The 72,089-nt window shown below is 35.3% G+C and overlaps 1 protein-coding gene across 2 annotated transcripts; it reads right to left on the bottom strand.

Moving 5' to 3' along the window:
• Nucleotides 1-31,352: 31,352 nt before the first annotated feature.
• LOC128557000 (polyamine-modulated factor 1-binding protein 1-like) lies at nucleotides 31,353-64,138 on the bottom strand. Of its 2 annotated transcripts, XR_008370974.1 has the most exons (11): nucleotides 64,043-64,138; nucleotides 46,769-47,025; nucleotides 46,252-46,333; nucleotides 40,982-41,056; nucleotides 40,698-40,805; nucleotides 39,722-39,877; nucleotides 38,160-38,323; nucleotides 37,431-37,495; nucleotides 34,301-34,396; nucleotides 33,727-33,785; nucleotides 31,353-31,731 (listed from the first exon to the last, which is right to left on the bottom strand). XR_008370974.1 is itself a non-coding variant. In XM_053543361.1 (10 exons), the coding sequence occupies exons 2-10, from the start codon at nucleotides 47,017-47,019 to the stop codon at nucleotides 31,687-31,689; spliced, it is 1,005 nt and encodes a 334-aa protein (XP_053399336.1). In that variant the 5' UTR covers nucleotides 47,020-47,025; nucleotides 64,043-64,138; the 3' UTR covers nucleotides 31,353-31,686. The 2 variants fall into 2 exon arrangements, 1 of the variants encoding a protein (XP_053399336.1); XM_053543361.1 differs by lacking the exon at nucleotides 34,301-34,396.
• Nucleotides 64,139-72,089: the final 7,951 nt, after the last annotated feature.

The following is a 72,089-nucleotide window of genomic DNA, read 5'->3' as shown; positions in this document are numbered from 1 at the left end:
TTATGTCCTTTTTATACTTAATTAATGTTTTAATACACTTTATCTTTATCTCTGTTATTACTTAAAACTTTTACACAGATTTAAGCTATTGTCCAATACCGTCATCCGCACTGGAGTCATTAAACACTCCAGTGACAGCTCCAGCTTCCTCAGATGCGCCAAATTTCACTATCCAGCATCGAAATAGTCAAGCTCACTGTCTCATGTGATAGCTCTTATTTTATATCTAGTAGCTGTCGGAAACTTTTGAAATGCAAATGTTTTATTTCAGTTTTATGACACGTACGTTTCGGTGGTATATGTGTAGGACATACACGTATATATTTTAAATACGATTATCTCGAGCGATCGAGATAAGACGTCGTGTGCTCAATATTAAGATAACATGCCTAGCGTTCGAGCCAAGATGTCGAGCGATTGAAATAAGATGTCGTGCACTCAAAATCAGATGTCGAGTCTTCAAAATAAGATGCTGTGTGATCGAAATAAGATGTCATACTCTCGAGACAAGTCGTCGTGCTCTCGAGATAAGATGTCGAGTTATGATGATCCTAGATCGAACACCATAGTTTCACAGCTAAACGTAGATATGTAAGAAGTCCCCTCCATTAGCGGCCATGTTTTGTACAAATCAAAAGTGATACTAGTCTTAGTTAAATGTTCACATGACATATTGTTTTGTCAAGACATACACAAAAGTAAGCCATGTTCAATTAACGACTGCAGTTAATGATATTTTCTTAAATTGAATAAGCTATTTAGACAGGAAGATATTCAATGTATCTGGTTTACAGATATAAAAAATAAATCTGTCCATGGTAGAGCCGACTTTAGCTATTTGGCAGACAGACAAATTGTTCCAATTTAGAATAATTTCGAATAATAATTGTGCTTTGTGCGTTGCTAATGGCATTTTAATATGCTAAAAAGCACGGCCGTCATGACTGTTACTTATTTTCTCTATATGTTTTTTCAAAACAATTAATTGTAACTGATTCTTCGTGGAACCATTTTATTTGGACTGTTCACACTGTATGATCGCCGAGTGAGGCTATGACTTGCTTTATCATTTGTACCAATACCTGTCTGCAATGTGAAAATCTGGTGATCGATCTACAACTATCATGACCTTTTGTTTTAAGAAAAAGAATATCTCGAGTGCTAAACAGCTTGTCTCAATCACACAACATCTTATCTCGAGCATTCGGCATCTTATCTTGAGTGCACAACATCTTATTTCGATTGCACGACATCTTATCCCGAGTGCGCGACATCGTATCTCGAACTCACGAAGTCTTCTTTCGATCGCACGATATCTTATTCATAATTTTACCAAAAGAAAAAATAAGGTTTATCATAAACTTACCACCGTATAAAAGGACATATAACGCATTTTTAACTTACAGAAAGCATCAATGCTATTATTCACCACCCATGGTCAACTACATTCGAAAATTCAACTAAGTATTGCTGTTGATTTTATACAGACTTTAATGAAATTTATGTGAAGAACTTATTCGCTACGTTCGGAAACTGACATAAATTTAATATAAAGGATACCTGAACGTAACCTTGTATGTATTTAAAGCCTATTTATTCTGTCTTAAAACGTCGATGAAGACGGACAATGGCTCAAAGGAAAAGCTTTCTTAGCCCAAGTGATTAAGTTTGTTGATTTCAAGGGGACATCTAAGGTTATCCTTCATAAGGTTTAAAGGCTGAAAGGCGACAAATCTTAGTTCCTTGATATGTAAGTTTGGGGTCGTTATGTAAATCTTTGTATGGACTGATTGGCAGTTACATCTAAAGGGAAACTTTACTGAATACGCTTCAATCAAACACATGACCGGGATTCTGCTGTAACCTTCAAAAAGCATATAATAAAATCAAACATTTTCATTGTTTAATTACAATTCAAAAGCAAGTGCAAAGCTGTTCAAAGTTCGATGCCACGGCTACTATGACACAGGAAACTATAGTCTACATAGTCTACATATATATGATCTGTTTTATACTTGAAATAAATCTGTATCACAGAAAATGTCTCTAAAGAGCAATAACTGAAATAAAAAGTAACATTAAACAAGCAAAGAAAAGTAATTGAATATTTTCACACAGTAAACCATGCATTCTTATTCAAATACCGGTATTTGGTAAAAAAAAATCAAGAATATGATTAAAAAATCTTATTGCAGCCCATCGTGTTGTTTGTCAAGCGTTTTGTTGCATTGTTGTGCTTTGTGTTTGGCGTTTTCCGTCTACTCTTCTAGGTCGATGCACGAGATGCTAAAACGCGCAACAATATGTAACGACACGCGACACGACGCTCGACACTCGATACGACGGAACATTAATTAGAATCTAGGGAATATTTCAGTAGTTACCAAGCATAAATGTTACAAATGTATAAAGAAAAGTGCTGTTTTTAAATTATTTTGATTTCAGAAGAAATTGAAAATGTTAGGTTACTGTCTTATAAAAACTTGTATTAGGTAAATCGCAGAAAAAGTCGAGGTTTTTATACAAACACTTTCATATTTTCATAGGCGAGCCTACATGCACTATTTATCCTATCTAATTTAAATCACTTTTATTTAAAATTACCAATCACCTAGTACTAGGTATTTGTCTGTCTTAAACAGTAGTTTAAGGTTTCGATGGAGGCCTTGAGAAACAAAAATCAAACAACACCAAATCATAGAAAGAAAGAGTTGTTTGACATGAAAATTGAACAGCATGTAAAACATGTGTATTACTTTACGAAACAAGTGTCAGTATACTGATATAAACATTGAATTCCGGAAAAGGGCTGCCTAAAGGGGCTCCACTTCCGGACAGTTAAACGCGTTTAAAAACTCACCATTTTCAAAGAACTGTTACACATGTTTGTTTTGATGCATTTGCAATAGCGTGCGAGTGGTGAAATTTCACGTAACAAGGTGGAACATAGTTTTCAGCAATTGTTTATCTTTTTTTCTTTACAAATGGCATTCATTTTCAAAGGGAGACAACTTTTTCTCAAAGATTACTTAAAATAATCGGAAAAAGTTGTTTCCCTTTGAAAATGAATGTCATTTGTACTTAAAATAATCGGGAACAGAAGTTTTATAGTGACAACCAGATGAAACCAGAATGTTATATACAACGCGGTATTTTTCATCGTTACCACCAACTCTTCTGTACGTGTTAGGTCGTTTCTGGGTACTGATGATTCACCTCCTGCGCCAACATGAGTATCCTCTCAGGTAAGAGGATGCCGAGAGGAGGTAGGAGGAGGCAGTGAGGAGAACCTCCTCGAACCTAATAAACGCATATTTTAACGTGTAAGGAACCCGGTGTTCAGAACCATCCACGTGTGACATAATCAATTCTGCAATTATACAGCTTGTTGATAAAGTGACCTCCCTTTAACTCCTCTTCGAGATGAGCTACTCTAGTTTCCTCAAACCCCAGAACGTTAGAATTAAAGTGAGAAATGCTTAGCATTGAAAACAAAAGATTGCATTTTAAACACAAGTTTATTTCTTTAGACATAGCATGACATAAACCCATAAGCGATAGCGTGATTGTTTATAGTTCAACGTCGATTATTTTCCGGCTACTATATTAACGTCTTCCGATAATGTTTACTTTGGGTTGATTTCCTTTCTTTTCCAGTTCGTTTTCTACACAACGGCCCCTCAGCGTCTTTCTGTAACGCTATTCTAGCTCCTTCCTGTTTGATTAATACTGGTTTCGTTATTTCTGGGGTTCGTATTTTTTCCAGCACCTTTTCAAACAGGTACTTTCTCTTGTTAATCGCGTACTTCCATGCCTCCTCACTACCAACGTCATCCATCAACTCCAGATCGGAAGCCGTTTTCTTAATGGATCTAAAAAAAACTGGATCTTATTTAAGAGCATGATACCACATTATAGTTTTAGCAAAGGTTTTCGCCATCGTCTTCCTATATTTGTCTCTCATATTACGGAATATAGCTCTTACTTATACTACTTTTATAGACCTGATATAAAATGGTAATATTTAATAACATAAGACCGGTATTGTGTAGGTATTTAGTTGTGTTAGTAACGTTAATTACTCACGCTTAAGCATTTGAGTAAATCGACTATTCTCTAATTACAATTACCTTCAACAAGACAAAAACGAAACAGTAAAAGTAGGAATAAGGTATATAATTAGCAGCATATAAGTGTACTGTACAATTGTTCGCGAAGTAAATTCATATTTCAACAATCGATATAATGTTCTTTGTATGGTTCCAAGCGATCTAGCATCTAGAAAATTTGAACTGAAACGAGACTAAAAGTAAATTCAATCATGTTGTTAAGATATATATTTCGATTTTGCGTAAACATAGGTGTGAATAATGATTAAAATCTCTAATTCTGTTCGGTGTCTACTATTCGAAAAGACATCACCAGAAGCTTGGTTAAACCAATCAGATACAACCAAAATTGTAGCTTTAAAACTAGCAATCGAAGTTATTTGGAAAAAAAACACGCATTATATAGATTTAAAACTTAACAGAACCTGTGTAAAATAGTAAACATAAGCCACAATTGCAACATTAATGTTATAATAAAATAAACTAATATCATTCTAGACAAAAGTTTTTCATACCAGTATATTTCGTAGAAGCAAACAATAAATAGAATACAAGCACAAAATACATCATAGGAGGGAGGGCGGGTAAATATTATTTGCTGATAATATTAAAATTCGAGTGGTGAGAACAATACCAATTCACTCTTCGATAAATATTTTACGAAATTCACACGACAAAGAGCGCAAAAATACACTGGCATAAACTGCAAACCGAACTAAGTACTGGGATAAACTACCAAGAAAGGTAATTTTGAAACGCGGATAATTTCATATAGATCTATTCTTTACATTAAAATCGCTGTCATCATAATATTATATTTGAATCGCTACCTGTGATGTTACTCCATTTAGACTATGCCTTCAGTAAAGAGAAACGCAACAGTACTGTGAAGCAGTTTGATCAAAATCATAATCCAGGCCTTTGTATATTAATTTTTGAGCATATTTTTTATTATTTGAAAACAGAGAAATCAATTTTTCCTCAGTCAGGATCACTCAGAATCGAAATAAATTATAGCACAACCGTGTTTTAACACTATTTATACACTCGGGTGTTAATACGTCGTTCATATAATTTCACTCGGGCTGCGCCCTCGTGAAATTATTACGCCCGACCTATAACCACCCATCGTGCATAAATAGTGTTATAAATTATTTCTTAAATATAAGCACGAGAATTTCACGCATATCATTAAAAAGCAAGATCTTATGTAGGCGCGTGATTGACTAGGTTATAAATGCTGTCGCCTGTTTTACAACTGTTTACAGTTTGTTTGATTATATATATTTTCGATAACTTTTACATAAAATTATTGCGATTATTTTCCAAGTCTACATTACGGTGTGATTTTAACATTCAATGTTCAAACAAGTCAATGGATTATCTGAATGTTAACCGGACAAACTCAGTAAAAGTTTCGTGAGACATCTTTATTTCAGTGAATAATGCTCCGAGGAACATATGGAACATACTTAAGGCAAAAATTGTATATTGCTTAGTGACACATGCAAGCCACTATCGGACAAACTGACATCAACATTTTGGCAACTGAAAATACATCTTGCATTCTTACATGCCCATGTCTCTATATGATATTCATATGGTTCCATCATTCCTTGTTCATTTGTCTACAATAGTCATACTGCTACCTGTATTGCTACATCGGGCCTTCTTCATCAGTCTAGGATTTATCTTGCTTTGAGACATGCTGCAATGCGAGATGCTATACATTCGATGTATTACCTTGTGGTAAATTCTTCGTCATGTGTCTATGTTGTATATTTACCAATGATATGAATAAAAGTGGTCTGGACGGGATGAATGTGATCACTAGTACGCATGAAGAGTTGACAAAAATATTCTCCCAAGTTTAAGACATTCGAGCACACACACTCTCCCTTGTCACTTAGCAGAATGCAAGATAGGACTAAGCATACTGAGGTCACCATAATGTACATCTCGCATTATGATACCAGTAGAGGACGCTTTTATCTTCGTGCTCGGAAACTTCCGCTAAACCACGGAAATAGTGCTCGGAAACTTCCGCTAAACCACGGAAATATACGACACTGCGTATCGTGACTACGTGTCCGGTAACCGGACCTCTAAACCTGTTTGATTTGTCGAGGCGTTCAGTAGTCAAGAATAGAAAATTAATCTGTGTAAGAAAAATGAATCAGTCTTTATATTTCCAAGCTGCACTTTTAGCCCCGATAATCTATTGTTTTAATAGGACCTATATAAAAACTGCACTCATTTATCGAAATAACTGCATTTTTGTTAAGATAACACCGTCTTCTGCGTTTTCTTATATACACTTGGTCTTCGTCACACGAACTGGCCAACTGCACTTCCGGAGAGGAAGTTCGAAGTTTTGTCTGTTTCTTCTCCAGCTACCGGCATGTGCACACAAGTCGCGTGCAGTATTATTTTCTATAACGGTTCCTTTTGTCCTCATCATGCGTTCGACAGAATACAAAAGGAAGATAGAAATAGCCTGACGTGGGAATATCAGAAGCGGCATGAATCATACCTGGAAATTATCAGTTTCGTGAACATAAATTTAAAACGAAGTCTTAGATGAACACCAAAGCATCAAGTAATAGAATCACTTAAAGATTGATCATAAACATTTTGTTAGAACTATAGCATTTGATTTCTGTATCAAATGTTGCTTGTTTGTAAGATTATATTCACTTTTCTGCTAATGTTTTAGCATTTCGACAAATATTGTTAATGTTCTCAAATTTAATTAACGTTTGTTTAAGAATTGTAAGCTGTAACTACAAAAAAAAATCAAAGCACTGATGTACTGAAGGGGGTGATTTTCTTGTCGGTCTGAGGAAAATTTTAGGTTCGAACCCCGCTACCAACCGGACTGTTAATGATTATGATCTAGTCCTGTTCCTTCCCTAACACGATGGTTAGGAAAATTGACGGACCCGTAATAGTGTAATTCCTTTTTTGAAGAGTATTCAATTCCTACCATAAACCTACTTTAACTTATTTTTCAGGAGGACGTAGGTTCAAGCCCCACTAGGACCAAACGTTTTTTTTGTTGTTTTTTTTTGTTTTTTTGTTGTTGATTTTTTGTATTTATATTTTTTATTATATTTCTTTTATCTAGTAAGATAAACTGTTTTTTCAAGACTTTTTATTGATTTGTTGTACAAAAGCGGAAGTTTTTCATTTGATTAGCCATTTCTTGCTGTTTAAAGAGAACTTAACCTCTGATACAGAAGGGTGAATGTTTAGACATCTTTGAAAATACTGAGTTACATGTGGAAAAAGTTCTTTATTTTGCATTTATTCTTTAGTTTACATATTGTGGAAGAAATGTAGGTAGGTTTTACTTTTGCCTTGTGATTATTTTTGAATGCTGAGAGCAAGACCATAATTTTTCAGTGTTGGAGCTTAACTTCTGTCCGATTAAATCTATTTACTTGAGGCTCCACAGAAAAAAATGTTACTGACACTTTTATTTTGTGTTTTATAATTGTTACGCAATACTTTGAGGTATCTTTTATCAATTTTTTTGGTATAATGATTTCTCTGCGATCGTTTTGCGCAGTGGTTATCACTTTGAAATTTGTCTCTGTTTGAGCTTGAGGAAATAACATAAATTATACAAAATCAAAAAAATAACACAAAAAAAAACGACACGGTAAAAGTTGTTTAAAAATGCTTCACAGTGCAAAACTTCAAGACTGTATCAAGTTAGTGCAAGTATTAAACATTACCATTACGGGTCCACTATCGTAATATAACCTGAAATACAGTTGAAAACGGGTGTTTAAACAAAAATCGCTTACATCTACCCCCCACCCCCCACCCCCACCCCCATCCCCCTCTGAAAAGCACTTTTACAATATAACTTCCAGCATTCGTCAGAATGTTTCTAAAAGGAACTTGTTACGTATAAAAACTGCAAAAAAACAACAACAAACAAACAAACTGCCGTTAAATCAAATAATATTATAGTTTCTATTGTAAGTGTAAACATTATTTCTGTAGCAAAATATAACATGTACGTACGCTAGCTGTTTCGGTATACAAAGCCATTTTTTCCTCTCACGTTACTGTGGCAATTCCACGCAGCGTTTACCTCCCCTAGAACCTATAGCACTAATCAGAAAGAATTTAAAGAATTTATTTTTAAAACTTATGCTCCCTGTTTATATTATTTATATTGTGTGCTCATTATTTAATGTATTATATGCAAAATCATACCTAGTAAGAGTAATACCTTTATTAAACATATAACTAATGATGCGCAGTATAATTCATATCGACATTTGTTATGAATGAAACTGTGCTCGGTACCAGTGTTTGTTTGATGAGCTATTTACAGACCGAGGTCATAAGTTATAACGAAGTGTGTGTGTGTTTGTGTGTGTGTTCGGGTTTAACGTCTTTTTCAACAATTTTTCAGTCATATAAACAACGGTTTCTACTTGTAGCAGTGAGCACAATGCCCAACTTTATAGTGCTGCCTCACTGGAATATCACGCCGTAGACACGTGACATGATACCCCACCCAGTCACATATAACGAAGTGGTCGCTGGAATCCCGTTTCCATATAAACAACATAAACATTTATCTAAGTGTTTCGATTAAATTTTAATTCGATGTGTTGTATATACTTGTTAAATACGTCTTACATTTCGCATGACTTATTAGCTTTATCTCTGCATATTACACAGTGTGTGTATTATGTCATTGAGTTTTTCTTTACCAAAGACGAAAAAGTTCCATTCATACGGATGTTTCATTCACAGTGGGCGAATTAATTTACCGTCATTATGTAATATTTTCTAATGTTATCTGAAAGGATAACAGAGAGCTGCATGACATAATCATTTACAGAATCACGTAGAAATTATAGTATTCTATGTATTTTGGACAGCTATACATATTTATATGCCATACATATTATTACTGTTCTGCGGAAATGTTAGGACTATTTCGGGAGCGATTGTTTACTGTTGCTTGTAGGCATATGATATCAAGAGAATCTGAACCGTATTGTTTACTCTCTAATCACCCAAAAAATCAGCGTAAGCCCGGTGAATATGACTTTAGGCTCGAATGCACTTTACCGATATGCATTTCCTGTTTCAAAAGAAATACTTTTTGTATTTCTGTGTCGTGTATAGGAGAGCATTTTCTCGAAATCATTCATTTATTTCAAGAATTTCATGAAATAATATCTTCGTTTTATCATTACTGGAATTTAATATCATTATATCCACCAACAGAAACAGAAACTGAATTTAAACTCATGAAAATTTACCAAATAAGTATAAAAAACGTTGTTATTTTAACTGAAAATAGAGCGAAATCTAAAACGGTGACCCCCATATTTCTTATTTCTTTTACGGAATCGATAGCGATTGAAATTTTGTACGCTTTTTCAAATTTATTCAAAAAACTATCTGGCAGATTCTTGGGCGTCTTTACGCAAAGTTTTGGGTGAAGCACAACGTCAGTTTTCCATGTTTTGCGTTCACAAATCGTTTGCCTCCGATGTGAAGTCGAAATAAACTTGACAAATTATATATCATTGGAAAGATAATTTTAAAATAAACTTGAAAATAAAGAATTTTTGCCGTATTTTTGTCGTATGTAAAAGCGCTACTTAAAAACCTTTCAAGTACGTCATTTTGCGCTCTGCTGAAAAAAAAAATGACGTTAGTGGTCATGTTTGAAGATTTACAGCTGCAAAATGGAGAACAACAGAAAACTGGAAAAAATACTAGTCAATCGGAAATATCGTCAACTTTAATTTGGCAAAATTTCATAACAGTCCGTTGAAAATCGTTAGGTGGCTCATATTACCTTAAGTCACCTAATGATGATAAATAAGTGTGCAAAGTTTCAATGCTGTTACTCCTATAGATTTTGTTAAAAGCTGGACTTAAACAAAACAAATTTACCAACGCCGACGCCGACGATCACGAGACGACAATACCTCATAGAATATTTTTCAAAAATCAGACGAGCTAAAAACTTATAAAAAGGTTTATGCATATAAAATAAGTAGGCATTATTTACACATGTAAAATTGTCTTCTTTATAGTATTAAGAAGCAGGTTTTGGCGAAAGTTCTTACCATGCTATTATCAGTAAAAAGTAATTTCATTTTATCACTATTAAATAAACTCATGAATTTTAGTTGCAGAAACTCTGGCACTTTCAAACAGGGTATTTCTTATGTCACTGTACAAATTACATTCAAGCAGTACATGGATCTCATTCTCAATGTTACTGATAGTATTTTCAATACAAAATAGACAGAATCGCCTATCAGCAGGCAAACCTTCATACCGCTCTGTTTCAATGCGCAGTGGTGCAACTCGGGCTCTAAATTTACACAAAGCTGATCTATGACATTTTGGTATTATCATATTACAATACTTTTCGACAGCATAGTCCTGTTTAAATGTTCCATAAGTTCTAAGTTTGTTACCACTTCTTCCAGATTCACCCTGAATAGCATTAACCTGATTGAACCAATCATTTTTTTTAGTTCTATAAACAAAACATCGCTTCTTCAATGTGCTTAACAATTTGTTTAGTTAAAGGTACTGATAAATCACCATACTGTGTTAAATTATATTCACACAATTGCTTACGCATATAATGGAACTAGTTTTTACACATTGCAGATTTGCTGGTAGCCCAGAATGCCATTCGGTTATTAATTCGAGAAGAATTAGTGGTTAATGATCGCACTAATAATTAACTACCACTTTCCATTGACGTATGGATACAGGTATACAACCCATATCACCAGAGACAGCCAAATTCGGGATATATTTTCCAACTCCGAGAAAAAATCTCGAAGCTGTATTATGAACTGCTGTATATTCTAAAATGCAACCACCAGCTGTAAACGCAGGTACAGACTGTACGAAAATGGTTGATATTACGTTTAGTGACATTTATCAACATATCATTTCTGTCAACCATTTAAGCCGTTTAACAAGGTTTGAAGGTTCTGATCACTATCTGCTATTATAACACATTCAATATTATCAATATTATCTCTATAAAGTTTAATGCTTACAATATCATCATTAAAGTTTATCTAAATAACAATATTGAAATATTTTAAGTATACAGCAAGTTCATTTATGAACAAATTAAACATTATGGGTGACAATATACTGCCTTGCCTGAATATTCAATTTACGTCAAACCAATCAGTTAATGAGCATTTACTCGGACACAAGATGAAACAGAGTTATATAGTGGCATGTAGCATTTTACCACAAATACCAACACTTTGTAATTCATGCCACATCCTTTGACTTTTTATAGTGTCGTAAACTTTTCTAAAGTCAATGAACGTTGACTGTATAGGTAGACAGCTTGCACTTTTCTGCGAGTTCATTGGTGATATATGATCTCTAGTACTCCTTTCTTTCTAAATCCATTGTGATCATCTGCTACAATGTTGTTACCCTCAACATAAGAATCAACCTATCATTCAAAATTTTACAGTAAACCTTTTAGATTGCCAGCAAAGGCAATACCTCGATATGAAATTGGATCTCTTGGGTCTAATGTAGAAGACTAAGGGATAAGGTTGATAATACATTCACTCCATATAGACGGTACAATACCATTATTAAAACAGATATTGAATAACACATCTAAAGCGTATAAAGCAGCATTATACAACACTTCTGCTGGAATTTTATCTACACCATATGCCTTGCCACGTTCAGATTTCCCTATAGCCTTCTGAACTTCAAATACAGTAAAAATCCATTAAAAGACATTGGGTACTATCATTAGCATTTACATCATCCAAATAAAAAAAATCATTACAATTTCCATACAAAAAGAGAGCTAAAATCAAGTCTTGATTTATTCAATACATCCTTTAAGTTAGTAGATGAGGTCACAGTTCCATTATCTAAAATAACTCGCTCTGGCATAAGTTTTATCTAAGAATCTAAGTGCATGGAGACTTAATACAGCCTTGACACAGCACACAATAACTGTGTTGAAGTAAATAAATATAAAGCCTAAAGCGCACCAACGAAGTATTTCCAGACTGGGTTTGATCGAGAGGAAATGAAATGTGCAACACCTCACACGGCCCTTGCACCGGCTTTAGTAAAACTCTTTCATACTGACACTTTGAATGGACTCGTTGGTCGTAACTGCTTAGAAAAGCCTGAACGTTGACTTGTTCTGCTGTCAGATCATCTATACCAATACCTAATATGTACTTTTTACATTTCCCTTCTGTATAGCTTCTGAAATGTTTTGTAAAATGCAAGATAATTAAGGAACAGTAATGTATTGGGTCGAATTAAAAGATGAACATCGACATATTAAAGGGAATTCCTATAGTTTTTATGCGCATCTTTCTGCGCAGCCGACACTTTCTATGGAAAACTGAAATGAAGTCAACATTTTGTTGAAAAATGTTACAGACAATCTTAAATATGAGGAATTTTGAATGAAATAACATTTTTGATAAGTTATATCAGTAATCAAATGTTGATACTGGTTTATGTTGTATTGACAAGTATCATGCCTGACAGGTATCTTGCTATTTTTGTGGTTGTGTTTTCACATCGCATTTTAGTACAAAGACAGTGTTGTTCATATAATGTAAGATAATTGACTTAGTACTGATAAGACAATATCACCTTTCAGATTATTTAGTATTCAATTATAGAAAGAATTAAGAATTTTTAAAACTTTTTTTTAACTTTTAGCAGACATACATGTAATCAATTTGGCCAGGTTCGCGCCATTTCCGTCCGAACAGGTGTTGTATTCTAGCGGTCTTAACATAAAATTTAGCCTGGTGACCCATACATTTTTAGCCATTTTTATGCTCACAATACAATTATCTATACACAAGAAGAAAAAGAAAAAATTCTATGAAAGAGTTTTTCCAAAATTTAAAAATAATATTCTTCACTATGGGTATTTTTCATTGAAAAAAGTTCACAAAAGTAAATATGAAACAATATTTTATTTCATTTGTACCCATTATTGTAAGGATAGAGTATTACAAATATGATTATGATATCAAATAAGTATATAATAAAATCTGTAAAAAGAAAAAACCGTATTGTGCTGCCTGGATGTATATTTTGGTTGGTATTTATAAAAAAGCAGAAAATTATGAAAATGTTGAAAAATCGCTGGCAGTTTCAGCAACAGTGGGTGTGTTCAAAACAATTTTTCACAAAAACAAGCCTGGTGACCTATTGTTTTTATTTGTTCATTGTTTTCAGCACAAATTTTCCTATCATATATGTGAATTTAAAAAAATTCTATGAAAGGAAAAAAACTATAGGAATTCTCTTTAAATGCAAATATTTTACAAGGTTTTAATATAAAGACATTTGTAGATAAAAGTCTGCACTTGTGGACTAGTAGTTTGACATGCAGAGGATATCTTACGGTCATATTATCTACACTTGATGAAATATAAAAGGTAGTCCTTGAACGATAATATCACATATCTTCGTAAACATTCTGTTTTGTGACACAAACGTGAAATTAACCTTATCCATATTTGGATATAAAAGAAATATTGTCAATGAAAATATATATTTCAGTAAAAAGTTTATGCTTCAAGGAATTAAACATATTATATAACAAACGACGATCACAGCGGTGTTTGAGACCTTTTAATTATTTTTGATATTCGCTTTTAAATATAGTGTTAAGATAGCCCAAAATTTGCAGATACTAACTATTTTTGGAAGTATGAGTTAGAGTATTCTTATAGTTACCTAGGCTTTTCATAGAGAGATTCTGAAGTGTAAAACACAACCAATACCCATAAAGCCCGTTTAATTTCGACTCATATGCCCACAAAGACCAGTGCATATAAAACCACTGGGTCCGAGAGAAGCTGCGTTGCTATTTGTTGACATTTTCCCTTTGGCAATATATTACAAATGTATATTCCGTATGGTTTTAAATATAATTGCGTTTCAAAGTAATTTCCATCTAAAATGGAATTCTGCTGGAAACTTGAATTCTACCCTTTCATAGACATAAGTAAATCTGTACACATTGGTGAGTAAAGAATTTTTTAAGTCTCCTGTAACTCTATTATACACATTATCTTATACCCTGGTCAGAAGAACTCTACGAGCTCCGCACGAGTAGGTTTTCAGTCGAATTTTGGCAAACTCGTACGGCGTCCGTACGGACATCGTTGACTCATACGAGCGTCGTACGGATTTTCTGAGCTCGTAGAGGACTCGGGAACTCGGTGAAAATGTTTCACCGAGCTCCCGAGTTCTCTACGAGCTCATAGAGATTTTCGAAGTCGGGCGCAGCTCGCAAGAGCCCTGTAGGGGAACCGCACGGACCCAAGAAGAGTTCGTACGAGCATCGCACGATGTCCGTTCGAATTTCGATGCTCGCACGACTATTGCAGGGGACTCGCACGGTCAACGTACGATGCCCGTTCTATATTAAGGACACCGTGCGTAGAATATGCGATGTCCACACGGGGCTCGCAGGGCGTTACGATCGCCGTACGGGCTCCTTACGACTTCCTTGGTGATTCAATGTGGTATTAAAACAGGACCCCTTACGAGCGCCGTACGAGCCAAAGGGAATCATACGAGGTACGGCCGGGCTCCTTGCGAGCTCCGTCTGACTTGTCTGCGATGTTTGTACGGATATCCTACGATTGTAAATAGAATTTTTCATACGTCGTCGAACTGATTTGTTCTTGTCGCACGGACACCGTGCGGACACCGTGCGGACACCGTGCAGACACCGAACGATTACCGTGCATGCGCCGAACCCATGAGCAGTCTGCGGGCTTCTTGCAAGTTCCGCACGACTTGTCTGCGATATCCGTACGGATATTCTACGATTGCATCCTCTAAAGATCGTACTGGGGCCCGTAGGTACTGTGACCAGACGCTATGATTGTACTGAGACCGTAAGGATTCTAAAACTGGTGGACTCGTACGATTTTTTAAAACCGTACGGACATCGTACGGTCTTGAGACCAAGGCATTACTTATGTAAATGAAAGGAACTCCTTCAGTAATACTCGACACTTATTTAAGATTTTACATTCCTCACCGATTTAGAACGCTTTCACTCGGATGTCGACAACAAAGTAAACGTTGTTCGAACGAGAAGTTATTTTAAGACAGGGAACTAACTTTGTAAGGCATCTTTTGATTGAATGATAAACGCATTAAAAAGATTAATGAAACACTTCTGTGTTTTCAGGCTTTCATGAAAAATGCAGCTTTTATATTACGAAAACAGCTCACCAACATCAACACAATTGTTTCTAACTCAAAGATGATATCGTCAGTGTGTAGAGCAATAACGCTTTTTCTATCACTGAAACGCTGTTACTTTTTAGTTACATTGCACACCATCATTAATTTGATTTGCCTGACTGCAAATACAAATTATCGCATAGTGCAGCAATTTTCCTTTGATCTTTGCAGCATGTTATACATAGTAACACACATTATTACTACAAAACTGTGCTGATATCTTACAAAACTGTTGCGATATATATCAACACGGAAATCTCTATGGAGTTTCATAAGAAAAAAAGTGTTCCGATATATATCAGCACAGTAAAACTGTTCCGATATATATCGGAACACTTTTTCTCTATTGAGGTCCTATCAAGGGAGTATAATTTTTTCCTTTCAAAGAAAAGATGATTTTAGCTCCAATTTACAGTTCACCGAGAAGAATTGTCACAAACACCTACATTTATAAAGTAAAAGAATAAATAAACTAGAATATTTCAAAAACTTGATAGTTATTGCCAAATTCAGAAATACATGAAATATATGAAATTCTGAGATTTCTCAAATATTTCTTTTTCTTTGATTTTTTTTAACAAACAAAACAAGTTTTACAATATGTCTGGCCAATGAAATGCAAAGATTTAAAACCAATGCAGAAATTTGTTGGGTACTTTTATCTGGGGAACACATTTTCTAAAACAGAAGTTTTAGTGTTTCAGTCAGCGAGGCGCAGAAAGGGAATCAAAATAGTAAAAATAATAATAAATTTAAATGAAAATAATATATAAATTTTAATGATAAACTATGCGATAAAACAGTTATAATATGTAATGCTCGTGTGTTACGAGGATATATCAGAGCTAGGGGTACATCTCGTTATTTTTCTCTTCACATATCTGTCTCGGCCTACCGGCCTCGACGATATGTGCAGAGAAAAATACCCTCGATGTACCCCTAGCTCTGATATATCCTGGTAACACACTCTCACACATACTATAACTATTACATAAAATGAATAAATAATAGTAATAATAATTATATATTTTTTTGAAAAGTAAAAAAGTAATATATTTTGAAATGTAATTTAGAAATTAAAAACTAGTTTTTTTTAACTATCTTGTGATTAGTTTAGCTCCATATAAAGTGCCGGTATACCTTGGGAAGAACAATCGGAGTTGATATACATTCAGTGTTAAAAACGTGTTCATTGTTCAACGTAACTGATATACAAGCTCAGTTTCATAGGTAAATAAAGTTGTTTGCTCCATATGATAATTTTTATCATGGAAATATACACAGAAAACACGTGTTTCATAGATTGATCTAAAATGCGCCGACTATCTTTGTAAGGATTATTGTTGTTTTGTAAAATCGCAATAAATTTTCGTAAATACGAAGTAATATCTAAAATTAAAGAATCGGAGGCTCCTTTGAAGCTTCGTAGTAAATGTACACGTAGCATATTAAACTAATAGTTTATTTTTACAATTATTCATAATAGTAATTCAATAATTCTAGTAATAATAATTGTCCTGCAAACACTCAGTGAAGACAGAATATCTCATCATGTTTATTTAAAGTTAAATTTGACTTGTGTTTTCGTACCTTATAAAACTGAATGCGTTAGAATTTTTTAAAATACGTTTAGCATATTCTTAAGATATTGTTTGTGTGGAAAGGGGGTGAGTGAGTTAGATTTTACGGCGAACCAACGGCCATAAATCGCCGAAAACAAGCGCTTTGAAAACGTAAATTGTAAAGCATCTCTAAAAACAATTATGTAAAAATGTATAAACATATAAAATGTAAAGTAAATTGTAAAGCACGTCTAAAATCTTTTATGCAAAAACGTATATAAGGGTTAAAATATTAGTGACAAACAACAATATTGCAAAATGTGTAAAGAAAAATATATGATTTCAGATTTTGTGATAAATGCCTACATTGTGTATCTGCTTTAAAAAGGACAAAATATTGCTGACTGAAATGTTTTCAAACACCTCTTTCAAAGATTGCACGTCATAGTATGTACTGCGCTGTGGAACGAAGTCCACACAGTCGACTAAAATATGTTAAATAGTACGCGGTGTCTGACATGGTACACATTCAAGTTGTTCTTCTTTGTTCAGAAGATAAGAATAAGTCAAACGGGTATGACCTATTCGACAACGAGAAAGAACAGCTTCCTCCCTGCGAACAGATCTGTTCCCTTGGTGCCATTCACCTAAAGTAGGTTTAACATCATGAAGTTTATTGAACGAAGCATTGTTCCATGACGATTGCCATTTAGATAAAATATATTTCTTGACATTTGGCCTAAAATCAGTATATGGTAATTTCATATTAGACTGTGATAATAAAAGGGATTTCTTTGCTGCAGTATCAGCATCCTCGTTTCCATCAATACCAACATGACTAGGAATCCAACAGAATATGATAGACATTTTGAAAGACAGTGCATAAACCCTGAGAAGAATATTTTTGAATGAAAGGATTTTCCATGTTTCGGTTGTGAATTGACTGTAAAACAGAAAGCGAGTCGGAAAAAATAATAAACATTTCTTTACTATATTTTGATATAAAATTTAGGGCCAAATCAATAGCTTTTGCCTCGGCTGAAAATATTGTTGCGTTATTTGGTAAACGTAATTTTGACTGATGAAGGTGGCTGATGGCCGCACAGCCAACCCCCGAATCATCTTTCGAACCATCAGTGTAAACTGGAAAATAATCCTTGTAAAGTGACTTGATCTCATTATATTTGGATTTAAATATTTCAGGATTTGTTTCTGACTTTTTAAAGGCTGTTTTCAAATCAAAAAGAACTGTAGGGGAAGTAGGGTCCATGTTGGCGTATCCGGAATTGAATTTTCTTCGATATCTTCGAATTCAAAGTCAGTTTCATTCATAGAAGATTTCATGCGAAATCCAAACGGTTTGATTTGTTTTGGTTTATTGTCATATGAATCAAAGTAATTGGGCTTAAACATGATTTTATGAGCAGGGTTGGATTTGTTGGCAGCCACCCTTAAAGCATATTATAATGAAAGTTTTTCTCGGCGTGTGTAAAGAGAGGGTTCGTTTGCCTCAACATACAAGCTTTCAACAGGCGATGTCCTAAATGCACCGAGAGCAATACAAAGACCTTGATTATGGATGGTATCTAACATTTGTAAATAAGATTTTCTTGCTGAACCATAAACAACACAACCGTAATCTAAGCTGGATCTAATCAAAGCTCTATACAGTCTTAATAAAACCTGGCGATCGGCTCCCCAATCAGTATTTGAAATTACCTTTAAAAGATTCAATGATTTCAAACATTTGGCTTTCAAATATTTTATATGTGGTATAAAAGAAAGATTTTTATCAAAGACAACACCAAGAAATTTTGCTTCGTCAACAACGGGTATTTTGGTACCATTTAGGAAAAGCTCAGGATCACAGTGTTGTTTCCGTATTTGACAAAAGTGGACACACTGAGTTTTAGACTTTGAAAACTTAAAACCATTTTTCATGGCCCAAATTTGAACTTTATTCAAACACTGCTGTAACTGGCGTTCAAATGTACGCATATTTTTCCAACGATAACAAATAAAAAAAATCATCGACATATAATGAGCAATCTGTCCCTGGTAATAAACATTTCACAATATTATTGATTTTAATGCTAAAAAGTGTAACAGATAAAATAGAACCTTGCGGAACGCCCTGTTCCTGCTCAAAAGAATCAGAAAGGGTAGAACCAACACGAACTTTAAAAGTGCGATCTGATAAGAACTCGGAGATAAATAGTGGAAGACGACCTTTTAAACCTAAGTCGTCAAGGTCCTTCATAATTCCATATTTCCATGTGGTATCATAAGCTTTTTCTAAATCGAAAAAGGCAGATACAAGATGTTCTTTCTTGACAAATGCATCACGAATAAAATTTTCCAGTCTAACAAGGTGATCAGTTGTGCTACGCTGTTGTCGAAAACCACTTTGTTATAAGGCCTTGAGATTCTAAATAACAGACTAATCTAGAAATAATCATACGTTATGTTTTACATAAGCAACTAGTTAGAGAGATCGGTCTATAATTACTGGGGTCGGTGTTATCTTTCCCAGGTTTTGGTATGGGGATAACTATAGCTTCTCTCCAAGAATCTGGAAAAATTCCAGTTTTCCACGTGATGTTGTAAATTTCGAGTGGGAGATCCAATGATTCTGGTGGTAAATGTTTTAAAAGTTGATAGTGGATTTGGTCAGGACCAGCTGCAGTATCGTTGCATTTCTCAAGGGAGTCAAGTAAGTGAAAATGGTTTATTATAATCTTCATCATTACTTGAACTAAAATGTAAAAGGTTATTTTCTTCATTTGATTTAACGTTTTGGAAAAGTTTATCATAATTGTTTGACGAAGAGTTGTTTGAAAAATTATCACCAAGAGTGTTTGCAATATCTATCTTCTTTTGTGGATGCTATCGACTGATCCGATTTGGTTAAATGACCAAAGTTCGAGGATTGTCTTTTACCACTAATTTTGCGAATTATATGCCAAACTGTTTTAACTGATGATCTGGAATTTAGTTTAGAAACGTATGATTGCCAGGACTTTCTCTTTGCTTGTTTAATTGTTCTACACGCTTTTGCTCTCAAAATTTTAACTGATAGTAGATTTTCCTTAGCTGGCCTTATATTGAATTTTTTAATCGCAGCTCTACGTTTTCTAACAGCGGTCTTACAATCGCCATCATACCTCGGGTTATTTTTATGTTTACCATTTTTTGAAGTTTTCGGAATAGACTTGTCAGCAATAAAATAACAGAAAACCGATCAACAGGATCATAAAAATTTGTGAAAGTCTCTAGAGTCAAATCATATTTACACAGAGTTTGAAATTGCTTCCAATCGGCTTTATTAAATTTAAATTATGAAGGGTTGTCTGAAGGCGGGTTAGAAGTATTTGAAATAATAATTGGAAAATGGTCACTGCCATGCAAGTCATCTAGTACTTTCCATTCAAACTCGAGAAAAATGTTTGATTGACAAATTGTCAGATCAAGTGAAGAAAGGTTACCTGTTGCAGGATGAAGATATCTTTTTGATTTTTGAATAAACAGAGGGCATTTCTTTCAATAAATGTTTCAATAATTTGACCTCTAGTGTTGCTGTCAGAACAGCCCCAAAATTCATGATGACCATTAAAATCCCCCATAAGGAAAAAGGGCTGTGGTAATTGTTTTATAAGATGATCCAGATCTTCAAGATAAAGTTTGAACTTAGGCGGTATATATATCGAGCAAAACGTAATCGGTCGATGCAATGTAACATTTAATGCAACTGACTGAATATTAGTATTTAGAACATTTTTTCTATGTGGACATGCATTATTTACAATAATAGATGTCCCACCAGAAGCTCTTTCTGCATTAGAATTAATAAAGTTATACACTGAGTGATTTTTTAAAGATATATTGTCGGTCTCCTTTAAATATGTTTCACTAAAAAAACAAAGACAAATATCAAACAGGGAATGTCTCGTACCAAAAACGCAGCCTCCCCAAAAGGCACATAAGTGAAGGATTATATTTTGACAAGATGAGCAGAATTTCATTAAAATTAGCTTTAAGTCCACGACAATTCCATTGAATAATTTTACTGGACATTTAATAATTGTTTAAAATGGTAAACAAGAACTGAACGACTGGAAATTTTAACAATAGATGAGTGCTGCATTGACTCGGGAGGTTGGACCCTTTTGATTTTCCCCTCCTTTGTGCTAGTTAAACTGGGTGGAGGGGACAACGGCGGATCGTCGTCATCCTCCCCCGTCAACCGGTTCAAATCGAGAGGGAACCGGTTATGGGTTTTTATGGGATCATTTGATCCCTTTTTAAACCCATCAGTTTTTAAATCAATTTTTTGTTTGGGTGATTGACTCACCCCACGTGGATTAGCATTTGACGTAACTTTTTGCTGTGACGACGGCGTGTTTGAATACCTTGGTACATTTTGAATAGCTGGTGGCAGTGCTTGTTTAGCAGATGCATTTTTAACTACAGGTGTTTGCGTTGGTTTTGCAGCAACATTTGGCTTTTCTTTTAGAATTTCTGGAACATGCACAGAATCAGTTTGCGTAGACGCATCAATACACTTTATTATTTTGTTTGTGTTAGATTTCTTAACTGAAGAATAGGTTGATGTGAGTGATGGATATATGAATTTAGAATTGGCAATTTGTCAGGCTTCCGGAAATCCAATGCCCTGTGTGAATTTGACATGGAGTACCTCTTTTTCAATCTTCCATGTCTTGCAGTCACGATACTTGGCTGAATGTGGCTCGCTGCAATTCACGCAACACAATTGACGAGTGCAGGTGTCATGTTCATGAGAATGGCCGTCCTGGCCGCACTTTGGGCAAGTGTAATCACCTTTGCAGTTTTTCTCGTTGTGCCCGAACTTAAAGCAATAGTAGCATTGAAGAGGATTCGGAATTTATGTTGTAACTTTTGTGATGATATATCCAACTTTTATGACTGAAGGAAGGAAAGGTATACCGAAAGTAAGTATGATAGTGTTTGTATTGATTTCTTTTCCTAATCGTTTAATTTTGATGCGTCTAGCAGCAGTGACATGTTGATCAGTAAGGCCTTGCACAATGTCCGACTCCGAAACTCCAGCAAGATCAGGACAGCGAATGACCCCCTTGAAGAATTCAGAGTTCGGTTTGCAATGCACTTACATGGCCGGTTGAAAAAGGATGTTATACTTAGTAAATTGTAAGCATGTGCGGCTTTTTCAACTTCAACAAGCAGATCACCTGTGCGTAATTTCTTCACGGACTTCGGTACACCAGCTATACTTTGAAGTGTTTTCTCAATTACAAATGGAGATAAACTTGTAATTTTAAAACTTTCATCTGTAGATTGAATTAATAGAAATCTCGGAAATGCCATGTTGGATGTGTATGGTCGGTGAGAAGGATTCTCACCTTCCGTGCCGTCAGAGTCTGTTTCGGTATGCGGTCGTTTGTTTTCATTTTGATTTTCCATGTTGAAATTATTAAGATTCGTCACTCGCAGCCCCCACCCGCCGCGGAGTCCAACAAGGGAACATGTAAGCAGAGCGGATATCCAGCTCAAACATGTTAGGGATACTGTAGTGATATACTCGGCCAGGTATTTTACAATCTTGTTTATATCACCAGCTGTATTGCGAAAATGCAATAAGGGGATTCAAGGGATTGCTACTTTACCCAACCAATTGACCCTAAGCCACCGCCTTCTAGGAAATAGACATTGTAATACATATTGCCATGACGTGTTCAATACTTTTGTGTGAACGTACTATGAAAGTTGCTGAACGCAGTAAAATGTGACGATAGAAGGAAAGTACATTAAATTTTGATTTTGTGTGACGTTAATTTGCCAAAACAAAAAGAAATTGTGCATTGTCAAAAGGAAAAAAAACCAGATGCAATTTGATATGACGAATAAGAAAATGTAAGGGTAATTAAAGTACAATTTCCTAGGGCTTGGCATGACCAACTGATTGATCGTATCGGGCCATTACGACCGCCAAAAACGTCTAGACCGAATTAGAGGCCAAAAATATGTGTTGGCACCCACACCCCGAAAAAGGGATGCACACATGTAAACAAGCATGCATCACCTCCCCGGGGTGCTATGTGGCACCTCAACATCCAGGACCCTCCTCTCCGGTTTACGGGCCGCCACCCACGGCAAACAGGTGGCTCCATTTTCGGGGGTGTCGTACCCCTCTGCATGGAGATACAGCCGGCATTTTCTATCCCCCGCTGGCAAGGTGCATTGTGTGGAAAGGACAAGCTTTTTCTCACACAATACCGAGATATGTATCACAATCGTTTCAAATTAAATGGCTTAGCGTAATCTTAAACGACGCAAAATTGTTCGGCTAAACTGAAACAAATATTCAAAAACAAACACATAAACAAACATTGAGAACCGCAAACACATTTAATCATGACAAAAAAAAATATTGAAATATACATACATTAAAATGTCCGTTATGAGTACAAAAGTAATTATCTATTTCATGACATAGACACTTGTATGTAGTCAAAACAATTTATAGTCACCGTGGCTGATTTCTATTATTTGGTGTCTGCATGGCGGCGATGAGAGGACAAGAAAGGACGACAACCTACGAATTCGTCGTGTCTTCGTGTCCTCGCATGTCGAGTGGAAGATCAATCTGACTAAAGTACTCGATATACATAAATGTAAGATTTGACAGCTGTCCATCTTGTGTAATCGGGTTTCCAATATCGCTGTTTTTATTTCCACCAATCTATTTTTATTTCAACCAATCAGACAACTCGTTTCAACAAACGTTTGGCTTAACCTTCAAAAAAGCAAAACCCTTCAAACTGCACAAAACACATTTATCGACCATAACGTGTTGTTTCCTAAGCGTCGATTCCACCATATCTATCTTCTTTTTTCTATACAGTCCTAGGAATTTTGCCAAGATATCCAAAATTTTCTGTTCCTCTGCTCTCATCATGCTATCTTTTTTTCAGGCAATTAATGTAACTGATAATGTCGTGGCCCCTACACTGGTCAGTAATTTATAGCACATATCAATTACAGACCTGTTGCAGACTTTTTCCTTGGATAAGGACAACCATGTATCTCATGTCCAGGATTTTTTCAGAATACAAATTCCATATGCATAATGTAATATCTTCTTTAATTTGATTTGTTTATTCATTGTTCTTTGCGAGGAAAGAATGTTCTACATCTTACAGAGATGATAAGTTTCTGCAAGTTTATTTCTTTTTTTGAGGCATTAGATTTTAATAATTTTCATTTTCCCCATGATTGCCTTCTCATCAAACATATTTAGGATGCAATGGTTAAAAATCTGATATATTTCAACAAGTGTCAAATTTAATGTAAGAACTTTTAAGTGGCATGCCTCCAGATCGTTCGACAACTAAAAAAAGTTTTTAGATATCTTGAAATAAATGCTGTATTTCTTGTGAAGGCTTTAAAACTTAATTACTGACAAACTTTATGTTATGGAAACACATGAGAATTTGCTGTTTAAACTACTTTTTACAATGAAAATCAAAAAACATTTGTCACGCTATTACTCCAGGTAAACTGTCTCGATTATGAATATCTATATTTTGGAGTCATTAATCACTACTTCAGCTATAGCGCTATTGGCTAGGACGATGGGAAAACGTCTTTATTGTCGCGGCGGTCCGGGGTTTGATTCCCGACGCGGTAATCTTTTTTCTTTTTTCCCTTTGATTTGGAATTTTTCAAATATTTTAGAAAATAAATTCCATATTCTAATGTTCAAGGTATGACTCAACTTCAGTTTGAAAAAGAAAAAAAAAAGATTATTTTTAAGCCAAATCTGGAGGTCAGTGCTTTTAACAGTATGTCACTGTAACACACTAATTTTTATGATTAAATAATTTCATTCGAGATGCAGTTGAAAAATGGAAGAAGTTTAGATGTAGAATATATACGGTGTGGGGAATTCCTGGGAAAACCAGTACAGTTAGTTTCTGGCTCAGCCCATCACCCCGAGTGTGGCAGAAATGTATTGAATTATTACATCAAGCAGTCAAACATATGGCAAATCGAGCTCTTGACTTCCGGTGTTCAAGTTACAATTTCGAACTTTTTAAAGAACCATTTCAAGCATGCAATATTTTTAGTGAGTGCTTAAGCAATATGTCTACTCTTGGATTATAAGTCAAAGTTAAAATTTAGATATTAGAGAGTTTGAGATTTCAAACTTCGCCTTCCCCTTCAACGTCTTTCATATACATTTTGGGTAAAGCGTCACCGATATGCGTGTATTTTATTTATATCACACGTTGCTACTAAAGTTTTCCATGTAATATCACGTAAGCCTAAGACTTCTCTTTATTACTATGCGAAATAAAAAGCTTAGTTTCAGGATTTCTGCTTATTAAGTTAGTTGATTATCCATATATATAATTAGACTAAATTTGATGCGAAACACTATCAATAGATATAAGAATAATGAAGTTTTGTATGGCTAATGATTTTAACTAAATACATTGAATTGAAGCTGGAAGTATGAAGTTATCAACTGATTTTGAGAAACTTTGAGTTTTTGTTCAAACTTTAACTTCTACGGCATATTTGTGTCCCCAGGCGGTATCGATTTTACCAGATGGGCCGTTTTGTCGTATGAAGTGAAGTTTTGAACGTCCGAAGATGTGATATCACGAAAGTCGAAACTTCATTCTTTTTACATCTACTCTGTCCACATACTCGGCATCAAGGACTGAAATCTGGATGGAGACACATGGCATGACAGTCATTTTACTTGAAAAATAAATAATTACGCGCGATTATCATTTGGTGGAACATTTTATTTTCACATCCAAATAAAATCAATCTGTTTCTGTCGGACACTTGATACGACAATTGCGTTTTAATTATAAACATAAAATGGTACTAGGAAGACGGAAAATTCTTCTGAAGTATCAGACAACTTCAGATCTATGATATCATGATGAGAGACGTTTCCTGTTTGCCGTATGAGATAACTCCATTCTTTAAATGCACGGAACCAGAGTCTGGCAGAGGGACATTCTGGGTTAATTCCCCCTTTGATTCTTACATTTTACAAAGAAAGTCGGTCTTTAAACTCGGTAAGAACGAGTGCACATATCCACATACAAAGTTGATAACCTTTATATTACATATCCACTATCAAATGATTAATTTATATCTAAATTATAGTTCTGTCACGAAAGACAGGAAAAAATACGGAAAAAAATTCTCCGAAAACGCAATAAACAAATCAAATTGATGCGCATTGATATTTTCCTCGAAAATGACGTCAACTTGTTTTCGCAACGTGCGCTGGACGTCACGCGACTCTTTCAATTACAACGTTAAGAAAACATTCCACATCCTATATAAGTCCAACCCATGACGTAATTATAACTCATTTCATTTCAGTCTGATAAATTACTACGTGCCAGTATCTAATAGGTCAGATTAATCAAAGCGTAAAAGTAAACAAAATGTTGCATAAATTACAAATTAAACAAACACACAATAGCAACAAAAATCTACAGAAACGAATCCGCAATGGACGGACCGTCAGGGGAGGTAACTAGAGTCACGGATTCGGACTAGTCCGGTATGAAAGCGTTCAACGTCATGATATGGAAAAATATTGCACGATCGCGGTCCATTGAAACCAATAGAAAATAATTTTTGGTAATATGTAATAATCATTTTGATTTCCTCTCATTTCCTCTCATATATGATTTACAATCGTGCATTGTATACTGACTATACTGACGTAATTTTATATATAATCTAAATGTTTGGAGCTCAGCTGCAAGACTAACGAGTTTTTACATGGTTCACATTGTTTTATCGTTGTTTTTATTTGGTTTTTTTTTTTTTTTTTTTTTTTTTTTTTTGGTAATCGCTCTAAAGTCCATGCTGTGATTATATTAATTGAAATGCTTTTTTAAAATTTAATTTTCATTTTTTCATTTTTAAAACCTCTTGTAAAATTCCTGCCCTTTCGGACAACTGGTATCAAAATGCACGAAAAAAACGATCATAATTACGGATAAATTGAATGGGCGGATTAAAAGAAGTAAGGTTCATTCTAATGTTTGAAATCTCAAGGAATTTTAATCGAACTTCAACTTCATACGTTAACTTCGCAAGAGACGTTGAAGGGGAAGGCGAAGGTTGAAATCTCAAACTCTCTATTATATCTATTGTTTGGATGATAAGTTGATCCCTCAAGATCATAAGTCGAATATTCAGGATAATGTGACGTATTCTCTCTGATATTATTTAAGAAATAATTTACAGCATAATAGTGTTTTAACACTATTTATGCATGATGGGCGGTTATGTGTTGGGCGTAATAACTTCACGAGGACTATACATATTACCGCCCGAATGTATAAATAGTGTTATATCACTCTTTTGCGATAGATTATTTCAATTCTAATATGCCCTTAATCTGAAACAGTAGATAAGATATATAAATTTATGTTTTAGAAATTTGTTTAATCAAATTCACTTACTCAAAACAGTCAAATTAATAATTGTTTCATAGTGCTTTTGTCAATTTTTAATTGGTCAGTTTGTAATAGTTATTATTTTCACCTGTTTCTCTTTCTACAGTATCACAAGTACACATGTACTGTCTTAAAAATGTTGAATTTCAATTTTGACTGTAACTGAAAACATCTATTAGAGAATAGAGGTTTTGGGTCGTTCAAGCATTTGTTACATTAAATACTGATAAAATGAGTTTATAACAAAACTGACCCTGCAATTGAAATTTAATCAGTTTAAATTCTATTTTGTGTTTTGTTTAAAAAATATATTCTGAAGTTTCTCTGAATAAATATACATGCTAATAAATTAATTGTGGATGATAATTTCACTGAAGACTAAATTTTCTACATAATACAATGAAATCTCACTTGCACCAGCATAAAACATCTGGAGCAGTTTATCAAGTAGTATTATCTTTCACCAGCAGTGGTCAGCAATTAGTTATGGCCAATTCATGCTGAGAATATAACAGTACTCGGGAGATAAGAGAGAGCACAAAATTGTGCTCTATTCTGGCAAAATTCCTAAGACTGTATATTATTTTATTATATCACAATTTGTGGTCGTCATAAGAATTCTAAACTTGTGATAATCACATATTTAAAATTGGAATCCCAGGCTAAATATAGTTTTTTTAACTTCTACTTTAACTTTCAAAATGTTGAAAGCAAACTTCTGATAGGCTAGCGTAAAAGGTCGTCAGAACGTGACCCTATATCGGTTGTCTCCAGATCCTGTGCGTGGCGTTAATATGATATGGTTTTAATCAGACTAAGTGATAGACATTAGGACACGAGACACTGAAGGCTAAGTAACGAAACATTATCGGTGATCACAAGAAGTAAAGTATTGGCAACCTGTCGTGTTGGTGGGTATTGACATCGTGTTGTCATCCTTCATTTATTGTGTCTTCACATGGGAGAAACGAAATCAAGACAATCGATAGTTTGTCGTACTTTCGTATCCTCTTGTCCTCGTGTCGTCGTCACAAGACATCAAGACACGAGAAATCGGCAATTTGTCGTGCATTCCTGTCCTCGTGTTTCACCCTCGTGTACAAGAAGACACATGCGCAGGAAGACTACGAGGTTTTACAACTTACTGTTGCTTTAAAATGGCCAAATTGTTTCGGTTTCAAAAAAACAGCAACATCTTAAAATGAACAAAAATTAATATGACCCAAAGAAGCATTTATAGCTGGAAGAACTTTTAATCGATATGATTTAGTTATAAACACATGCTCCCTCATTTTCTTGACACTATTTTATAAAAAATATCTTTATTTAAAACACAGTGTAAAGTTAACGATTTGTGATACTTAGTTTTAGTTTAGGTGATTGAAACCTTTGCATGCAAATTATTCATAAAGTAACCTTTCTTTAATATTACTTAAAATAATGTAACTTTGAGAAGCTTTGCATATCCTAATTGTTTAATCACCAACTCATTTGAAAGTTAATAAAGAGCGGGTAGATTTCAAACGTTGCTGAATATGATCAAATTATTTTTACGAATTCAAATATCGAATGATGACGTCATAAAGCCGATATCCCCAGGCTTTCATGGTTCACTGATTCGAGTGTTTCATATTCAGAAATTGTTCTTTTAGAAATGTATTATCTTAAGTATTTACTGAAGTTTGCAAGATTCGGCTATATTTTAGGAAATATACCGTTAATGAAAAAACAAAACAAAAAAAACACACAAGAATATCTGTGACTTTGGAAATACTCTACATGCTTTTTACAACAGTGTCTGTCTTCTTTAGTTGCTTTGATCATTAAAATCGTAAACATTAGACATGATGTGTTCATAATAAAATACAAAGTGGTAATTTTTGCGTCAATTCCATTTAATAGAAATGCTGTAAACAGTTATTGCTAAGACATGTACTACATGATATCATTATCCTTAGCGTTCTGGAACTGCTTGAAATTTAAGAACGGACAATAAATCATGTCTAATGAAATGTAACAGTCTTTTCGGTGACAGGAATAAATGTAAATATAAAATGTATATGTTTATATGCCCCTTGACTGGACAGAATTCTTTTCGTATCGTGCCTTTTGTTACAATTACGTGTATTTGTGATTTGTCTGGTTAGAATAACTTTTATTTACACTACCCTGTGACTTTTAAACATGGTATGGCTAAAACTGAGGTAGAGTGCTCACTCTAAACCAGTTGGTATTTTTGCCCTTGGCCTTTCTTTGGCGGTGCCCAACTGTGTTCCTTTATTTGCTTGTTCTTTTCTGATTCATTATTTTTTTTTCTATGTATTTTTGTGAAGATGTCAATTATTTTCAGTTCCATATACTATGCACTGCAGTAGGATGTCTTTTTGGACAGATTTGTCATTTTTACGAGTATTAACTTGAATTGTAAATGTTATTTTCATGCATAACATCATTGGCATCATTGGTTCAATTTAATCGTGGCAAACAAAACAGTAAAATAGATTGTATGTCACAACCTGATGATGTTTGTATCCATTTAAATACGTATACCTGTATTTTGACAAATACTCAAATACGGATTTTGATGGGGCTATTCAACTTTGACATCTGACATCAACCACTTTATGTGCAAAACTATAATAAACTCTACCCGTTGAAACATTGTGAAGTACACATTTGAAACATGCTACAAACAAGTGGGCTAAACAGTACTGAGTCTCATGTAAAATTTCATTTTTAGTTGAGAAGGATACAGTTAGTAAATAAAATCTATAAAAGATCCTTTGGAAGCATGAAACGCAACCAAGCCAAACAATAGTAGATTCAGTTTAATGCAGTCTGTTCGTTAGAAGTAAATGAAATGTGCCACACCTCTTACGCCTACTATCACCGGTTTAAGCGAAATTCTGTTAAACATATATATAAAATTGACTCCATGATCACAAAGAACCAGATAAAATAACAACACTGAAGTCAATGAAACTATTACTTCATTCTGTTTATTTTCTTTATATACAAGAACAACGCAGACAAACAAATACAGTTATATAAAGTTACACTGTTATGGTCAATTTTATTCATTTTTCTGGAATACGAAAAGCATAACAAACGTTTTATTAGCAGTAAAGTAAATCCAACGTTTGATTGTATACATAGATCTACATTTAATCACTAAAGGTTTGACCCACCTAGTGGTGAATATTTCAAATGTTCAAAACAATGTAACAGCAATATACTGTATCCAGTGAGAGACTTGTATGCAAACTTTTAACAACTTTTATCGTGCCGGTTTTTTTTTTTATAAATTTTGTATAATTCGTGATATGTCCTCAACCTCAAGTACAGACAAAATTCAAAGTGATGGCCACTGTTCAAAATGTTTGCAGAGAATTCATTATACCATTAATTTTGATAAAAGAAACGTCAAACTATTGGTAAACAATTATAAATCACAAAATAAAACTGTGAATATCAATTTTTTCTAGGGTGCCTCAAGTAAAATGATTTAATGAAACAGAATTCTAACTCCAACATTGAAAAATTAAGGTCGAGTTCTGTGGGACTGTTTTAAGTTTTGCTCACTTCATTCATAAATAACCTAAAATCTATCTACATTTCTTCCATAATATGTAATCTAAAGAGTAAAGGCAAAATAGAGAACGTTTACCGCATGTAACTCAATTGCATTTTTAAAGATGTCCAACTCCCTTCTGTTTCAGAGGTAAATTCAATTTGAATAGCAAGAAATCACTTGAGATCACACAAGATTTTTACTTTTGTACAAAAAACAATAATAAGTCTTGAAAAAAGGTAAAAACTTACTAGAAAAAAAAGGATTATAAGGAAATAAATTTGGTCCCAGTGGGACTTGAACCTATTAGGAAGTGAATACTCTTCAACAGGAGGTACACTATTACATGGGTAATACCTTAAAAAGTTTTATATCTGGACAAAAAAACTAATGTCGACATTTTAAGTTGAATGTTATGAACATGAAACAAATACAAGTTAAGACAATTTTTGAACACTTGCTTTAGCGTATATATAAGCAGACTTGCACAAATGTCATGAACAAAAGGCAAAATATAGAATATGGTATTAAATGTCTTTGTAAATATCACTAAAGCTACTGCTTAATCTGGTTAACTATAAAAAAGCGTCAAAACTACGTCATCACACTGTTCCATCAAACCCATCCGAAACTGAATGCGCAGTCTCTCAGTTGTATGGAACATTTCTGTCATCATTTTCAGCTTTCACCTCCTGTTAAAAGAAACATACAAAGTGTAATTAAATAGCAGATATGTGCTACGAAGAATACGTTTCTCGTTAATTCATGTTCTCTGACTATGAAAATAAAATTACCTGCAATTCAATTCAATATTTTGCAAGTAAACTGGAAAACAATATGGCAAAAAAGATTCTTATATTGATAGTGTATTCGCAGACGGCCACTAACGCTCTAAACAGGTAAACTACAATGAATTATCTTAAACAAAGGAATGATAACACAAATAGGGCACTATTAAACAAAATCGATATAACATATGGAAATCTATCATCCTTGTATCGACCACTATTACTAGTTATGTGGACAATATTTCCAAAATTCAATTTTTCGAAAAATAATGTTGCAGGTAGATTTTAAAACAAGTTCTGATGATTTCATGAAAGAAACATAATAACGTGCCGGTAGGAACTTTTCGTCTCAATAACATAGTCAAAATTTGGTTCTCAGGTTCGTTACAACATTCCACACGTTTGCCCAAAATCCTATTATCATAATAATTTTAAATACATGTACTATGCTGTCGGTTCCAACCATAAGATGTGGTATCTATGTATATCAAATGTCCTCATCAAACTTTTTATTTATTTTGTACGTGATATCTTTTGGTAGATCATTTATGAGCGTAAAATGTACAATTTATAAACAATATACGATTCTTACTTAAGGTTACGAAGTAGGCCTTGAGAAACAAAAATCAAACAACACCAAATCATAGAAAGAAAGAGTTTTTTGACATGAAAATTGAACAGCATGTTAAACATGTATATTACGTTACGAAACAAGTGTCAGTATACTGATATAAACATTGAATTCCAGAAAAGGACTGCCCAAAGGAGCTCCACTTCCGGACAGTTAAACGCCTTTAAAAACTCACCATTTTCAAAGAACAGTTACACATGTTCGTTTTGATGCATTTGCAATAGCGTGAGAGTGGTGAAACATAACACATAACAAGGTGGAACACAGTTTTCAGCAATTGTTTATCTTTATTTCTTTACAAATGGTATTCATTTTAAAAGGGAGACAACATTTTTCGATTATTTTAAGTACAAATGGCATTCATTTTCAAAGGGAAACACTTTTTTCCGATTATTTTAAGTAATCGTCGAGAAAAAGTTGTCTCCCTTTGAAAATGAATGCCATTTGTAAAGAAATAAAGATAAACAATTGCTGAAAACTATGTTTCACCTTGTTATGTGAAATTTCACCACTCGCACGCTAGTGCAAATGCATCTAAACGAACATGTGTAACAGTTCTTTGAAAATGGTGAGTTTTTAAAGGCGTTTAACTGTCCGGAAGTGGGGCCCCTACAGGCAGTCATTTTCTGGAATTCAAAGTTTATATCAGTATACTGACACTTGTTTCGTAACGTAATATACATGTTTTACATGCTGTTCAATTTTCATGTCAAACAACTCTTTCTTTCTATGATTTGGTGTTGTTTGATTTTTGTTTCTCAAGGCCTACTTCGAAACCTTAAAAGAAAAGATAAGTTATCATAACTTTACGTAGATATGTAATATCAGTTGATTTTCAAACTCTCAAATTTATTGTTATTATTACTATAACAGCCAAACATTTAAGGTTATTTGCATTGTTTTAAGACATGATTCTGAGAATAACCGTAGAGATCTACTTTCTATGTTCTACGGATAATAATGTAGTGGATAAAATCCGAAGCACTCAATCAGTTTACAATTTACTAATATTCTAACGTTTCGGCTACATGCCTTCGTCAGGGAATAATCATCTATGGTAAAATTCATCTAAGAACCTGTAAATTTACTTACAATTCACATTTGCGTTTCCTAAAATTGTTCTTTGATTCGAAAGGATATTGAAATCAGAAATGGTTACAAGTGATTGGTTTTGATGCACAAATTACAATACAGTACAATAATGTGTAAAACCACACTCATCTAGCGCATTATTGTAAATGTTTTCTTTGTAAAGCAGTGCATTTTACCTCATGTTGCGTATTCCCAAATTCCAGTGCATTGTTGTCAACTGCTTTCTCGATAAAAGCTGAAAAGGCAAATAACAGACTACATTCATAACTACATGACATGCCGTAACAAGAAATATCTTTAAAAATGATGGTCGGCGAATTGTAATAAGGAAAGAAGTTTATGAATTTTTCATCTAACATTCATCTTTCATCTAACATTTTTCAAATTGTAAAACTAAACACCGCACTTTAACAATTTAAATGGTTCTCTTTTATTTTTTCGCAAAGGTTTCGTAGGGTTGCAATTTTGTTTCGTTTATCCTTAGACGAATAATTACAGCAGTAGTTTGATGAAGATTCATGAAGCGGTTCATGGGAAGAGGTCATTAAACGTGTTTATATATTTAGCTAAATTGGTCCCTATCCCCATTTGTAACAAAATAGCAGGAGACCTTACGATATTGTTACACATCGAGTTTGATAAAAATCCATTACATTTTAGTGGTTAATGCGAAGAAAGGCATATCTACTTTTAGCTATAGTGGTCCCAAATAGGACCCAAGTTCCTATATAAATAAATTTAGAAGAGGACCTTATAATGATGCTCCAAACCAAGTATGACAAAGATCCACCAAGCTGTTCATGAGACGCTGTATAAAGGCATTTCTAGTTTTAGCTCTAGCAGCCCCTAAAAGAGGTCAAATGTCCCAGCTGAACAAAGTTGGCTGCGGGCCTAATAAAGATGCTACAAATCAAGTTTGATTAGAATACATGAGAAAAAATCAATTAAAGGATTTTTTTATTTATTATTTTTATTTATTTCTAAAATAAGCCAACTGACCCCGCTTTAACAAATGCATAGTCTTTGGACAATGACGTCACACCTATAAAAAAGTGAAGGTCAAGCAAAACATACAATTGTAATTATTTCAATATTTCTGTTTCATAAGCAAAGTTTGACCGTAGTCATATCACATAGATAAACTGTATGCAGCTTACCTTCACTTCAGTGTAATGAGATTCAGTCATTATATAGCATATATATAATGAAACAGATTTCAAATGAGTTCAATATTTGCATACCATACTAAAGAAAAATATTCATATATAATAAATCAGTTAAATAATTTATAACAAATATATCAAAGCAAACAAGTACTCATTTTAATATGCAATCTGAATAAGTCACAAAAGCAAGAAACCTTTTCATATACAGACGACAATTGTAACAAGGAAAATCTTTTAAAAAGCACTTCTCTACATAAAAGACTCTTATCACACCCTTATTCATGTGATACGCAGACCGTATTCAGCTCTTTCTTTAATTTGATATATGTTGGTATTTGAACAGGTTTTTATCATATTTATTAAACTTACTTATCATTTTGAGATATATCAATATTCTTGCTTAATATACTGAGCCAAAGTTAGCTTTAAAACTGTGAACAGCGTCGTTTAGGATAAACGCTTTGTCTACATTTCTCTCAGCGTAGCACAATCAACAGGGTGAAAGAAATTGACACACTCGTCCAATCAGGCAGCGTGTTGCATACATCTTCCATTCTGATAAATTATCTATAATGCGTTATCAAGTAGTTTGATTAGCAAACTGAAGTCACGTGGCATAGGTAGCGAAAACGAATTTAGACGGCGTCGCCGAAAAACGCATTACTATGTGTGGCATATACACGAACCGTTATCGTTCTTATTATTACAATGTTACGAATGTAAAGCCTTCGACTGTGTCATGATGTTTTATGAAAGCCTATGCATAACTCATTTAAAGATCTCCGGCTTAACAAAAGCCTTACCTGAACAATAAGAGCCGCAATTGCAGTATCTATATAAGACATTATAGCGCAATGATTTCATGCTAAAATGCTATATAAGCATAGGCAAGCCATGAGCTTTAAGAAAGAAATTGCAATGAAACTACGGATAAAATGCTATATAGAGCAAAATAATTCAGAACTATTTAAATCCGCCAGTATGCGACTACCATTTTGTGTACTTTGGCTACGTGTAACAATTGCAGACACTAATGATTGAATTAAACAGAAAAACAACAGATTTTAAATCGATCATTTTACAAATTATTGCCCTTTGACATTTCAGTCGCATAACCTGAGGTTAAAACTGTTCTTTTTTAACGAATTTTTTAAATATGTTAATGTGACAGTATAGTCTGTTGTTATAAATACTAATTTTTTTAATATCTCGTTCACAATTTAGATGAGATATATATTTATATGTTTTTAATACAGATGTTTTCAGTTATTTGTTCATCAGAATCGCGTAGGCAATCTTGTGTCAAAATGTTTGATTTACTTACATGAGTGTTTTCTTTTGGACCAAACTTTACGGACCATGATTTTGATTGTACTGCATTAATTAAAAGCTTTAGTTGGTTATTTTATTTCCTTTCAGACAGTATGATGATATATTTTATATATTTTAATCACGTACATTGTTTTTTCTCGACTATGTGACTTACATAGGCCGAGTGCTTACTTTCATGTTTTTAAAATTGTATGTTGATAAATATCTAATGCGCATGTCACTATAATAAGATATTTACTTACTAACTTATAAATGTGACGTCTGAAAAAACTATTCAGGATAAATATCCATGTTTGTCCAGTTTTACCATTTTAATGGGGAGCAGTGTATATTTGTAATTGCATAACTTTTAATTCTACTGGGTGGGCTGCCCCATTTAAAGATATAACCTTTATCACTACATTAACCGAGATGATAAATGATATCGTAGCGGAAGTAAATTCGATACAAGTCTTATAGACTTTTTGTTATCTTACAGCTAAACATAACCTTTTGTATCAATTATACTATGATGTTGAAATTTTATCATATATTTTCAAAATGAAACTATGTGAATCTTCAATGAAAAGGTAATGAGCTAAACTTTCAACAAAATAAAATATATAATCCCTTTTTTATCAAACTTATGTATTCAAATTTATATCCTCTGCAAATAAATACTTCCTTTGAGTCATGTCAATTCGTGTCGTGGAACTCGGAACGTGTTTTAGATATATCACTCACCCCATGATAGTCGAAGTTACAATAAGGTACCAATAAAGTATATCATAAATTTCAGACTCTAAGATAAATACTTCGGCAAAGTGAAAGTTCTTCGATGAAGAAGACCCATTTAAAGATATCCAATGTTCGTCTGTCTCTAAAATATTTTATCTCTTAGACTAGATGTTTATTTCAAATGTAGAAAATCCTTATCAACTGTATCTAATTTTACTAAATTTATAAACAAACTGGTTATATAGAGCTACATTCATAACTACATGACATGCCGTAGCAGTCAATTATTTAAAAATTATCTTTAAGTGTACATATTTAATTTTTTAGCTAAACGTGTATTATGTATTATTTTGAACCTAATGCATTGTACCGTTAATGCGCATAAATCTGTTTTATTTTTTATTTTTTACATAGTCTATATGTAACTGTTCATATTTTCAGATATGAAATTTGGGTCTTGTACACCTTTTAATAACAATTTTCAAATGTTTGGTATTCAACATCGCTTTGTTTTTGAAATTACTGTGTTTCTTTTGTCAAAACAGACGGCGTGCAAGTTATCATTTAAATGTGCACTATTTTACTATTTTCTATTTTGTTTACTATCATGTATAAATGCATATATTTGAACATTGCTTTTGTTGGCAATCAAACATGTATGTCACCTTTTGTTTCTTTGCAGGTAATTGACGTATGTCTTCCGACAACTGTTTCAGACTGTACTATTTTTCTGAAAAAAATGAATATATGTAATTTTACTGTTTTACTATTTTACATATTTGAACACTTATCAACTTGGTTGTTTTCTATTACATCGTAACAAAATTCCTTTTTATATCATGACAGTACAAAAAAAGCTTTTTCATAGTTTAAGTAGCATCAAGAAAAATTGATAGATTGGTTACTTGTTTAAAACCACTGATGCAATATTGTAAAATCCTGGTCGGACAGATGGCGGATAATGGTAGGGCGGACATGGACTGTTGAAGACGGTCGATCACAGAAATTCGTCCTTGTGCACTTCGTGCTAAGATATCCTTTAGCTAAAAACGAAGTCTTTTGTCTAATTAAAATGACAACGTGGAATTCCCAGACACGATGTCCTCATAAAAGAGCAGGGGCAACATCACTATCAATAAAACATACATAATATATGTATGTTTCCTCCGAATAACGAAAAAAAGACAGAATTACTGAGTGTGTTTAGTTTCTAAAAGCTTTATTTCGTTATCAACAATTGACGATTTAAACGGATTTCAATTTCATTTAAAGCATGTTGCTCTATAATTATACTTCTTTAAAATCTGTCACTCGTTTTGCCCTCTGTCAGTTGCTTTAACTTATGTATCAACATAATCAACAAAAATTGATAAAGTAATATTGAAACAACTTACTGTATCAGTTCAGTGTTTTTCACGACTTCAGGATGGCACGTGCGTTTCCTCAAACGTTCAATCTTTTTCTCTTGAGCATTGATCTTCGTTTCCAATTCTGCAATGGCCATGTTGTGTTCTTCCTCAATTTGTTCTCTAATTGATTCTTCCTTTTCAAACGTCCACTTAAACAATCAACCAATCATTAATACATTTGTCTCCAGTGTACAACACAGCGTTGAAAGCTCTGAACAGATAACTATTTCTGTAATTACTCATTAAGATGTTTTGTCAGTACGACTTTAGTTTGTATCTAAGGATTGTGCTATTAGTCGCATCCAATAAATATGTGGATAACGTAGCAGATAATATTTTTCTGTATTTTAAGACAACACGATTGTTTGCTGAATATAAACGGCCTCTTTCATCGGTTTTTGATGAGTCCTTATTTATCGTGGTTTATAAGAAAAGGTTATAGAAAGTACATTACCAGCTTAAATGAAATATCCTAATCACGTATGTCTAAAAAGTAATCTGCAAACTTCTTGTACCCCGGCCCATGCAGTAATTCACATTACAAGTGAAAGTCATCTTAAATCTGGAGGCGTACCCTTTAAACGTGTAGCAATAAGTTACATGGTTTGGCTTTGCTTAGATGATAATTTTAAAACAGTTCATTTATCATTCCCCTGATGATTGTTCCTTCTCAAGAGAAGGAACACTTATGGTGAACATGTCACACTTGACTGAGCATGTAATGGATACAAGGGTATCGTCAAAGGAATCCGATTTCCCGTAGGGCGCCGCCATCTTGGACTCATGCATATTCATTACAGATAGCCTGTAGCCCAATATATGTTTACGCATAATCAATCTTTATTCCAGTCTTTAAATAGTGCACTCCAACTACGTAAAATAACAGAACAAGAAGACACAATAATAAATCATGTAACTCCTCGATTGAATATATCATAGTAAAGAATCGAGATTAATGAAATGAATATGCATCATCTAAAAATAGACTCCCGCAAAAAAAATAAACGTAATAAAATTGTCCCTGGTCACGTGATTCCTTTAGCTTCTAACGTTTCAAATTTGCTAGTCATTTCTTTTGCGTACGTTTTTACTTCCTGATTTGCTTTTCCAATCGTAAACGCATACATGTACGAAATTTCTTTGTGTTAAGTGTGCGGGTACTCGCTGGTGTAGTCGCGTGATGAAAATATCCGGAAATGAAATACAGACTGCAAGACAAATGCTTCCAATAGCATAATATGTACTGCACTTGCTAATATTAAAAAAAACAGCTTTGGGTTATGATAAAACTGTTAATACTTAGATTAGTTCTTAAATAGATCTAATTAAGTTTGCACAAAAATGACAAAACATATTTTCCTCGTTGCATTATTAAACATTTGTAACATTATGCTAAAACAATATCCCTTAAAAAGAATATTTTATATGTGCTAGAAGGAACCTTTTGGTAAGCTAAATCTTGTTTTACATAAGGTTTAACTAGATACGCAAAACGGACGCGCTATTAAATTTATTCGAAGTACATCAACTAATTCGACGATATATACCTCATACTCCAATCTCTTTCGGAGCTCCTCATATAGAGATTCAAGATCCTTTGGCATCTCTTCTTTGAAGTTCACGAACCACATGGACCACTTATTCTTGATGTCTACAGACAGCGACGCGAATTTTTCTTCTAAAGTAGTCACCGTTGTGGATATCTGCAAGGTATATTTCTTAAAACTCTATCCCAATATCATGATACAAGTTGTGAAAAAAACCCGTTTTAATGAGCCTTTATCCGTTTGATAAATCTGTCATATGACAAATTGATACAAAATGATTCTGAATGCACAAGTAAATATGCTACTGCTACGACAACCATGCATCGCTTACCTGACACGACAGTTTAAGAGATGCATATGAATTGCTACGTACTACTGTATTTCCCGTATATTTTTAGACCAGACGCTTGCATACATATATTGGCCTACATACTTATCATTAACGTATAACATCTAGCATTTTAATAATTTGATATATCTTTAACAGTCTTTCTATCTTATATTTGTCAACATTCTAAAATAAGCTGCTGATTTCGGACTGTGTAATTTCTCTATATACTATTTATAATGCCGGTACAGTGATATTCAAACTATTTATTTTAGGCATTTTCGTATATTCTTCTTGACAGAAATGCAGCGTATCACTTTCATTTCCAAGTTATTACATATAAAGTCTGCAGTAGCAAATTCTATTTTAAAAGTTGCACATGTTCATTAAATCGAATGAGGATATAATTTGTAGAAGTCCATCAGTTCGATCAGAAGAAAATGTTTTTCAATATTTTTATTTATTTAAAACGACATGATTTTTTAGCTATGTGTTGAAATCCTTTTAGTAAAGGACTTTTCAAATGTACATTGTTTATAACATGTGGATATGTTTCCTGCTCCGTAAAAGTCCGTGAGAACAAATGTATGAACAATACGTTGAGCACTTTTGTTTCTATACATAAAGCATCAATACATTCAAACTCACCGTTTCTGATTTCCCCTTCCAGTCAAGCAATTCTCTCTCGAGTTTTCTTATTATGTCCTCATATTTTGTTTTGATCATTTGCTTTTCATTATTGAATTCCTCCGCCGCCTTTAATGAAAACGTTTTAAGAGATTTAATTAAGCATCATTTCTTTTATAAATCATATACATTCGGTGAACAACCAGAAGTAGCTAAAGCATATAGAACTCAATATCTAATCAATATGGGATTAAAATGCAGATATATAAAATATATCAAAATCAGATAAAAATCAATTAACTTACTTCTTCTGTCTTTTCCTTGTACTCCAAATAGTTCTTTTTAGCTTGTGACAACTCGGATTTTAAATCACTAATCTCCTATGAATGCAGAATGAAAAGACAGTTTAAGAGCTACATGTATATATTTTTCCATGTTATTCAGAAAATGAACAGTTGCCGTCGAATTAGAAAAGTGCAACAGCAATTGAAAGTGTGAAATTCAAAAGAAGTATACCATAACTTATGTAATTAACTGTATATCTAGTAATTTACTTAAGGAGGTAGGTTACCTTAACATTTGTATATGCGCATGCCAAACCGGAAGCTAACTTGACGATTTATGACAACTTTCACGACAAACTAAATGTGTTTGTATATTTATTCTTCTGAAACAAAATCATTAACCTGTCTCTGATCTGTCTCCGAACTAATGAATAAATTACAGCAGAAGCGCTACAAAACATTGTTGCCTTAATTTGACGTCATCGCCGTCATGACGTTACGTGTCAGTTACTGCGCAAAAAAAATAATAGCTATAATCTTGAAAGTACGTAATTCTCAGCAATTTTTTTACTTGAACTATTTTCAAACAGCCATTATTTGCCAAAAATTTTTAATGAGTCTTTTCCTCTGAATATTGATCAATATTTTGCGGCTTTTATCTAGTTACACGGTGTATACCCATACCGCACGGGTGGTAAACGCGCAATCCAATTCCCACTGGGAATACGCTAAAAATGGGTTGCGCGACTTCCGGTGCTGGTGTTGCGCATCAATATATACAAAATCGAGGTAGGTGGGTTTTTGTTTTTGTAAATAATGACACATTTACGCGTGTTTTCGAAAAAAAGCAAAATGCTATTCGACACAAAAATGAATAAAGATCATACATGTGAAATATCAACTTATTAATTTAAGAATCAGCTCTGTTATCACGAAAACTCTACTGGCTAGAACTGTCAAAAAAGCATGGAATCATAAAAAATGCAAATTTTCTAACTCTTGTGCCATATTTCTGGAAATGTGACGTTTCTAATGATCAAACATGTGTAAAACAGTCATGAATATTACATGCACTTGAATGAAATGTTGCTTTTGAGAAAAAGATTGGCAAAAAATAATCGGGAATGGGGATGCGCCCCGGGAATGGAGTTGCGCGTATACATTATATACATTATGATGTATACGAGCAACTCCATTCCCGGTGCGCAACCCCATTCCCGATAATTATTTGTCAATTATGTCCCCATAAGCAGGATTTGAAGCAAAGAATTTTGATATTCGTTACTTTATAACATTTGAGTTATAATAAAAAGCATCAGATGTCATCAGATTAGGCATATGAGGTCAGAAACTTCCATTTTTCGTGTTGCCTGACATTTTGTGATATTAGAGCCGAATCATAAATTACAAACCAGATATTTTACACATATGATGTATTATCATATTTGTGTCGAATAGCATTTTGCTTTTTTCGAGAATTTTTTTTTTCTTGTCTCATACTAAGCAAAATCATAACTTCACATACCTCAATTTCGTCTTTTTTTTTACGCGCAACACCAGCACCGGACGTTGCGCAACCCATTTTTAGCGTATTCCCAGAGGGAATTGGATTGCGCGTTTACCACCCGTGATATCGGATCCCTCTCTGTGGAAAATGAGAAAACGGATCCCTCTCTGTTCGCGCACAGGACACTCTGTGCTAAACAATGAACTCCAACGTCAGTCAGCTCGGAAAATCAAATTTTTCGTCCTAAACACACTTGTATGCATAAAAACATATTGCCCACGGAATGGCATAGCTATATACCATTGCTTTTTTACTGTTACATTTGTTTTATCAGTTGACAAAAGTCAAAACGAAGATGGAATATAGCCGGAGGTACTGGCTTGGATGAACATCGTTTAATGTTTATGAAACTTATATACGACTTTCCTTGAATATAGCAAATATCTAGTACTTTAGATGTGAAGCCGTTGATCCTATCTTATTTGTAAATACACAATATGTGGATATTTTCATCGTATTTCCTTAAAACGCTCTACTTTCGATTTCGTTAATGCACGGGATCCCTCTCAGTCGGCTCAATTTTGCCTCACAGGATCCCTCTTGACTCTCTACACACGGCACGGGAACCCTCTCGGACACAATTATTTTTCTATCGGCACAGGTGCCCTCTCAATTTAACTTCAGTGTTAAAGTTATGAAATGGTGTTCGTATTTAAAAGCAAAACAATAATTATAGGTTACTAGCTATGCACAAGTTTTGCAGCGAAAATAGATAGTACGACTTTATGAGCACAATACTCTTCCGCTAAAGAACGATGGAGTGCATATTTACCGAGGCAAAGATGATAACCTTTTTATTACATACGCATTCAATGTAATGTAACTGCACTATAATTTTTCTTTTCAATAGTCTGAATAAGATTGACAATACTGAACTAAATAAAAAATGTTAATGCCACGACACACATTCAATTACGCCACGCATCCGATATGAAAGTGTATGTACCGATGTTTTCGGTACAGACTTGTGTGCCCGGGCGGACGGGGATTTGTTATGCTAAGTACAGATGTGTCGCTGAACCTTTTCAAACTAGCATTGATGCATGAATGGCCCCTCTTTGTATTAAATCAAATGATACAAATTTGCGTTTGAAAGTTATTTGTGTATCACTAAGATATCTACGGAAGAGCATAAGTGCCAGGTGCGTTTTTTTTTATTAACTCGAAATTTCGAGTTAGTAACTCGAAATTTTGAATTTCGAGTTACATCCTTGCCCTTTTAGTAGCAAAATTTGAACGTCCGTCCGTCAGTCAAAGGCCAAAAATGTAATGGACGACTTTTGACTCTTCGAAGTGGAATCATCTATATACACATCCATATATTGTACCGAACATGTAGGGACTTGAACATATACTACAATACATAAATGTATGACCTACTATAGTATCTAAAGCTACTCCAGATTTCAAACTGTATCCAGGATATATACCCTCATTTACATGTATAATATATTCATGTGTTAGGGGCTCGAACTAGGTCGTAAACCTTCCAGACATGGTCAAAATAGTGAAATATTCTAAGTTTGAATACTTCCCGGTCACCTTCTAAACCTCTCCTCAAAATCAAGGTCTGTCCAGTCTTGGTCAGACTCATAATTACATTTTTCATTTAGGTATGTCTATATTTCATGGACATATGGGCTCAAACTAGGTCGGAAACCTTCCAGACTTAAGCATGGTTTAGGCACCTGAAGTCTTCCTCCAACATAAAAGGTACCAGATATTTGCTGTATAAGAAAGTCGTATTTAAGTTTCATAAACATCGCACGATGTTCATCCAAGCCAGTACCCTCCGTCTACATTACATCTTCGTTTGGACTTGTGTGAACTGATAAAACAAATGTAACGATAAAAAGGCAATGATATATAGCTACGCCATTCCGTGGGCCATATGTTTTTATGCACAAAAATGTGTTTAGGACGATAAATTTGATTTTCCGAGCTGACTGACGCTGGAGTTCATTGTTTAGCACTGAGATGTCCTGTGCGCGAACAGAGATGGATCTGTTATCTCATTTTCCACAGAGAGGGATCCGATATGGGTATACACCGTGAGTTATATTGAAATGTTATGCGGAATGTAAGAAAATGGGTGATGGTAACTGATATTTTTGGGAATATTGTAGGGTGAAAGGTTACTTATTCCGATCATTTTCAAATAAAATTGGGCAGTTTGATTTGTAATACATGTACCCTTTTTCCCGTTCCCATTGATAATATGAGTGATTCGAAGGAAGATCACAGGTATAATAAATATAACAAACAATTTGATTGGCTGACTAACTCGTGGGAACGAGATATCTATGTCGTGGTAACGAGTTAGCTATGTTGTGGGAACGACTTACAATGTCGTGGGTACGGGATAGCAAGTCGTTCCCACGACCTATCGAACTCGTTTCCACGAGTTAGTAAGTAGTTCCCTCGACATAGCTAGCATGCACTACTCTTTTTTTTTTTATTGCACTATTCTTTTTTTATTACACTACTCTTTTTTTATTGCGCTACTCCTTTTTTTCAATGCAGTACTTTTTTTTAAATTTTTAATTGCTCTTCTGTTTTTATGTCGTTCCCACGACTTAGTATTTCGTTACCACGACATACTAAGTCGTTCCCTCATGTAAGTATTTCGTGGGAACGACATAAAAAGACAAGTGCAATTAAAGAAAGAGTAGTGCATGTCACCTCTGTACCACCGTATGTTGGTTAATAACGTATAGTTAATATTTCAGACAATGTATTAAACACTCAAACAAGACCTTTGCCAGCACAATACAGTTGCGGCATCAAACAAACTTGTTCATGAAAAGGTTTAGCCCTACTTTAAACACTGAATGCACAATGAATGCGTCCAAAACATTAAGTAACTTAATATACTCGGTATTACTGTTTGGTAATAATGAGTAGAAAGGCAAAGACAATTAATATCTGGCAGGTATATAAATTTTGGGTTTTTTTAAACCAGAAAGGTTTAGCTGACATTTTTCTAAGACAAACCATTATAGCGGAACTATTTCCCCGCCTGTGAGTCGCGTTTTGTGGAATTTGCCTTAATACCCCAGTCACACATACGGCGCGGATAGCTACGTCTAACCACGGATAGAAACGTAGTACTCCGTATCGATCCGTACCTGAGCCGTACCTTAAAGTAGTAATCCGTATCAATCCGTACCAATCCGTATGACTCAGTTACGGATCGATACGGTTTACTACGTTTCTATCCGTAGCTGGACATAGTTATCCGCGCCGTATGTGTGACTGGGGTATTATGGAACACAAAACGTATTGATATGTTCCTGCTAGGTAGTCACATTTTCAAAGTAAAACATGTCCCAAAACTGTCAAGCGTTTTGACGTCGGTACAGTCAAACCACTGGCAAAACGTCAAATAGAGAAATAATATCATTTATGTTTTTCTTTCTTTCTTGTATGCGTTTTTTGTTGCAAAAATATTCATTTAAAAGCTGAGAATGCAGATCGAACATTTCTACAAGACTGCAAAACAGTACAAAATGCTTCTCTTACATCCACTGTCTAGTTATTACGAAAAGAAATGCTCGGTCATTTAGAGTTGCGACTGCAATTGTTTGTAAATGTTGAATAGACTATGAGTAAATCAAATATCTCGGAAAACTGTCGTTCCCCTCGCAAGTCTATGCTTCTACTGCGGTAAATAATGATTCCATAATAGCTTTATCATGCATTAACGAAAATGACGTTTACGCACCTGATCTTTCTTGTCACATTTATCTTCGCACCGCTCAAGTTCACGATTGGTGAATCTTAAATTCTCTTTCGTGGATTGTATTCTGTATTTGAGAAAGATCGTGATAGAAACAGTTTTTGAAATGCTTGAAATACTTTTTAAATACTATGTTTCTTCATGTGTACATGAGTAAATGACATATCTTTATCAGCAAGAAAATCAAAATGTTTTATTCATCTATCAAAAAGGTCTAACATTTTTATTGGGCACGACTTTCTCATATGTGAATTAATATACATGTAGATTATAATAACGTGATTAAAACAAAAAGCAATACGAATATAATATTATAAGCTATCTAGCTAGGCAGGTCCTCATAGTGTATTTGATAAGCGGCTTCTGTCCACCATACAGTGCCAACCACGGGCATTTAGTATTGGAACATCATACAGTTGGTTGTGTATCTTTTTTGTGTTTCTGTTGTAGAGTCATATGTTATTGTGTTAATATTGCCATGTATGTAACGAAATCTGCTTACATTTGTTCCTTTTTGTCTATGGTAGTTTCAAGATCGGTTACCCGGAATCTCAGTTCGTCGATTGTATCCTGTTTGTTTTTTAGTTCCTTTTCGCAGACAGATTCGACTGAAACTTTCACCAGATTTTGTATTTCTATATAAACATCAGTTTTGATATCCAGCACGCCCATGAACTTTCCAACAACATATTCCAAATAAATGTTGTTTTTCGCCAACTGCTGCTTGTCGAAATCAGGCTCATCTTCTGCCATTCTTTGCTTAAACATATGAAAATCAAACGAATATTACATGCCAGTCATGCTATAGAATGCTGTAATATTATTAAGCATCGTTTATTTAATGTAGCTGGGCTTTATGTTTTGTGTTGCTTCTATCAAATAAAAGCTTAAAGTCTAACGGAATAGAGTAGCAGATACTATTGTGCTACTGTCATATACATTCAAATGCATTCGAGGCAAAATTAAGACTAAAGAATCCATGGATGGAGTTTGCACAATGTGGGTACATATCTGCATGCTACATTAACAATGACGACGATAATATTGTCCTTCTTTTGTTTCCAATGAGAGTTTTGAAGGGAATGTATGACCGGAGGTCTACATTACCAAAACGAACACTTAATTATAATGAAATCATGTTATGGATATCTGTTAGAAATGTTAAAACTGGGGAATATCTACAATGTCAGATACTAAGTACTATTTCTTTTTTTCAGGCCCTATGTAATTTCCATGTCATTGGCATAATAAGGGTCGGGGAACATCCGCCTACCATACTTACAATATTTTTCATATGAAATATTATTATTATTAGGTTTTTTTACATTGTTTTGTACAATACGGTGATATATTTGGACGACGAGTACCCAGCTGAGAAAACCATATTGGACGAGCCGCTAGGCGAGTTCAATATGGTTTTCTCAGCTGGGTACGAGTCCAAATATATCTCGTATTGTACAGTACAATGTTAAATAACCTTTTTATTCAATATCTATTTTATCTTACTATAATAATAGTTTAAATTAAAAATGTTTCACTGAATATTGTATTCCTGCCTTTTCTAGTTTTCCCCAGCTTGGTATGAGTGCAAATATATATTATACAGAACAATGTTAGACCTTAAATAACTTTTTTATTCTATATTTATTTCACTTCATACGTAATATACGTAATTCATTGAATGTTGTTTTTTCTGCGTATCATCATTAAAAAAAATATATGGTTCGGATGAAAACTGTTCGACTTAAAAGAGCGGACAAGGCTAAATTCCCCGTTTTTCGAGTAATTCAAGGACTATAATCAAAGAGTGCCTGGTACAATTTGGCCGGTTATCGAAACTGGCCGAGATGTAATGCCCACAAACATTCTCAGCAAGTTTGGTGAAGAGCCGACGAAAACTGAATTATAGAGCAGACATGTTTTGGATGCTGACCGCCCGCTGCCATTTATAATCTTCTCCATTATGTTTCTTAACCGTTAAACAAATAATGCTGAGGTAGCTATTCAGATAGTCAGGGCTGACACCAATTTCTAGGTTTTAGCGGGACGGCTTCTTTTAGCGACTTTTCAAATATTCCAACATCTGATGATCCTTTTTACTGTATTTTTAAGTTTTTCATTATTAACGAACGTTTTAATATCTAAATCAGATAGCATTGTTATCCCTTGAATCGTTTTTGTGTGTTGTAAACAAAAAACAACAACTCAAATTAAATACGCATAATCAAACTCTGTACACAGAGCGCCAACTTCATCCGATTTACATCCGGAACATTTTCACGCGTTTCGGGCTTTATCGTATGTTTAACATGGGGCTGTTGAACCGTCCAAATACAGAAAATACAGGAATTTTTGTACGCGCGTGCGTCCAAATACAGAAAATACAGGATTTTTGTATGCACGTGCATCCAAATACCGTAATATATTGTACGGTCACGTGTTGCAAATGAACGTTCGCGATTGGATAGATAAAATAGGTATAGAATAATAGAAAAGAAATCGAATCCATATAATAAAAACATTAACAATAATTCATATAGTTACGACGCATACAGTCAATAAGTACTAGATATTAAAAAATTGCCCAAATTTTAAACTCTTTTTCATTATATTACATACTGTTTATGCCCTGATACGTTATTTCAATGCATGTCTTTTACTTCACTGTCTAGGTTACTGAAAATAAACTTTTACATGATTATGCTAGAGGACCATAATCACACTGGATAACCGGCTATCCTGACGCCCGCTGGAAATGTAACCCAGCTGGCAATGTAACCCAGCTGTAAATCGGTAGGTAAAGTTTTTCTGTTTATTTATTTCTATTAAAACAAAGCCAATTCTTGCAATCAACTTGACAGTTTTGTCAAGGAATGACCATGGCTTACATTTACAATTTCTGTGCCAAATACGATCGTTACATTTTGAGATATTCGCTAACAATTTCTTCGGTTTGAAACAATCGAGCAAAAATCCAAAGTTTTGCGCAAATTGTTTTGTTTATGAACAACCTGTGAACACTTTTATCATCTGGTTTAACAGATGTGTCCTTTCGGAACACCTGTGTAAAGTTTCCGGGTTCTACGTTATTCTTGAAAAAGTATATTAGACGTTAAATAGGCATGGTCGAGAAAAAAAAGACTGTCGAAAACGGCCGCTAGTGCTGTCGTTGAACTCGGATGTTAACATTTATAGACTATCCATTAACTCCGATGATTTTAAATACTTTTGTATGTAAAAAGTATTACTGGCAGTGATTTGACGGAAACGTAATTATTTTTTAAAATGGCACTTTCATTTCAAGAGGCTTTAGGACTATATTCCTTCACACCCGGGCTGAATTTTAACCTAGTTCACGCGTTCTTGCCATTTTTCCGCCATGCGAAAGCCAGCCATATATTTCTTGCAGTTACATCGAAGCAGTATAGTACATATTGCCATTTTGCCAGCTTTTGATGGTGGAGAAAAACTAGGTGCCTCCGGGCTACTACAGAAAGTAATTTCACCCCGGGTTTTGCAAGTGCAAATGAATGCTTCTGGTCGTCAGTCCTTTGAATTTCGTTTGAAGAATTCAGTATCTTTAATGAATCTCAAATGCCCGTTCTTGTTTTGAAAAGTGTTCTTAGTGCGGTGCTTGATAGGTGTATAATCTTATTTGCTCATACATAATTATTTAATTGCTCCTAATGTAAATCTGCCATTTTGTTTTATTCATAAATACCTTTTCAACAAATACCAGTTTATTCATGGTCTAAAACTGCAAGTTGTTGATGTACAGAGGCAAACGATTGAAAACGATTGTTTCAAATCTAAATAAGCAGAACTTTGCAAAATGTTAATCAGTTATTTCTTAACATGGCAGCCACATGTTGCTTTAATTAACATATAACAAGGTAAATCGGAACTCTTCTTTGCTTAGTCAACTATCAAATAAAACCGCATGATAATAAAAGTTCTACTATACGACACAATATATTTGAAATTTTGTCTATGCATGTAGGAATTGCCAGCCTGACACAAAATACTTATTTATAGCTCTGTGTTAAAGATTTTTTTGTTATACTGACATTGGAGGTGGTCATTAATGAATGGGCCTCATTAAAACATGTGTCATCGGTAACACATGTTTGAAGTTTAAAAATAAATACTTAAAAATCAGTCCATGCATGTAGAATCAGAGCCCGGACAAGACACTGCGGGCGGACGGACGGACAGACGAAAGGAACAAAGCAACTTCTAGTCTCTAAACCAAAAGGACAATGATAAATCAACCAGAACTACTCGACATGGCAATAAGGACCATACATAAGTATATACAAACTGTTTACTGACTGCAAGTATACACATTTTACACAAATGAAAGATGAAAGAAATCGCAAAAACACAGACAGACTAAACAGATACAAAATGTACATAAAGAAGAGACACAACGGGGCATATAACATGTCTATAAGACAGGTTTTTTTTACTTTTATACAGCTGTATTCTCGATAGCCGACAGCTGACTTCAACGACTGCCTATTTCAAATACAGCGGCCGTTTTCGACAGTCTTTTGTTCTCGACCATGCCTATTTAACGTCTAATATACTTTTTCAAGAATAACGTAGAACCCGGAAACTTCACACAGGTGTTCCGAAAGGACACATCTGTTAAACCAGATGATAAAAGTTTTCACAGGTTGTTCATAAACAAAACAATTTGCGCAAAACTTTGGATTTTTGCTCGATTTTTCAAACCGAAGAAATTGTTAGCGGATATCTCAAAACATAACGATCGTTTTTGGCCCAGAAATTGTAAATGTAAGCCATGGTCATTCCTTGACAAAACTGTCAAGTCGATTTGCAAGAACTGACTTCGTTTTAATAGAAATAAATCAAAAACTTTACCTACCGATTTATAGCTGGGTTACATTTCCAGCTGGGTTACATTTCCAGCGGGCGTCAGGATAGCCGGTTATCCAGTGTGATAATGTTAGACTGACTATAGCCAAATATGTTATCCTCTTTAAATAAAATCATTATTATTAATATTTTTTTATCACTACTACTACTACTACTATTACTAAAGTTTACCGGTTTTGATTTTCCATCTGATAATTTAAAACAGCATGCCTCCAGATCGTTCGATAACAAAAAAAAATGTTTTTTTTAGATATCTTGAAATAAATGCTGTATTTCTTAAGAAGGCTTTAAAACTTAATTACTGACAAACTTTCTGTTGGAAACACTTGAGAATTTGCTGTTTTTACTACTTTTTACGATGAAAATTGAAAAGCGGTTGCACTGGCACCAGACCAGAAAGAAAATGCCTCTGTACATGTTATACCCTACCCCTAGGTATCATATAGGAACCATGGTCGTGAACGGGAAAATATACTAACCCATTTCAATCGCGTATTTCATACCTAAAACGCCCAGTTCAGTAAATGTGTACTATTGATATTAAACAAGTGGTAATTTATCTTCCATTGTGTACCGGTCACATTTCTTCAATACTTCTTATCTTAGAAAAACAACGTGTAGTTTATAGTTTTTTCAACGGTACACAAAAAAACTTGCTTGAACTTCCCTGGTGAAGTTCCGGTCTAGATTACAGACACACTCTAATTGGCTGATGTGAAAATGTATGCCCGTCGTCATTTTACTACACATGTACGCTGAAATAATTATATGCAGCATAAATGTGCAAAATGAATTAAATAAACATAATAGATGTATACCAATGTATGATTTCATATTCAAAATCATATACAAGATGAATTTCATTCATCATTTCGAGTCTTATCGTAAAACTGTGACTGTACTGCATCCTGTTTTTGTTTGTTTACATTTCGCTTAACATGTGCATACTGCCGTGACCTCTAGACCGGATGTTCATTAGGAGAGTTCACACAAGTTTTTTCTGTAACGTTGACTAAAGCATAAAATATGTGAAGCATCTCTGCAATATGGAATATTAAGACAATGTGACAGGTGCACGAATGAAGATAAATTATCGCTTGTTTAATATCAATAATACACATTTACTGAACTGCGTCTTTTAGGTAAGAAATACGCGATTGAAATGGGTTAGTATATTTTCCCGTTCACGACCATGGTTCCTATATGATACCTAGGGGTAGGCTATAACAAGTACGGAGGCATTTTCTTTCTGGTCTGGTGCCAGTGAGCGGTTGTCACGCTTTTACTCCAGGTAAACTGTCTTTTAAAATATGTTAGAAACAAACATTCATATTCTAATGTTCATAATATGATCAAACTTCAATTTGAAAGAAAAAATATTTTTAGCCAAATCTGGAGGCATGCTGCTTTAATAAAATTTAGTCTGTGTTCCGTGAAAACAGCCCTAAATATAAATTTACATTGAAATTGCTTCACGTTTTTTGAGGAATAAGAAAGTGACATCCAAGTCCAGACCTTTTCCCACGGGAGGGTACTACTGAGTGCATTTTCCCATTTTTTTTCCGGTTTGAGTTTTAAACTTATTTCTGTAAAATACCGCGCACATTCGGTTTAGGTTTTTATGACCTTTCGGGAAAAGCTTTTAACTGCAGTTCATCTAAATAAATTTATAATTTAACTGCGTTGAACTCCTTGCTTTAAAGGTGCAAAATAAAGACAAATGAATAGACATAAATCTTAAAACAAGACTACACATTTTGAAATAAACTACTAAACATTACGATAGCCGTGCAATATTCCCTTGAAGTCAACCCATGTACAGAGAAACAAATGATTGTTTCTGTATTTTCTTAGACTGACACGGGTGGTCATTTTGTCCTACTTTCGTGTTTATCGCTTTTCCGTAATCGGTTGGAAATTCTTCTGGATCACGAGATTTAAAAATTAATTCAAACGAATATCCGTTTAAAGACTCGCGACAGAAACTCTGTAATAGCATGATGGTAATTATACACGATTTGCATGAAAAATATGAGATGTACAAATTTTTAGTTTCAAATTGACAGTGACATATATTAGGCCAAGACAATGTGTTTAATGTCTAAAATTTTATTGAATCAATGTAGCCATATGTACATAAATCAGTGTATTTAGGTAAATTTCAATCACATTTTGTTTCTACAGTGTAAGATTGTTATTAATTTATATTCTTAAAACTATGCTGAAAAGAGTTTGCAGACGAAGTTGTGAAAATACTTTTAATTTGGAAGGGCCTAAATTGTCCTCCCGAAAACTTGTAGTATAGCTGTATATTACTTGTATCATAAGAATGATTTTCATGAAGTTTTTGTGTTACAAAAATGTTAAATTTCCTATGCTAAGTTTGTAAAAATCACGTTATCGTTTGGGCATATAATATATGTTGCATCTATTAATATAAATTTTAGTCTCGTTTCGGATGATTCTTCCGAAAAAAACCGAAGATGAGTAACGGGTTCGTAAGCAGTAGTATAGTGCGGCCGATTTCGCATCCAGCCTGGAGCCCTGGAGCCTATCACGTGACCCCATGACGTCATCGCGTGGGGGCGTGACTAAGGTCGGAAAAACCTATGACGTCATCAATAGGACAAGGTAAACAATGGCGGAGTAAATGAGTCATGGGAAAAACCCGTGACGTCATAGCCCAACCCTAATATAGGACAATAAGGGCAGCCGCACCTTCCGAGGTCACCCCGGTCAATGCCCTAGAACAATGGAGGGTACCCAACCCAACAGTCCAGACTCTAATTTGATAAGTCGATCGGAAATTCCCACGACGTCATCGAACACTCCCGTAACATTTCGTTACCAGCCAACATCTCTATTTTAGCACGGCTCTGACTCAACATTCCTTAAAAGAAAGGGGTTTTGAAATCAATCGAAAGCTTATTTGCTTTATTAAGGTCAGATTGATTTTTTAAAATACAACGATTTAAATATTTGAGCGACATGTCACCCTTAGATAACGGCGAGATGTTTACAAACATTTAAAAAAAGACGACCGTTCGAAGTGACCTTAGCTACAATGTCAACAGTGTAATCTAGATGATAGCCACGCGTCCGTTGGCCTTACAAATTAGATAACGGGCATAAAAGCAAACATTCCAGTTCACAGTGATAAACCAAACACCTTTTATCACCACAAATCGTTTAACACTATTTCTCATTGTTTCCCTTTTGATAACAACTAATCTCTCATTGTAATATTTAAGCTTTTTCACAATTGACTATTGAGCTTTCAATCGGTTTCAATTACACTGTGTGTGGTAAGGCGGAACATGATCTCTTCTTAAATAACTGGTGAAAAAGTCAACAAACTTTGTAATTTTGATGTTACTTTATTTTCATTTTTCATATTATAGTCAATTTTATTTATTTTCTTGTAGACATAGCAAGAAATCACCTCCTCCTCATTCAATAATAGCTAGATAAAACAAAGTCATGTTTACAGTTTAATTGTCTTTTTTCAACCACTTTAATAACGTTTTCCAATAATGCATATTCGGGGCTGATTTTTTAACCTTAACAGTTTGCTTTCTGCCCAACGCTCGACCCTCTGCATCGGCCCCTCGGCATCTATCTGTGGCCGATAGATACCGCTAGGAATCGCGTTTTTCGCGACATGAGAGACAAATATAGGAAAACGATAGCGAAAGTCTGTGCAAACGCTATGCTATGGTACCATGCTCTTAAAGAAGATCCTATTTATGAGCCATTAAGGAAACGGCATCCGATCTGGAGTTGATGGATGGCTACCCTATTGGGGATGCGTGAAAGTACGCGATTAACAAAATGATTCACCCTTTTGAAAATGTTCTAAAAAGATACGAACCTCCAGAAATAACGGAAACAGCACCAGTTCGACAGGATGGAGCTGGAGTTGGAACTGGAAGAGTGCCACAGATAGACGCCGAGGGGCCGGTGCAGAGGGTCGAGCGTTGGGCAGAAAGCGAACTGTTAAGGTTAAAAAATCAGCCCCGAATATGTATTATTGGAAAACGTTATTAAAGTGGTTGAAAAAAAAGACAAACTGTAAACATGACTTTGTTTTATCTAGCTATTATTGAATGAGGAGGAGGTGATTTCTTGCTATGTCTACAAGAAAATAAATAAAATTGACTATAATATGAAAAATGAAAATAAATTAACATCAAAATTACAAAGTTTGTTGACTTTTTCTCACCAGTTATTTAAGAAGAGATCATGTTCCGCCTTACCGCACACAGTGTAATTGAAACCGATTGAAAGCTCAATAGTCAATGGTGAAAAGGCTTAAATATTACAATGAGAGATTAGTTGTTATCAAAAGGTAAACGATGAGAAATAGTGTTAAACGATTTGTGGTGATAAAAGGTGTTTGGTTTATCACTGTGAACTGGAATGTTTGCTTTTATGCCCGTTATCTAATTAGTAAGGTCAACGGACGCGTGGCTATCATCTAGATCACACTGTTGACATTGTAGCTAAGGTCACTTCGAACGGTCGTCTTTTTTTAAATGTTTGTAAACATCTCGCCGTTATCTAAGGGTGACATGTCGCTCAAATATTTAAATCGCTGTATTTTAAAAAATCAATCTGACCTTAATAAAGCAAATAAGCTTTCGATTGATTTTAAAACCCCTATCTTTTAAAGAATGTTGAGTCAGTCCCGTGCTAAAATAGAGAAGTTGGCTGGTAACGAAATGTTACGGGAGTGTTCGATGACGTCGTGGAAATTTCCGATCGACTGATCAAATTTGAGTCCGGAATGTTGGGTTGGGTAACCTCCATTGTTCTAGGGCATTGACCGGGTGACCTTGACCCGATGACTCATCGGAAGGTGCGGCTGCCCTTATTGTCCTATATTAGGGTTGGGCTATGACGTCACGGGTTTTTCCGATGACTCATTTACTCCGCCATTGTTTACCTTGACCTACTGATTACGTCATGGGTTTTTCCGACCTAAGTCACGCCCCCACGCGATGACGTCATGGGGTCACGTGATAGGCTCCAGGGCTCCAGGCCGGATGCGAAATCGGCCGCACTATACTACTGTAAGCAGTTGGAAAACATATTTTTTGTTTGAAATTGGCAATTGTTTTTATTTATTTTTTGGGTTATTCTTGAACATATTCATCACTACTTGGTCAGATCCGATGCAGTGGGTCATACTTTTAGTAAATAGGAAGTCTCAGCTACAAACTCTGGTTTTCATATAATACTCGTTCGGGTGTTAGTAGTGGACCTTTAAAGCTGCTTTCCACACTCTAATTAAATTTCGTTATAGGAAAAAATAATTCTACTTGTACGTGGTCAAATAATTCTGGTTTCAATAGCGAAACATTAATAATTGTTAAATTCGGCGTACTTTCAAAGATTTCAATGGTAAACTACTAACTGTCGTCGACGACACTTAGCAGTTATAAGATAACCACTTTTTGGCCAACAGTAACAGAAACAGCAGTAACACCGTTTGCAAACCCTATTCATTCTCAAAGTATGCGCGTTGCCCTACATGCTTTTAAAAGAAATTAACATCACGTTTAAATTATTGTATAATAAACTGTGTCACATTCCCTGACAGTTTGTCTTTAAGCTGTTGAATATACCCCCAACGAACATTTACATTGCATATAAGGCCGTATATTAGAATATTCGCAGTTAAGTACCGAATTTCTTTACCCAGAAGCCTTACTGTGCACTAGGGCAGCCATTTTGTTACTGTTTGCCAGCTAAGTGTGCGCTATTTTGATTATCATAGTCTACTTCCAATTTCACATTCTAAAAATTGATTTCGGTACTCCGAGGAAAATAAGCGATTACAAAGTAACAAAATGGAATTTAGATAAAATATTTTTGCTATTTGCATAGTCTGAAACCATAAAGAAAATAATGACAAATGGTAATATTGCTTGCGATTCTATGGAAAGTAGCTTTAAGTGCTGCAATATATGTTTCGAAGTGCTCGATTTAATAATGTTCCATTCAGAGATCTATGTGCGTTTAGTTTTTAATAATTTAATGACGTTTTGAGAGAAAATAAAAGTATTTATCGAGATATCCCAGATCTGTGTAAACGAAAGAATGTTACCTTTTAAAACAGCTTCAAAATTCAAAGGATAGACGCGATATTTACGTCATTATTACTAAAAATATCCATGTTGTTGATATATTTCATTTTCAAAAACATCATTTGCTTTCGATCTTATTTTTTTAGCTTCTAACCGTGTAGATCTAATAAAACTGTTATTCTCGAGTTTTTTTTCCATTTCTAAAATAGAAATATCGCTACTTACATTTTTTTTAATTTTCAAGTTCTCTTACTAAAATGGGTACCTTCTGAATAGTCTAAAGAAATTGATTTTACTTTATGCTTTGTCATATCCAGCCATTCTCGTTTTGTGTTAAATTTATTTTTACAGCTTGCCCAGTATTTCCAGAAAAAAATCAATTATTTCTATATATTCCAAATCATTTAAAATGCTTGCATTTGAATTCCGTAGACCCGGGCTTCATTATCTAATACCATAGATAAAAGTTCATGGTCGGAATATAAGAAATTATTATATTCGGATTTGGATTGCCCCGCTTAAAAGTGCATTGATTGATTTTCAGCCGGGTTACACCTTCTCCAAATGTCTTCAAGGTCTTGTTCGCGCTTTTATTCTAATATCTTTTTCAATGTTATTCAATTCAAATGTATTCAGGCATATGATCATAAAGCGTTTTCCTATCTACTTTGAAATTCAATGCACAATTACAAACACTGGTTAGGTTAACTGTCCGCCGTTACATAACTGAAATACTGTTGAAAAACGGCGTTTATCCCAAAACAAACAAACAAAAAACTTTGAGATTCAATGTTTACTTTACTAAAATTGCAACACCCCGTGTCGAATTATTGAAATTGCTCCAGAAGGAATCCCCGCCCCATTGTTTACCCCCACTAGATCGATTCGTGATTGTTATTACAATGCATTTCTTATAAAATTATGACATCGAAATTTTTCAGGGGCCGTTCTTTAACGCCACTCAAGCCATTTACATTTATTGATGCGAAATGAAAAGAAATATTAAAAGTGTAACGAGTTTTACAAAAGATGTATACATTTTGTACATTTTATTTCATTCAGCGGTCCTATTCTGCATAATCTAGCCTTTTTACGACGTACAAAGAAATATCTGTTTTCGTGTCATTTTGAATGTTTGATATGTCATAAGAGAAAGAGCTTTAAAAGCATAGATCCAGTACTATATAAGTGCACCCACCCCCCCTCGCCCCCCACAATCCAATAAACAACTCCATCCTTATCTGCTTATCAGCGATTATGTAATATTAATTAATTGGGTGGCAATTAGTACAACAGGGGTTCCCCACTAAACCTTTAAGATATGTGCCATTGAATTGAAAGAAAATCATTTTTTCTTCAGTGAATGTATAAAGATGATAATAATAAATAAGTAATAATGATAATGATAATAATAAACCACATGCAGGGGCGTAGCCAGGATTTTGAAAAATGTACGCAGGACGAGGCACGAATAGCCGAGGGGGGAGAGTGTGGGAGGGGGTCTCCCCCTCCCACCGGCGGGGGTCCGGGGGACCTCCCCCTGGAAAATTTTGAAAAAAAGAACATGAAAAGACGCATTCTGGTGCATTTTAAGAAACGCATATAGCAACCCATGAAGAACTTTAGCATGCTGTGCTGCTTTGACCAAGTCACATTGAGGGTCTTGCATTGAATCCGTCAAAGGATTCAATGTATCTAAGGGACCGCTGACGCAACACAAAGCGACAACAAAGTCAAAAGACAGGACAGCCTTTTGAAGGCTTGAGGGCTGTGGACAGTTTTGGTGTCCATGCCAACTTGAAGGTCAGTAAGTGTTTCTAGAATTGACTTGAAGTGGGTATAGAAAGCAGTGATGCTTTCCGAGTGCTGAGACCACCGTTTTGGGGCAGAACTTCTTTAAGGCTTCTCCGTCATCGTTATGAGAGCTATAAACTCCGAGACTTTTTCGGAGAACTTGTGATAAAAACAATACATCCCCAACAACGGTAAACATCGACTGCACAAACGCTACCCTGCAAGCATGACATATTGCTAAGTTTAGACGGTGGTTGCGACAGTGAATATACTTTGCGTTTGGAAATTCTGCAGAAAATCTTGCCTGCACTCAACGGTGACAACCGGACATGTTCCAGCACCGTCGTAACCTTGTCCAACGAAAAAGTTTGGTTCAGGTTGTGTTTGTGTATTTCATCTAGTAGCAACTGGTGTAGTGTTTCACCTGTTGTTTCTGTTGTCTGACAAATGAAAGAAAATCCTCGTGGAGCACATGCTTCCCGGAACTCTGACGTTCAATATAACCAGACAAAAAGCAAACTGTTCTGTATTGCTGACATCAGCAGATTCATCTGCAAGAATAGAAAAGTACCTCGCATCTTGGCAACGGTGCACGATAGAGTCCGAAATCTGATTGCCGCATATATGTATGAATTTCGTTTTGAATAGAGGGGCTTAAATACTGTGCATGTTTGGGAGAATTTGCTAGATGGTCGTGCAAGTCACTGTCTACTTCAGCGCGATAATTTATCAAAGCTCTGAAGTTACTTTTTCTTCTGTTTTGCCACGAAAGGCTATGTTTTGTTTTCCCAGCAAAACTTATTGTTTTAACAATAGATGTCAAGGCTTTCTTATTTTTTATCGACTTTGTTACTGTAAGCGTTCGAGCCAAACTCAACAACACCTTTTTCTTGATTTTGACATATTTTCATAATTTGTCAGCTTTAGTCATTGCATTACTGTCACGGATCAGGTGATTTTTTATGCATCCCTATAATCCTAGACACATTGCTCCAGTCTACAAGGGGCTTAGCAACGAAGTGTTTTTCAGATGAATTAAAGACAAAACAAAAAAAAAAACAAAGAAAAATATGTGCACAAAAAACACCATTGACTGAAGGACTATACCTTAAATACGGGTAGTTTTTCAGTATCAAACACTAGGTCAGGTACACGCCTAGCTGCCCCGCTTTTGCTGTGAGTGCTTTTGGGCTTTACCCAACTCCGCGAAGGCTCATACCTTGATATCAAAGTCGACATTTTCATGGAATCAGACATCCGGAGTCTTCTTGTGACATCAATGGTTCCAATGTCTAGAAAACCGCGCACCCAGGGAGCAAACCGCTGAGTACCCATCATTATGGCAGTGATCTGCCTGAAATTGTTTTGGGGAAGATGTGGACTCTTTGGGAGAAGATTTTGTGTTGTCATCCGAAAATGACTGAGAATTATCAGCAGGAACAGTTGATGTACTTTCACTGTCATCTGGAGTAGAATTTGGGGTTTTAAAACACTGAAAAATGGACTTTTGTCCAGGAAGAGGTCGAGGAGGTTTTCTGGAGCTCATCTCTATTAAAAATATATAGAGAGAGATCTATATAGAGCTCAAAAATGCCTTTGTAATATATATACATGTATATAGATATATATTTATCACATATATAATCTGTGATTTTTACAGAAATTACAAAATATGAAAAAAAATTCAGTTAGATATTTGCGTACTCGTACTGTTATTATTAATATAATGCTGTACTCTAAATAGTGACCAGAACCGAATCGCTACACATACATGTAAACGATAAGTTAGTGCTACGTAGGAGTGACGTCATCGGTATAGACGGAGTTAAATGTGACATTTTGGCAGGTGTCAAAACTGACCCAGATTATTGATTTAGGTTACTTTCGGTACCCAGTACTCTTGCACTAAGTTCAAACCCGTTTACACCATATCATGTTTATAAATTATACGTGTAGTAAATGAAATACATTGGATATGAACTTGATTTTTTTTAAAAAAAAAAAAAACATGCTCTTCAATATTTCATATTTCAAAAAGTCAAGTCAGCCAAAAAAGTATTACGCAGTTGCGTAAACTGCGTAATGGGCGCTACGCCCTTGGTGTCATGAACAGTGAAAACTGGATAATTTGGTTTTATTGACAAATAATATCAATAAAATCTGTAGAAAGATCTTTAAGACGCATAAAATGCAACCAGGCAGAATAATAGCAGACTCGGTTTGATTGAGTCTGTTCATGAGAGGTAAAGAAATGTGCAACACCTCTCACGCCCCCTAGCACCGGCTTAAGCGGAATTCTATTACATATATATTGACATCCGAAAGGACCAGAAAATAAAACAACACTGATTATAAGTACGGGGAGACTTTTTACAGCCGCCACGGCACTTAAAGATTGCTGTTGTGATAGTTAATAAAATCTGTAACAAGATCCTTTGGAAGCATAGACTGCAACCAAGCAGAGTAATAGCAGACTCGGTTTGATTTAGTCTGTTCATGAGAGGTAATGAAATGTGCAACAAATATCATAATAATGAAAATGGACATACAAGACAAAGTGATCTTTTTATATTTATATTCAATACTTACAAAGAAATGGTAAAATGCTTTTATAATAAACATGCAATCTTTGTTACTGGAGTTCTATACAATAATTGGATTAAATCAATTTATTGTGTTTCATCTAGGTTGAATTTTCAATTTCAGTAATAAGTTGCATTAATTTTTATGCTTTATTTTATAACATTGAAATGAACGTGTAAGGTTGTTAAGGTCCATCTAAGAAAAATGTTCCTTACAATATTCAGAAAGCAGTGACAGAAATTAAATGGGTGAATGCAACCTTTCTCTTGAATATCCAATTTCAGTTTTTGTCAAACAAATGTTCGCAATATTATGATTTAAATTCAATGCGAATAGAATTGACAAGACTTGGGTAAATTTCTTTTTATAATATTTTTATGTTTAAAGTTGTTAACACAAACCAGATAGAAAAATTAAAACCATGCTTTTCTTCGTAAAACCATGATATTATATATAATCTATTCTTAAAAAATGTTTCTTTTTATTTTATGTTTAAACAATATTGTTTTTCATAAGAAAGTGCCCCTAAAATTAGAAGCATACTGTGAAAGTCATAAGCCCTCAAATGTATTAATGAAGACCGAAATCCCTTTGCCCAATGCGAAGACCTAGGCAATTAACTATAAAGTAGCAAGCTTGTAAATGAATATCCGGTTTAACATACAATACAATCTAAAAATATAAATCTTATATCATATCACTAATATGTACAAGATTCTTGCATGAATTAAAAACGTGTTCTTATTTTCATAACAAAACGTGAATATGCATGCAAATGACTCCTTTACACCTCATAACACGTTACGAATACATATACGATTAGCAAGTTAATTGAAAGGACTGTTGGAACGATTTAAAATACGTTTTCCACATTTAAACATAAGATCCGGATGGAGAATAAGTTTCATATACATGGACATTTTTAATTTGTTAAAATCTTCTCTTTTTTCTTTGATACATTTTTTTTGCCAATGACGGCGGTGCAGAATCAGCCTCACTTGATTGTTCTGGATATTGTTTCAGGTATATGGAGTCTGTTTGTATTTGAATCTCCGATAATCACCAAACTTTGTATTCGCTGATAACTAAATTATGGTGGATATTCAAGAAGTGATGTCGAAGTAGGATCATTTTCCTGATTTAAGGATTCAGAAATATCCATGTCACATCCTATGTGGCTCCTTCAGATATACAAAATGTAGTGCTTGTGGGAGCTGTATTCGAAGCATGTATTCCTGTATAGCTCCTGTGGAGCTGTATTCTCCGTAGATAACACCCTTGATAAAATTTAACCTAGGCACGAAACAACTGTAGCTCTGTTCCGCATATAGCTCTACGGTCTCATTATGCAACATAAAATTCATTATAGATATTGTGATTAATTTCTAAAAAGCGTCTTGAAATATAGAATAGTACGGATCCGCATTCTACGTTCAGTAATTTGTGTGAAGTTGGCTCTTAGATTGGCTATCGGCATTGAAAACCAACCGAATGACGAACTACAATGCCAAGCTCGACCATTGGCATGCATTTTTAGTTGAACAAAAAGAATATCCCTTAACATGCAGTACGAATATCAGATTACGATTTCGGATTCGGTATCGGCTTAATTCGCAAATGTCTACTTGACGGATCAGCTATTCACAATGTTCGAGATTTCAAAGCCACGCCTCTTCATACAAATGAACATATTTTCAACAGGAAGAATTGGTTAAATATAAAAATATATCGGTGTAAACAGAACACTCAAATAAAAAGATACAGATAATTATTTAGGAGTATAAATAATAATAATGCATACATAATACTAATTTATGATTAATTTAGTGAACTGCAAAGCAAGCTGTTGAAAAGTACCTTTTGCTAAAAACGAATAATAAGATTTTATTTCTGAAGTTATTTTGAAAAAAAAAGAAACACTTCTATAACATCAGATACTGAAATTATTGACACATTATCCTTAATCAATTAATAATCAATATTTGAATACGTCTGTTAGCTTAACTTATGATGTAATAGAAAGTTAAGTAAGTTAAAAGTATTCAATACCAAAATCTTGATCTGTTTATTAATATTGTCTATGTTTTATTCATATTGTCAATGCCAAAACTTTTCATACGCTCTTTTTCTTTTCGCTATGGTGTGCGGTATTTATTTCATTTTGTAGATTTTTATTCTAAGTATTAAAGATCAACCACCAAGTCTCTAAACTCTTTCAACACATCTCTAAATTCAAGACAGGAAACTGTTAAAAATAAGGTAAACACACAGAGTAGAAACAATATTTTTGAGAAATAAAATGGATAACATTTTGCACTTGCTAAAGTTTATATAATTTGACGAAATTACAGCCAGCATGGAAATGATATGAACATCTAAGAAGTTCTTAGTATTTAAAATGGCCTTACCTTGTTATAAACAATACGATTTCTATCCAAAATATTTTATAAAGCGAGCACACTCTTGAACGGCCCTTCGCGATATAGTTGGTATGTGAAATCTTGTAGGACCATATAATGAATAAAGTCGGACAACAACTGCATTCTCATTGGTTAAAGTAACAGACCATCAAACGCTTAAACGAATCACGGTTATTCAGTGATACATGTCGAAACTAACTTAACAATGCACATAAAGTATTTATCAGGCTGCTTTTCATGTTACTTTATGCAGTACATACATAGAATAATTGGCTACTATGGTGGCTGATTTCTGGCGGTGCGAAAATACGACAACACGAAAACCCGACAAATTTTACACGAAAACAAGACGTTTAGAGGGGTTTCGTGTTGGCGGGTATGAGTATGACGTATTGGCGCCCTTTATTTGTCATGCTGTCGTGTTTTGCGTGTTTTCGCCCCGCCGGCACGAAAAACCGAAAACTCGACAAATTAGGTGGTTAACCCCCATACCTCAAACTTTGGACTAAAAAAATGCAGCAGGGGCCACCATTTTATTCATATATTTCAAATATTTCCAGGCGGACACGCCCTGACCTACCTAAAATGAGGGGTTACCCCCTTCCTTACCTAACCCCACTCGGCTTATCGATGCCGCCATCATTCTTTAACTGTGTGTGGCAATTGGTCTGCTGATGCGTCAAGTGTGGTGTGCGGTGTGTTGTGTGCTTGTCACCTTCCGCTTTCAGCCTCCACCGCTGGCTAGCCTTCTGGTGAAAAAGGAGCCGAGTGCGTAAGTCTTCCCTGCCAGTACATAGCCTCTCTGCAGACAAGCTCTTTTGCAGTGCCTCCGAGTTGGCGCCACACGGTAACTGAGCACCTTACGGCCTCAGGCAGAACTGCAGGGGACTCGGAGGAGGTCTGCCCCCAGACATGTGGCATGCCAGGCCCACCGGTGTGTGGACACGCCCTGATGCCTATGAACAGACACCCAGCTATGAGACAAATAGCTCCTGTGTTCCCAGGATAGGGTTTTAACTCGGAACTAAGGGTGAGGTAACCCCGAAGGAAACCTAGAGAGTTGAAGACAGAGGTGCTGGGCCATTGGCACTCTCTTAACAAACCACAGCACCATGCAATATCGCTATGTCTACACAGCCATCTGGTATTCAACAACGTGCTGCTGAATCTCTGAAGTCCCTCCAGGGGATTCATTCCCGGGGCTCTGAGCCTCGACAGAGTCCACCCACAGCTACGGGGGGTCCCTCCTTCAATCCACAACATGCAAAGAGAAAAGGGGAACATACCAAGGAAAGAACCAAACCGCAACAACCTTTCAGCTAAAGCATTGGAATGCGGAGGGTGTCTTCAACAAGAAAAGCTGAACTTGAGCATTTTCCTCCATGAGAAAGACATCAATGTCTGTTGCATTCAGGAAACTCACCTACACCAGAGAAATTCCTTCAAAGTCAGAGGATACCAGGGGTTTCCGCTGTACAGAATTGGCAGACGAAAAGGAGGCATCATGACATTGGTCAAGAACAACATCAGCGCTGTCCAGACCAACACCATATGGATGACTCCGGTTCCAATTCTGAGCCTCAAAAGAACATTCAGTTTGAAACTTTAAACATATACCCTCCAAATGACAAAGCCTGCCCTTGACAAAGTTACAACTGATGAAACCAGGTTCACATTGTGGGAAAACTTTAACCAGCCCACTCACAAAGCTGGGATATGACCACCTGGATAAACTGGAGAGGAAGGGGAAAACCGGGCAAGATGATAACAAGCTAAACCCTCATCAACAACCAGAGATTCCCCCAACTTTTACTCCAAACTGGCGAACAACACAACCCCGATCTGCTTATGTACTGATGACATACAGGGACATGTCAGGGGGAAGTCAATGAACAACTAGAGTAGCGACCATCGCCCATTCCAACTTACTATGGACCGAAATACCTCTACTTCACCTAACATCCCCAGATGGAACAAAAAGAAGCCGGGTGGACCTTTTACCAAGTCTGATATGACTCTGTAAGACTCAGAGGGGAAGGTAAAGACATCAACCGGGTTCTAAGACTCAACGACAGATACTTAAGACGCTTACAGCGCCATTCCAAGGGGAGCAAAAGGCTATAAGCCATCTGATTTGATGAGTTGGAAAATCTACAGGAAAGATATTAGAAGCCAGGAAAGCAGAAAACAATCCCTCACAAAAAAATTTAATCTCTCTCTACACAAGCCAAGGCCAAATTCCTCAGGCACAAACGGAAGCACAAGGAAGAGCTGGAGAAACAAAACAGCCTAGCTCAACCTAACGAGATGCCAAAAGCATGGAGATTGACGAGACAGCTCAACGATGAAGAAACAGGAAGAGGCCAGGAACTTGGAAGATAATGGTGAACTGTTGCCCGGGTAAAAAAGGGGCAAACACTTTTGCCTCTAACTACAAAGATGTTTCCAACATCCCCATCAACAGGGAACGAAAAGGGGAAGCCCGAAGAGAAAAAGGGAAAGACAGACAACCAAGTACACCAAATGCATAAGCGGGGTTTTAAAACTGCATGAGCTACAGAATCTTAGCAGTTGAAGACAAAGAAGTCTCCTGGACCAATGGAGGCACAAATGAAATGCGACCCCTCAAGGCACTGAAGAAATTTGCAAACTCCTTAAAATTACAACACAGCAGGACAAAAGGACACCCTTCCACAGATTGAAAGAGCAGTCAAAACCCCATCCACAAGAAAGGGAAGGATCCAAAAAAGGGCTGCAAGCTACCGCCCAATCACCAACCAGCTGTGTTAAAGACCTGGAGAGGTTTGTGAATCACGCCTGAATGGTAAAATGGAGACTAAAAACCTATTTGCAACGCAACAAGCGGCTTCAACAGTTCCGCTCCACTGAGGACCAGACCTTTTTATCTATCGCAAGAGATAGAGGACGCCTTCCAAAAACAAAAGTCATGCTTACAGCAGGGATTGATCTGCAGAGGGCGTTGACAAAGTCGGACTGATGGACTCTCCTCGTCAACGATGAGACTGGAGTGGGAGGTCACATGCGAGGTGGTTTAAGTCAAAACCTCCTCAACAAGAGAGCAAAGTCATTTTAAAAACAGCCAGCAGTAGGAATTTCCTGTTGCGCCCATGGTGTCCCACAAGGCGGAGTCTTATCCCCTACACTCTTCTTGCTTTTCATCAATATCTGGGGTCGAACTACCGAAAGGATTAAGGCTGCTCCTACCTGACGATCTGGTTTATTGGTAAGGGAAAAACATGCCACTACAGCCACATACAGGGTTCAAGAAGCCATCAACAAGCTTTCAGCTTGGCTGAAGATTGGTGTGTATCGATCAATACAGAGAAATTTGTCCACCACACTATTCTCCCTGTCGCAAAGAAAGGGTGGTAAAATCAAGATGGGGAAAAACTTCGCTGATTGAAGCAGACGAGGGAAAATACCTTTGGGGTGACCCTTTTACAAACGCTAACCGAAGCCCCCCATTAGTCAAGCAGAAGGGGAAGGGCCCCCAGGAAGCATGCCATGATGCGCCCAAAATTGCTGGAACAAAGGGGAGCCAATGAGCAAATCCCAAGACAGTATATCAGGAACAGTGGACCCCATTTAGAGTATAGCTCAACTGCCTGGTCCACTAAATGCCAAAACTAACCAACAGGCTTTAGACAAGGTTCAGAACCAAGCATTGCGGATCATGACAGGTGGGTATAAAGTCTACACCAATCTCCTTCAGGAAACTAACAGGCACACAGCCGTTAAAAAGACAGAAGACATGCAAAGGTTCTGCTTCAAGCAGAGAACTTCAGGGCTTTTCAAGACCATCCCATGAAAGCCAAGCTAGATGGCTAACAAAGAATCGGCTCAAACGTAGCAGCTCGTACATGAGGCAAAGAAACTGAACCCCAGAGTTCAAAACTGAGCTGAGCATACCAACGACTCCCCCAGGTAGTGAAACATCATAATCCCACTAGCGAATGATCTGTCCTCAGTACTGTAGACTTGCTGTTCCTCGTCTTGGACCGGGAAGCAAGAAATGAAGGCATTCGGAAGAGCCTCAAAACTTGCTATGATCATGAAGACTATCCTCCGGAATTATGGACTCATGTCTATACAGACAGATCACCACATGCGCCGCAAAGATGGAGGAGCAGGAGTTTCATTCAATACCATCGCAAGAGAAACACTACATGCAGCCACAGGAAACACTCAGCAATTACAAGGCAAAGACTGAAGCACTCATGAAGGGCCCTCCCCAAAAGGTTGAAGACTCGGGAGAAAAAGCTCCTCAGTCGTCTTTTTCACAGTGCACTGTCTGTCATGAAGCTCTGATCAACAAAAAAGCTCCGCACTAGCCAGGAGAATCAGAGCCTGAGTATAACCTGCAAAGAGCACTTCAATGGATTCCATCCCAATGTGGACTTGCAGGCAATGAAGAGGCAGACAAACTGGCTAAGCTAGGAGCTCAGTCAGAACAACCAACAGAACCTGTGAGTTACAAGGAGAAAGTCGCCCATCATCAAGGCACTAACAGACCAATATGGAGGGAAAATGCTTTTCATCTCCTTGATCGGGCTGAACAAGTGATGATGGTCCCGGCTCCGCTCAGGCACAACAAACTCAATGCTCACATTACAAGAAATACAGACTGACATCATCGCCAACTTGTCCATGTGGTGAAGAAATCAGACTGCGCAGCATATACTTCAAGATGTAAAAGGCATGACCAGGAGCGAGTTGCAACTTGCCGATAGATACCTCAATCCACCAAAACTGTATGGAGGCATTGAGGATCTTCGGCAAACCACAAGTTTACGGGGCTACGGGCTGACAGTGTAGATGCGAACGACAAGAAGAAGAAGAAGAATTCTTTAACTGTTACCGCTCACCCCACCCCAATGAGATATTTCTGGAACCGGGTCTGTTATACATACACTTTGTATTCTAAAAACGATAACTGACATTTGACATATTATTGACGGTTCGTTCGAATAGAAAGGAAATTACTTCTAAAACCCTTTGCTGCTGGTTTCAGATACCCTACATTTTTAAGAGATGTCTGAAAAGTATTTGCGGTTTTCGTTTGTCGTGTCGGCGGGGCAAAAACACGCAACACGAAAACCGTCAAATCCCTTTAATTGTCGAGTTTTTCGTGTCGAAGGGGCGAAAACACGAAACAAAAAACTAGACAAATAATGTATTTGTGGTTTCGGTCGGGGGGGCGAAAACACGCAAATACTTTATTTGTCTATTTCTTGTTTCATGTTTTCGCCCGCCGCACGAAAACCACAAATACCTTATCTGTCGAGTTTTCGTGTTCTCTCCCTGCCAGCACGACATATTTATACCCGTCAACACGAAAACTCGACAGATAAATTTGTCGTGTCGGCGACCTCTAAACGAGTTTTCTCGTAAAATGTGTTATGTTTTCGTCCCGCCGACACGACAACACGAAAACTCGACAAATTAGGTTTTTGTCGAGTTTTCGTATTTTCGTGTTGTCGTGTTTTCGCCCAGCCAACACACCAACACGAAATGGCAGAAATCAGCCACCATAGGCTACTGTCTTTTTATATCAATGTTTTCAGGCCGAGGCTGATATGGTCTGGAATGGGTGAGGTGTCCCAAATCTGCGCGAAGCAAGCAAACAGATGTACACACGTGCGTACAGTTGAAAAAGACTAGAAAGAAAAAATACCATCGTCTTAAAATGAAAAAATGTAATTTTGGGGTTAGGGTAATTTACAGATGTTTTTTCAATTTCAAAAACGTTCATGTACAGAATGCATACATGTGTCCCGGGTATATTTGGGCATATTATGGACGTATCCATCAATATTGTCGTCAAGACAACAAACTAGTGTATTTATTACACTATGGATGGGTATCATATAAATTTATAAGTATGGTTATTATGTAGATCTATATCAAATGCTGATTCTAGAAGTCGAGCTTTCAATTCTGTGCGAATAACTAGATTTTAAATATAAAATGCACTGGTCTGTTCAAAGTATGTGGAGGCCGAAACCACAACTTTACCCTAATATTTACAGTTTAGTTTAATAAAATTGATAATATATATTCAGTTAGATTCAAATACACTGTGTCTACAATACCTCGTCCAAATACACTGTGTCTAAAATAGCTCCTCCTCTACCTTTGATTCATGTGACAAAGTTAGCAGTCACTTAGTATTGATACAGAATTCAGGAACACTGCATATAAGTTCTCATGAAATACTTCTGAGAATTTTCCTATGTTCAGAATTTCTTATTACTGGTTCGAGTCGTAAATTCGGCCAGGTCATAAATATTCGGCCACCCACTTTAAAGCTTTTTTTCGAGCCAGATGCTTGAGAACGCATTTGTGTCATCACAAGCACTGCGTTAGCAACAAAACGGCAAAAAACAACAAGTTGCGGTGAGTAGAAAAAAATTGTCCTTCCCCAAAGTTGTATACTCTAAATACAAATATTTTGTCTCGCGGGTCGCGTGACGTCATCGCCCCGCGCTCGTTTATGCTGAGGGTCGGGGAAGGTTAATTCAAATCTTAAAATTAATAACATGAAAAGAAACATGCGCTAACTAGCAAAAAAACGCTTAAAACCAAGTAAATGAATATATGTCCCTCAATTGTCATTGAATTTCATTTTTCACGGAGCATTTTCCTTTGAATTACCGCTTGGGGCCTAATACATTATGCTTGCCACGGAACGCGCATATTTTAAAAAGTATTATACACAAAGTGAGCGCGGAATCTCTCTGTTATAACACATGTTTTCTCTCCTGTTAAAACATCCCGAAAAGTAACAATAACAGCAGTTTTATGCTAGAATGTGTAATAAACCGTGACGTAAAAATTAAACTACGTCATGCCGGTGTGAGAAGGATGACAGGTGCTTTTTAACTCTCAGTTGGCAATCATTTCCCACGAGGTATGCTATTGAAAATTGATTGCAATTTGTTGAAAACGAACGATCTGTAGCATCGATTTTTTTCCAAGACAATGTTGAAAATATAAGCAACTTTATGTTTAAAAATGGCCGAATATTTACAACCTCTACAAGGTAAAATGTGGAGGCTAAACCTGTCCGATATTTTAAGCGCGGATTTATTGTTTACCATACTATAAACGGCCGTTAATGATAACAATCAATGTTGCTTGTATTAAGGCACGTATGGTAGAAATTTTGTACAAATCCGTTGTAAAAAGAAAGAAATATTCATAACAAAACACCAAAAGTGGCCAAATTTACGACTCGAACCAGTAGCTCTTATTTCCATATGTTACAAGAGAAAATATGTAAAAATATTTTAACATAACGTATAACACCGCAAGTCTTTCTGTTGTAGAAAATTGCACAGTCCGTCATGCAGATCAACAACTATCTGATAAATTGTCTGGTTTTTAATTAATACATTGGCCACATGTAGCACTGATAACAATACATATGTTCCAGTATTCAATGATAATATGTATTTAACAAAGCAAGTGGTTTAGATAGGATTGAGAATTAAAACAAGAATTATATTTTTGCATAAACGTTTGAATGTTTGTGTTAAAACTCGGAAAAATACAAAATGATTTGCGGGGGTGGGGGTGACTATTTTAATATTTCTTTTTATATAACGAGGATAACATATTTGATATTGAGACAGTGTAACATTGTGGTCCTTTAAACACAATAGTTTTAAAAAAATCAATACTTTATATGTAACATAGGAAAAGTGAACTATATGAAATTCAAATATCGTATTTCTAATCTTAAGTGTCCGGAATTATCGTAAGTTTGTAGTTTTGTGAAAAGAACTTAATATAAAGGCAATACCAGAAGTTTACTGTAATGTATATGTGGTTAAAATAAGTTATTTGTAATCCGCGCGCCTAAATTCTAAAATAACTCTAAAATAACTCTTTGACTACCTTTTAAATTAAGTAAAATTATTGTTATTGTATCAACTTAGAATTAAACGAATAAGTCAATACAGAACATTACACAGACAATATAGTGATAAGACGTAAAGAGGGAACAAATGTG

Source organism: Mercenaria mercenaria, chromosome 5, assembly GCF_021730395.1.
Source record: "Mercenaria mercenaria strain notata chromosome 5, MADL_Memer_1, whole genome shotgun sequence".
Taxonomy (NCBI): domain Eukaryota; kingdom Metazoa; phylum Mollusca; class Bivalvia; order Venerida; family Veneridae; genus Mercenaria; species Mercenaria mercenaria.
Note: the sequence above shows the minus strand (reverse complement) of the source record. Positions and strands in the feature narration are given on the sequence as shown.

What these genes read in the sequence shown, in the direction of transcription:
- LOC128557000 (XM_053543361.1), bottom strand. Translation starts at nt 47,019, where the DNA reads ATGGCAGAAGATGAGCCTGATTTCGACAAGCAGCAGTTGGCGAAAAAC. An exon ending in ATAGACAAAAAGGAACAAAT is followed by an intron (nt 46,334 to 46,768) that starts GTAAGCAGATTT and finishes TCTCAAATACAG; the next exon opens with AATACAATCCACGAAAGAGA. An exon ending in ACAAGGAAAAGACAGAAGAA is followed by an intron (nt 40,806 to 40,981) that starts GTAAGTTAATTG and finishes TTTTCATTAAAG; the next exon opens with GCGGCGGAGGAATTCAATAA.